This window comes from Cervus elaphus, chromosome 4, assembly GCF_910594005.1.
Source record: "Cervus elaphus chromosome 4, mCerEla1.1, whole genome shotgun sequence".
Lineage (NCBI taxonomy): Eukaryota > Metazoa > Chordata > Mammalia > Artiodactyla > Cervidae > Cervus > Cervus elaphus.
Genome location: NC_057818.1, coordinates 54186897 through 54255339, shown reverse-complemented (window position 1 = coordinate 54255339; position 68443 = coordinate 54186897). Strand labels below are relative to the sequence as shown.

The 68443-nt window shown below is 52.0% G+C and overlaps 4 protein-coding genes, 1 long non-coding RNA gene and 1 other non-coding gene across 16 annotated transcripts; 4 read left to right on the top strand and 2 right to left on the bottom strand.

Annotated features, from left to right (window-relative positions):
- The first annotated feature begins 4193 nt into the window (after nt 1-4193).
- Nucleotides 4194-14153, top strand: DACT3 (dishevelled binding antagonist of beta catenin 3). Its single transcript, XM_043899576.1, has 4 exons — nt 4194-4565; nt 10196-10292; nt 10453-10605; nt 11897-14153. The coding sequence occupies exons 1-4, from the start codon at nt 4317-4319 to the stop codon at nt 13294-13296; spliced, it is 1899 nt and encodes a 632-aa protein (XP_043755511.1). The 5' UTR covers nt 4194-4316; the 3' UTR covers nt 13297-14153.
- A 5616-nt stretch (nt 14154-19769) lies between these two features.
- GNG8 (G protein subunit gamma 8) lies at nt 19770-25084 on the top strand. 11 transcript variants are annotated; one of them, XM_043899567.1, is made up of 4 exons: nt 19770-19809; nt 20125-20220; nt 24388-24473; nt 24834-25084. In XM_043899567.1, the coding sequence occupies exons 3-4, from the start codon at nt 24390-24392 to the stop codon at nt 24960-24962; spliced, it is 213 nt and encodes a 70-aa protein (XP_043755502.1). In that variant the 5' UTR covers nt 19770-19809; nt 20125-20220; nt 24388-24389; the 3' UTR covers nt 24963-25084. The 11 variants fall into 11 exon arrangements, 10 of the variants coding, with proteins under 10 accessions (XP_043755502.1, XP_043755506.1, XP_043755509.1 ...); XM_043899571.1 differs by having other exon boundaries at nt 19790-19809; nt 20138-20220; XM_043899574.1 differs by lacking the exon at nt 19770-19809 and adding an exon at nt 20732-20845 and having other exon boundaries at nt 20135-20220.
- Nucleotides 25085-30544: 5460 nt separating this feature from the next.
- Nucleotides 30545-33166, bottom strand: LOC122692219. Its single transcript, XR_006340613.1, has 3 exons — nt 33066-33166; nt 31751-31904; nt 30545-30678 (listed from the first exon to the last, which is right to left on the bottom strand). It is a non-coding gene; the product is annotated as an uncharacterized LOC122692219 (long non-coding RNA).
- PTGIR (prostaglandin I2 receptor) lies at nt 30655-36080 on the top strand. Its single transcript, XM_043899563.1, has 3 exons — nt 30655-31275; nt 31306-32492; nt 33535-36080. Exons 2-3 carry the CDS (start codon nt 31725-31727, stop codon nt 33919-33921), a joined length of 1155 nt encoding a protein of 384 aa, XP_043755498.1. The 5' UTR covers nt 30655-31275; nt 31306-31724; the 3' UTR covers nt 33922-36080.
- Nucleotides 36081-40713: 4633 nt separating this feature from the next.
- Nucleotides 40714-50088, bottom strand: CALM3 (calmodulin 3). The gene is made up of 6 exons (XM_043899564.1): nt 49757-50088; nt 45507-45537; nt 43203-43346; nt 42941-43047; nt 42425-42560; nt 40714-42341 (listed from the first exon to the last, which is right to left on the bottom strand). The coding sequence occupies exons 1-6, from the start codon at nt 49757-49759 to the stop codon at nt 42313-42315; spliced, it is 450 nt and encodes a 149-aa protein (XP_043755499.1). The 5' UTR covers nt 49760-50088; the 3' UTR covers nt 40714-42312.
- A 14919-nt stretch (nt 50089-65007) lies between these two features.
- TRNAA-AGC lies at nt 65008-65079 on the top strand. Its single transcript has one exon. It is a non-coding gene; the product is annotated as a tRNA-Ala (tRNA).
- The last annotated feature ends 3364 nt before the right edge of the window (nt 65080-68443 follow it).

The following is a 68443-nucleotide window of genomic DNA, read 5'->3' as shown; positions in this document are numbered from 1 at the left end:
TTAATTTGGTGTTATTGCTACTGCACACCTGATCTATGGTAGAAAGTCGATACACAGTAGTTGGTATTTTCTTATAAGTTGATATAATGACTTCTCTCATTCTCTGGCTCATCCATTTGTCACACTGTGCGGGGTGATGCTGGGGACATGGTGGTGACCAAGCCAGCCCAGGTCCTGCCTTCAGGGGCTTCACCATCCAGTGGGGGAGACAGGCTTGTTCCTGGCTAGTGAGGACCCAGAGTGGGGAGGGCTGGAATGGGAGAGCCCAAGAGGGTGGGGCAGCCTAGCATGAGCCTGGGTGTCTTTGGGGGCAGTTCTTCTAAGCTGACTTCTTGTGGTTCACCTTCACCCAGAAGGTTGTATGCAGAGAGAAACTCTGTCCTTTGACCCCTGTCCTCCACTGCCCTAGCTCCCCGTTATAACCCAGACTTTTGGCCTAGAGCTGAAGGCAAGCGATCAGAGCATGCGCTTAGCCAAGTTCTCTATACACCTTGGTCACGCTCGAAGTTACACACCATAGTTAAAGATTTTCCTGAGCCCCATATAACCAGAATAGTATTCAGCAGTCAATTTAAAACTGCCTGCAATGCCAGAAATGTGGGTTTGATCCCTGGGTCGGGGAGACCCCCTGGAGGAGGAAATTGCAACCCACTCCAGTATTCTTGCCTGGAAAATCCCATGGACAGAAGATCCGGGTGGGCTACAGTCCATGGGGTCACAAAAGACATGACTTAGCAACAAAACAAATTATGCTTGTACCTAGAGCTTAGGCTTCATGTCTTCCCAGTTTATATCAATTAGCCCATCTGCTGGTCCTTTGGGGAGTTGCAGCTCTTTAATTTGAAAAGGTTGAATGAACCCTAGTCAATGAGGATCTCCAAACAAACCAGAACACCTCCGAGGCACATTTCAAGCCCACACGTATGGGGCATGTCTCTTAGACCCCATCCTGACTGTTTCTCCTAAAACTGACTGGTCTAAAATCCAGAAGGGTAGACAACAGAGGGCCAAATCCATCTGCAGTGATAGAGCAGGCTAGGAGATGGATGAAAAGACTACTCAGGCCTGATCCTTGATAATCACACTGCTTCTATCCTGGCCACGACTTTTGTCAACATCCTGAGGTCAGAAATTAGATGATAAAAAAATCATGTTAGCTTGATTACAGAACTCCAAGAGAGTCCAACATGAGGATGAAAAAAAAATTCCACACAATCCAAATTAAGGTCCTGCTACTTAAGCAACTGGAGATAAATAGGTAAAAATCCATCCTATTGGGCCATCAGAAACCGCTAAGCCTAATCTTGAGAGAGACACCTACAGGTACTATAAAGAAAAGGGACGTTGGACTTGAGCCTGTCCAGCTTTAAAATACAAAAAAGGAATTTGAAGGACTTCCCTGGTGGTCCAGTGGCTAAGACTCTGTGCTCCCAATGCAGGGGGCCTGAGTACCATCCCTGATCAGGGAACTAGATCCCATATGCTACAACTAAGACCTGATGCAGCCAAATAAATATTTAAATAAATAAATAAAAGGAATTTGAACCTGGGATTCATTCTCCCTGGTGACTCCCAGCAGACCTTCTCCTCTGTATCCATAAACACCCCTCAACTCACAGAGGCAAATGACCATCCCCATTAATGGGCATGCTACCCCCAGCTTTGGAGATACAGGGGCCACCCCACCCCTTAAGTATCTCATAGTCCATCCACCTCTCAACCGCCCTCAGGGCCCAGCAATGATTTTGATGAGATGCCACAATTAGCTACATTGTTTAATTTTTTTTGCTTTATCACGTGGCATGTGAGATCTTAGTTCTCCATGGGTGTCTGTGTGCGTGCGTGCCCAGTTGCTCAGTGGTGTCTGATTCTTTGCAACCCCAGGGACTACAGCCTACCAGGCTCCTCTGTCCGTGGGATTATCCTGGCAAGATTACTAGACTCGGTTGCCCTGCCCTCCTTCCATACTCCCTTTCAAGACCCTTCCCAGCTCAGTGCTCCATCTGCACAGGAAGCTCCCCCTACCCTATCATCTACAGATCAGGAGTCATGTGCGGTGTGTTCATTCCCAGAAACTCTGCAGACGTCATCATCACCACCATCCAAAGGCCAACAAGGAAATCCACAAAATTTCTACCACTCTTCTGACTCCACCTACTAAGGATCTCTCTTCATCTCCTACTTGGAACCCTCTCAGCTGGCTGCACTTTTGTCTCAAATCTTTGGTTTTACTCCCTAATTGGATCATGAGCAATTCTCTTTTTATTTATCTTCCTAGGAATACTTATCTTCAAATGGCTGGTGACCAGAACCCTAAGTCAGCTCCAGATCCAACATTTTACACAGAAAATGGTTCCACTGGTCTTGCACAAACAGCAGGGATGAAGACCAATCCTGACATCACCCCACACACTTACTGCCAAGAAAATCTTGTCTGAGAGCGAGCTTTCCATATCCCCTTTCATCAACCTGATCATCTCCCCACTGTTGGTAAATTAATGTAACTTAAGGAAATGGCAACCCACTCCAGCATTCTTGCCTGGGAAATTCCATGGACAGAGGAGCCTGGTGGGCTACAATCCATAGGGTTGCAAAGAGTCAAACATGACTTAGTGACTGAACAACAACAACAATAAATGACAGTCTACATCTGTCTTAAACAAGAGGAGGATTAAATGAAGTTTATCTCTACTAAAATCCAGACTCATTTTTTTCTCTGTAGGACTCACAAGATTATTTTTGACTTATTTATCAGACCCTCTGTGGCTCTTTATAATGGAAGTGTGCCAAGCACTTGACAAACATCTCCCTTAATCCTCATAACAACTCTATGAAGTAGACAGTATTACAGCCCCGATAAGACAGCTAAGGAAAGTGGGGCACAGAGAGGGCAAGCATGTTTTCCAAGGTCACACAGCTAGAAAGTGTCAGAGCTAGGGCTCACCCCAGGCAGTCTGGTTCTGGAGTCTTTACTCGCAATCTCTAACATTGTCTCTCCAGTCCAGGACCAGAAGGTAATCCGGGATCATTAAAGGGGGGAGAATCTTGCACGATCTTCTGGGTCCTGGTTTTTAGGGAGTCAAAGTCGTCTGGGAAATGGGTATAAATTTTGGAGCTAGATCTTGAAGTTAGTAGGGACGCACTCTCAGCGTAGTGACACAGGCTGGCCGCCTGAGGGGGCACCAGCCCTGTTCAAGGAGCCAGGGGAGAGAGGAGGGAACCTTGCAAACGAATGTCAGGCTCAGACTCTTATGAACTGTAGAGCGTTGAGAACAGAGCATCTTAGAAGGGGGAGAACAAAGCCTCTTAGAACGTAGTACAAAGGCCCCTGGAATCGTTGAATGGTGAGCGCAAAGCCTCACAGCATCTGGGAGATAAAAGACACTTAGATTCTGTTCGGCCCAGGGTCTTATAATTCCCGAATTTGGAACACGACCGATCTTAGACTCTTAGACGTTAAGACTGGCTACCGAATTTGAAAGGCCTAGTGCAAAATGAAAATGCAAGGCCCTTTTTCAAAAAATAAGAATTTCAAGACAGTAACAGCAGAGTATTAAACCAAACTCGGGGCCCTCCTAAGCGGGCCATATGCCCGTGAAGCTGGCCTCGCTTAGAAGCACAATTTTATAGGTGGATGTCGTCTCAGTTGGCCTGGCCCTCTCGTATTACAGCTGAATATCTGGGAAGGCTTCCTGGAAGAGGAGGCAAAATCAGCACTAGACTCTCAAATCCTTTCCTCCCCGCGCGCCGCTTCAGAAGCTGAAGGTTAGGAGAGGTGGGGAGAGAGGAGCAGCTGCCAAAATGTCACTTGGACCCATTCTCTATTTATAGATCACCCCTGCCCTTCTCGAGGGACAGTCCAATGGCAGCCAGAGCTCTCCCGCAAGGGGGCGGAACCATCTGCGGGATGGGAGAGACCAGGACCAATGACATCCGGGCAAGGGAGGACTTGTTTCATTGTGACGCGTGGGAGGCGTGGCCAGGGCCCAAAGGGCGGAGAGAAGGGGGGCGTGGCGAGGAGGGCCGTAAGCCGATCGAGTAGGCAGCTGCGAGCATGCGTCGCTTTGGAGGGTGCACGGCAGAGCTTCTTCGTAAGGAAGGGTACCAGCCAATAAGCCGGGGTTGCTCTGTCGCCGGGGGCGTGGCCATGCAGATAAGGCGCGGGTGGGCGGCCCAATGGGCGGGCGCCTATGCAGATGAGACGGTGACAGCCGGGCCAGCGGGCGGGCTGGCAGGCGGGCTGTTGGGGCGGGGAGGTGGGACCGGGAGAGGGGTGGCCGCGGGGCCCGGCCGGTCTGGGGCGGGGGGCCGCAGCCATGATCCGGGCCTTCTCGTTCCCGGTGAGCCCCGAGCGGGGTCGGCTGCGGGGCTGGCTAGAGGGCAGCCTGGCCGGGCTCTGCGAGTTACACTGGCTCCGGGAGAGGCAGGAGTACCGCGTGCAGCAGGCGCTGCGGCTGGCCCAGCCCGGAATGGGGGGCGCCGAGGCCGAGGACGAGGAGGACGCCGACGAGGACGAAGATGCGGCGGCGGCGCGCCGGGCCGCAGCGGCCCTGGAAGAGCAGCTGGTGAGGGGCCACCTGTCCTTCCGTCCCTGTGCCCTCGTCTGTGTCTGTCTGTCTGTCTCGGTTGGATGCTCAGACACCCGTCCGGGTGGGGGAGGGAGGAGGGGAAAAGAAGAGGGGGGTGGGGCTGGATAGTCTGGGCGGCGGGCGGGATCAGGCCTCCCCGCCCCCAAACTGAGAAAGGGGGCTGCATCGCCTCTGCCGGACCCTCGTGTGATGCACAGGCCCGCATTTCCTACACCCCTTCCCCAAAGAAAATCCATCTGGGCGCCAAGTACGTGTCAAGCCCGCGCTGAGTATTTGGCAGGCGTTGTCTTCTTGCAGCTTGGGGGATAAGGGGATGATAGTACCCATTTCATAGAGGAAAAAACCTGAGACTCAGAGAGGGCAAACGACTCACCCAAGGTCACACAGCCGGATCCAAACATGACCCTCTCCTGGCCTCCCTATCAGCCCCCCCCTCCCCCCGTCTCCTAAGTCCTGGTGCGCTTGGAGATCTACGGAGGGGGTGGGGAGGGGGGAGGGGATCCTCGAGTCTCCTGAAGGAGGGATTGCTGCCGAGAGGAAGTTCACAGTCCCTTAGGACCCCACGGTGATCTCGACTCTCTGGTGACACTTTCCCTCCTTTGCTACCTGGTCACAGCCTGCTTAACCCAAGTGGTGGCAAATTGAAGCAGCAATGGGAGTCTGACTTCTAGACATCCTGGGTGCTTGATGGTGGAAGATGAGGCAAGGTGTCCAGAATGACTTAGGGAGCATCACCCCTCTCTGCCTCTCTTTGTTATTCCTTAATTCTCCCGGGTTTCTTGCACTCTTTTCCCTCCTGACACATCTCTGTGACTTTCTGTTCCTGTCTCTCTGCCTTCTCAGTCCTCTGTCTCTCTGTCTCCCTTGGTCTTCCTTTCTTGCATTTCTTCCTGCCCCACATCCCTGTCTCTCTCTCCCCCTCCCCCCAGCCTGCCAGGCCCCAGACCCCAGCTCCACTTGCTGATCCCATCCCCAAGCCTGTGTGTGGTCAGAGCTTCCCGTTTGGGGAAACCTGAGCCGAGGTAGCAGGGGGAGGGGGCTCTCCCTGCTACTGACCTCGACTGCCCCCTCCTCGGATGGGGAATGGCGGGAAGGTGGGGGTAAAGTGAAGCCAGACTCTGGGGCAGGACGGCCAGCCCCTCCCCCCACCCCCATCAGGAGAGGGACCCTGCACATTCTTCTGTGGAAACAGAAACAGCTGTGGGAGGCCCCACCCCCTCCCAAAGTTAGAGCCGCGCATTGTGGGGGCCCTCACCAGCTCACCCCACCCTAAGCTGGCTGGGCTTGGGAAGGCACCTCCCATCCCTCCAAAGAGAGGCAGAAGGCATGGGGATGGGCCAGCTGTGTCCTGCCTCCCTGCCCCTCATCCTTTCCCTCTCTCTGCCTCAGTCTCCCCCTTTTCTGCCCCTCTGTCTACTCCCACCCATCAGTACTCCCCCCCACCCCCACCCCCAACAATCTCCAAGCAGAGCGCCGTCCCTGCATCAGGGAGGAGGCGGTGGCAGGCAACGGAGGGAGACAGCGCCGCTGAGGGAGGAGCAGAGAAGCGCTAAATATAAACTCCTCTGGTGTTGGGGGTTCCTGGGTCCTTCCAAAGAGGGGGTGGGGGCCTCCTCTGATCCCTGAACCTCTGTTGTGTGATGCTCACCCCTTCGACTCCTCCACCCCACCACCCAGGGATACACTCCCTTTGAAACAAGAATTGATTGAGGCCAGAATTGATTCATTTCTAGTAGGAAAGATAGGGATGCAGGGAAAGATTAGGGGGGACCTCAGAGAAAAGAGGCAAGAATCCTGAATGGGGCAGGAGTGCTGTTCTCTCCCGCCAAGGAAAATGGTCCCCTTCCAGCAAGAAGGACTCAAGTTAGACTTGCAGAAGGACTTCCTAACAGAGATCAAGGGAATTGGACACAGACCAGGGGCATGTGAGTGGGGGCAATAAAGGTCTGGGAAAGTTTGGGCAAAGGGGTCTCCAGAGGTCCAAACCACATTCATCTTAAACCTGCCTGAAGTGGGCAGCCTCAGGCCCACTTGCAAATGGGATTGCAAAAAAAAAAAAAAAAAACCCATAAGGGGCACTGTGAATAGGCAGAGAGCCAGATTCAGGCCAAGGACCTTCTGGTTTTTTAAAGATTCATCTCCTTGCAGCTGAGAGGATGAAGAAATGAGGTCAGACTTGCAAATAGGGGGGTGTTGTAGGGTCCAGGCACTGGAGAGGAAGAGGCCTCTGCTATTTATCTTCCTTACTCCTGCTCTTCCCTGCAGTGGAAGAACTGAAATTGGACCTGCAGAACTTACTGGGGGAAAAAATCTTTTTTCATTTATTTCTAATTATACCAATAAAGCATGATTTTATATTTTCCCTGTTAGAAATTCATGGCTTTCATGTAATCATAAAAGTCAGTATTTATTTAGTGCTTAAAAGGAACTGCTATTTAAATTTGTTTAATCCTTACAAAAACCCCATTGGAATCAAAAGATGCCCATGTTACAGATGAGGAAACTGAGGCCCAGAAACCAGCTCAAGGTCATACAGCTGGCAAGTGGCTGTGAGTTGAACTTGAACCCTGGCAATTCGGCTCCCAGCTGCGCCTCCATAAACACTTCATCCTACCATCCAGTCCCCTCATCCCTCCCTTGACTCCCTAAAATCCACCCTCTTGCCTTTGATCATCATTGTCACCCTGGTGTGAATTCTGCATCTATGCACAAAAACAATCTACATTCCAAAATACGCGGAGTTTGCTTTGCTTTTTTCAAATTCCAGTTTCTTGGGTGAGGTATCAGAGACTATGGCAGTGGTTCTTAAAGTGTGGCCTGATGGACTAGTAGCATCACCCAGGAACTTGTTAGAAATTCAATTTCTTAGGCTCCTGCCTGGAATCAGAAGCTATGGGGGGGTCAGACCTAGTAACTTAGCTTTTAACACAACCCCCAGGTAGTAGTTCTGACTCATCCTTATACTATACATTCTGCCTTTTTTTTTTTTTTTCCTTTGGCTGTGCTAGTTCTGCGTTATGGCACTTGGGCTGTCTGTTGCAATGCACAGGCTTCTCTAGCTGTGGAGTGTGGGCTTAGTTGTCTCAGGGCATTTGGGATCTTAGTTCCCCAACTAGGGATCAAACCCACGTCTCCTGCCTGGTGGATCTTAACCACTGGACCACCAGGGAAGTCCCTCTGCATTTTCCTTTTTTCATTCCACAGTAGGTCTTGATGATGGTTCTATTATATAGAAATTGCCTCACTCCATTTTAACAGCTGTATAGTATTCTGCTGTATTCATTCATTCCTTTTCCAAACATTTCCTGGGCACCTACTTTGAGCCAGGAACTGTCATAGGCACTGGGACTGGGTTGCGGGGCTGGTGACAGGGACGGCGCAGCAGTATACAGAACTGACCTGAATCTCTGCTCTTCTGGGGCTGGGACTGACGATCTGGTGAGAAAGACAATGAACAAATGACAGCCTGATACATCATTTTAAGTCAGGAGGTCATTGCTGCTCTGTCGGGGGAGGGAGTGGGGGGGATAAGGCAGGGCAACCCAGGTGCAGAACGACGGGGAGCTATTTTGGAAAGAGTGATCAGAGAAGGGAGCACATTAGGCATCTGAATGAAGCAAGGGAGGGAGCCAGGAGAGTGTGCTGGGGAAACACATCCTACTGAGTTAGGAGCATGCCTGGTATGTTCAGGGAACAGTCAGGAGGCCAGTGTGGCTACAGCGGAGTGAGCAAGGACGTGATTAGTGTGGGACAGGATGTGGGATTATAGCGGTGGTCCTTGATGTGTTTTAGCCATCCCTGACACTGCATCATGCATCTGCATCCCTGGGATCTGCTCAAGGATGACACCACTCTGAGCATCTCTGTCCACTGAGCTCAAAGTGAAATGATCTGTTGACTTTCCTCCCAGATACAAGCCCAGATGGGGGCTTCTTTTCTGGGGGGGGAGGGGTAAGGACGGGGCCCAGGAGAGCAGCCACAGGAATAGGAAGTTGGAGGGGGGGTTGTCTGCGGGGGAGCCGGCCAGTCTTTCTGCCCTAAATAGGCAAGCCTGGGCGGCTGCCCTCTCAGCCCCTCCTCCCCCCTTCCCTCCCTCCCGCTGCCTGCCTGCCGTCCAGACAAGCCGCTTTTGTCTGAGGGTCAACCGTCAGCCCGAAGCTGCCCCCACCTCTGGCCTCACCCAGATCCCTGCGAGACTCTTCCTGGCTCCAGTCCTGTTTTTCAAAAGGGGGTTAAGTCCTAGTGTCTTGGAGACCCCATGTGTGTTGTTTCAGCCCCTGCCCCCACCGTGTCCCAGTCACTCCCCTTAAAGGGTTTCACCTTCACTTATTCACATCTGATAGGAGGCGGTCTTTTCCTGCAGCACAAAGGATCCCGGGTAGACTCCATCAACATTTCCCATGGGGATGAGGTGCTGTGACAGACACTAGGGCCTCTAGGTGAGGATGGAGCTAGGGCAGGAGGAGGAGAGGTCCCTGCTGGAGGCAATGGAACCCCCCTGGGTTTGCTATGGTAGTTCCACTAAGGCTAGATTCACAGAACGGCTTTCCAGTAAGCATTTGTTGTTGTTGATCAGTCGCTAAATCATGTCCGACTCTTTGCGACCCCATGGACTGTAGCCCACCAGGCTCCTCTGTCCATGGGATTTCCCAGGCAGGAATACTGGAGTGGGTTGCCATGCCCTCTTTCAGGGGATCTTCCCAACCCAGGGATCGAACCTGCGTCTCCTGAATTTCCTGCATTGGCAAGGGGATTCTTTACCACTGAGTCACCAGGGAAGCCCTCCAGTAGACATGAGGGGATTCTTTCTGAGAGGTGCAAAGATTTATATGAATCGTGGTCATCCTGTTTTACCCAAATGAGGGACCGCGTCAGCCTGCAGCAAGAAAAACTTAAGGAAGACTTGCAGAAGGACTTTTCATTGGTGATAAGGGGCATTGGGGGGACTTCCCTGGCGGTCCAGTGGCTAGGACTCTGAACACTCCCCATGCGGGGGGCGGGGGGCGGGTTAGATCCCTGATCAGTGAGTTAGATCCCACATGCTGCAACTACAACCTGGAGCAGCCAAGTAAATAAATAAATAAATAAATATTAAAAAGGGGGGCCATGAGGGGAGGTGGGAGCATCTGAGAAGAGAGAGTCAAAGTCTGGGAGAAGGCAAATGAATGAATGAATGAGAGATCTGCTGGGTCCTGAACACTAACTTCTAGCAGTGACCTGCCTTTACAGCAGGAAGACCTGAAGTTATGCTCAAAGAGCATTCTAATAGGGGTTAAGGAGCCATGAGCTCCAGATGGAGGGAACAGCTGGTAGAGAAGGGACAAGAGATGGGGCCTTAGGAAGCCTTATCACTCACACTTAAGAGGGAATGAGGTGACTGCAGCATGAGGGACTGGAGTTAGATGACCAGGAGGACTTTCTAATGGGTTGAAGAGACAGAAATATTGAAAGGAATCCTGGAAGTTGGGTACTGCTTTTACCTTTTTGAAATCAAGCCTCACGTCAAAGCGAAACTCTGCCCATGAGCTGCTAGAATAGAAGACCAGTTGACAGAGGACTGGGGGGGGGGGGGTCTTCTGATCATCTTGCTCTCCCTACCTCCTTAGGAGGCCTTGCCTGGGCTCATCTGGGACCTGGGCCAGCAGCTGGGAGACCTGAGCCTGGAGTCTGGGGGCTTGGAACAGGAGAGTGGACGCAGCTCGGGTAAGCATGGGTAGAGGCAGTATGGTCTGCCTGGGCCACCCCACCCCACTGTCTCCTGTTTCTCAGGCTCCTCACTCTGCCTCTTGATCTCCTCCCCTCCACCCTGTGCCCCCCTTTCAGCCCCCCCTGATTGTTTTCTCCCCTTCTCTTTGAAATCTAGGCTTCTATGAAGACCCCAGCTCCACGGGAGGCCCGGACTCACCACCCTCGACTTTCTGTGGGGACAGTGGCTTCTCTGGGTCTGGCTCCTATGGACGCCTGGGTCCCTCTGAACCCCGGGGCATCTATGCCAGCGAGAGGCCCAAGTCCCTAGGTAAGGTGGGTGGGGTTGGGCCCCCAAGAGCCAGGCTTTTGATCACAAGCATCTGAGTCAGATCAACCTGGATTTGAAGTCTGGCTGTAACTGTCCCTTTCTGTGTGATTTTGAGCACATTCCTTCTTTCTGGGTGTTATTTCTCCATCCATTAAAATGGGATTCATAACAGCATCTACTTCACAGGGAAGTCTTGACTATTCAGTGAGCCTCTGCCCAAAGACATTGGAACATGGCACGTGGTAGCCATTTGGTAAACAGAAATCGCTGCTATTCATTTGTTCAACTACCTTTCTGAGTCCCTACTATGTGCCTTCCTGGCACATATCATAGGGGTGAGGAATAGATCAGTAAAGAAATCACTGTCTTCATGAAACTGACATTCGAGTGAAAGAAATAGATAATATAAGATAAATAAGTAAAACATCTAAGATATTAGATTTTTATTTATTTATTTAATAAGCTCCGTGGTGGCTCAGACAGTAAAGAATCCACCTGCAATGCAGGAGGCACGGGTTTGATTCCTGGGTCGGGAAGATCCCCTGGAGAAGGAAATGGCAATCCACTCCAGTATTCTTGCCAGGGAAATCCCATGGATGGAGGAGCCTGGCTGGCTCCATAGGGTCACAAAGAAGCTCACCTGACTGAATGACTTTTACTTTTTGTTTATTTAATGGTCAAGTCCCATGTTAAGATCTTAGTTCCCCGACCAGGGACTGAACCCATGCCCCCTGCATTGGAAGCACGGAGTCTTAACCCCTGGACCACCAGGGAAGTCCCTAGGATATTAGATATTGACATGTACCATGAAAATAAAATTATGGAAGGGGATGAGAGCATGTCTCTTGGAGCCGGGAAGGGAAATGCAACTGTAGAAAATATGGCCAGAGACGGCGTCACTGAGGCTGTGACGTTGGAGTGGCGCCCTAAAGCAAGAGCGGGAGTGGGTCAAGCAGACATCCTGAGGGAAGGGTAGTTTAGGTAGCAGGAGCAGCCAACACAGAGACTGGCCCCGTGCATCCAGGAGGCGGAGATCTCTAAGTGCAGAGGAGTTGGGGGTCAGACACGCAGAGGCAGGACGGACCATGCAAGGCCTTGGAGGCCGCTGTGAAGACTTCGTTATGAACCTGATGTGTGGAAAGGGGTGAGAGCAGGTGCTTCGTTGTTACTGTCGTTTCTAATGGGAGTGGGAGAGTAGAGCAGGCGGCAGGCAAACTGCTCCTCCTCGGCCTGTAGGGAAAGGGCTTTGAGAGCTTCTCCTCTCTCTTCCTTTTTTGCCTCCCTCCCCTAGGAGACGCCAGTCCCAGCGCACCCGAGGCAGTGGGCGCTAGGGCAGCCGTGCCGCGGTCCTTCTCGGCGCCCTACCCGACGGCTGCGGGGTCTGCGGGCCCGGAGGCCTGCTCCTCCGCGGAGAGACGAGCCCGCGCGGGGCCCTTCCTGACGCCCAGCCCCCTGCACGCCGTAGCGCTGCGCAGCCCACGGCCCTGCGGCCGCCCTCCCCCGGACTCGCCCGACGCCGCGGGCGCGGGGCGGCCCCTGGACGGCTACATCTCGGCGCTCTTGCGCAGGCGCCGCCGCCGGGGGGCGGGCCAGCCCAGGACCAGTCCCGGGGGCGCGGACGGGGGCCCGCGGCGCCAGAACAGCGTGCGCCAGCGGCCTCCCGACGCGTCCCCGCCCCCCGGAGGCGCGCGATCCGCGCCCGAGCCCCCGGTGGAGCGCGCGGGGGTCCGTCCCGCCAGCCCGGCCCCGTTGGGCCGCGCCTGGGCCTCGCCGTGGGAGGAGGAGGCGACCCCCGAGCCCGTGGCCCCGCCCGCTGCCCCCTCGCCCCCCGACAGCCCGGCGGAGGGCCGCCTGGTGAAGGCACAGTACATCCCGGGCGCGCAGGCCGCCACCCGCGGCCTCCCTGGCCGCGCGGCGCGCCGTAAAGCGCCCCCTCTGACACGGGGCCGCAGCGTGGAGCAGTCCCCACCCCGGGAGCGTCCCCGGGCCGCGGGCCGCCGCGGACGCATGACCGAGGCCTCGGGCCGCCGGGGCTCGCCCAGGGCTCGCAAAGCCGCGCGCTCCCAGTCCGAGACCAGCCTTTTGGGCCGCGCCGCCGCAGTTCCTACAGGTCCCCCCAAGTACCCCACAGCCGAAAGGGAAGAGCCTCGGCCGCCACGGCCTCGCCGTGGCCCAGCGCCCACTCTCGCGGCTCAGGCCGCCGGGTCCTGCCGCCGCTGGCGCTCCACGGCCGAGATCGACGCTGCCGATGGGCGCCGAGGCCGGCCCCGCGGCCCCGCCGCCCGAGGCCCGGGTCCTGGCCCATCCCCGTCAGCTCCTCAGCGCCGTCTGCTCTACGGCTGCGCGGGCAGCGACTCGGAGTGTTCGGCCGGGCGCCTGGGGCCCCTGGGGCGCCGGGGCCCGGCAAGCGGCGTTGGCGGAGGCGGCTACGGGGAGAGTGAATCGAGCGCCAGCGAGGGCGAGTCGCCTGCCTTCAGCTCTGCATCCAGCGACTCCGATGGCAGCGGTGGCCTCGTGTGGCCGCAGCAGCTGGTTGCAGCCACCGCGGCCTCCGGGCCGGGGGCTGGTGTGGGTGGAGGGGCGCCTGCGGGCCCCGCCAAAGTCTTTGTGAAGATCAAGGCTTCCCACGCGCTCAAGAAGAAGATACTGCGTTTCCGTTCGGGTTCTCTCAAGGTCATGACTACAGTGTGAGTTTAGAGGTTTGCTTGGGATCCCCCTTCATGGCCTCTGCACTACCACACCCCCCAATCACTGACCCTTCTACACCTCCTTTCCAAAGACCACCATTCTCTCTGCTTCCAAAGACCCTTCTTCACTGCCCCATTCATTGCAGTCTTGGTTGAAAAGGCTCCTCCTCCACCACAGGGAGGAATTGGGGAGGAGCCCTGTTTAACCCAGTTGAGCTGCGGACTCTGCAGCCCTTGGGCTAGAAAGTTTCCTTTCTGTGGGCCTCACTTTCTTCATCTGTACTATGGGTGTACTATGGTATACAGAGGGGTAATTCAGTTTGAATTTCCCCATTTTAGTTTAGACAGTTAGTCCGTTTTTTCCTCTTCGTTTCTTTCACTGAGCCCTCTTATTCCTAGTTTCCATGCCCAGTTATGGCCCCCGTTCACATTCACAAAGTGCCCCCCTCCACGTCCTTGAACCCTTAGAATATCCCCTTAGCACCCTGGTCAGAGACTTTGTGGCTGACCCAGAGGGTGCTTGCAGAGTGCCCTGGAAAGGGAAGGAGCACTGACTTTGGGGTTTTGAGGGTCAAGTAGGAGTTGGTGACACCAGGAAAGAAAGACTCACCTCCCTCCCTGGACAGATATGAAGGATTGGGAGGTAGAAGAGGGGAAGGAAGATGGCTTCTATCTCGTGGCACCCCCTGTGAGAGGGAGTGGGGGAAGCCCAGGATGACCCTCAGTTGTTCCAATCCAGTATTTTTTTCTTTTTTTAAATTACTGTATTTATTATGACGATGGTGACTCCCCAGTGCACAGGGGGGCCAGAATCTGTGTGTTTCTTTAACCTCTTTGTAAATAAATGCACAGTGTTACATATGTGGTGGTGGACTTTCCTTCTGTGGTTAAATGGATTTTTCCTTTGGACTACTATTTATTGAGCAACTACTGTTTGCTTTGGGTATGGTCATGTCAGAACCAGATGTTAAATCCTAGCCTAGGTCTCAAGAGCATTTTTTTTTTTACCACTGAATATTTTATATCAATAACCTTAGGCTGAGTTTTGTTTGGTCATAAATATGGTTTCATAAAATGGAAATAATAAATAAAAAACAAAATGTTTAGAAATGGAAATAGTATAGGTAGAGTGACAGCCCCAAATGCCTTCTCTCAGAAGTCATCATAATCATTTTGATGTGCATCCTTCTATGTTTTCCTTTATATGTTTGCACACATGTATGAATCCTAGTAGCTATATAAATATATGAGACTATACATATGCATGAAGTGAAGTGAAAGTCGCTCAGTCAAGTCTGACCCTTTGTGACCCCATGGACGTATAGTCCATGCAATTCTCCAGGCCAGAATACTGGAGTGGGTAGATCCCCTTCTCCAGGGGACCTTCCCAACCCAGGGGTCGAACCCACGTCTCCCTCATTGCAGGCAGCTTCTTTACCAACTGAGCCACTGGTATGTCCATATATATTAATATACATATAGTTATACTCTATCCAGCTAAAACTATTTACATAAGTTGAGCCATATGTATACATTGTTTAACAATTGTTTAATCTGTGCCTGGAGATCTCTATATGGGAAGGGTTTTAATTAGTTGAATTTCTTTGAGGGGTTAGTACTATTTATTAGCTTTTCTGTTTATTTGTTTATGCTTTTCTATTTCTTCATATGTCAGTTTTACTAAGTTGTATTCTAGGTATTTTTTCATCTCATCTAAATTTAGGTGACGTATTTTCCTATCATTGTAGTAGCTGCATATGATTCCAATGGGGTTGGGGTTACCCATGATCTAACCTTATTGTCACCTCCTGAATTCTTTCTATTTTAGACTTTAAGAGCCTTCTTAGCGCAGTAGGCAGCACGTCAGCCTCATATTTTAGACTTTAGTGCAATTGTTTCTTTGTATATGCCTCTTTGTGCATATACATATTTCTGTAGGATCCTAGAAATAGACTCACTTGGTCATTACAGTACAATCATTTGAAATTGTAATTGACATAGTCACAATTCCTTCCACTGAGACTGCCCTCAGTTGACATTTCCAACAGTAATTTCCGAGAGGCCCATTTTTTCCTCACCCCTTCACCAAACAAGAGATACTATTAATCATTTTCATTTTGCCAATCTAGGGGAAAAAATGTTTTTATTTTAATTAGCATGTCTCCCTACTTTCATACAACACATTTTGTATGCTTGTTGACCCACTTGTAATTCTCTGAATTGCCTGTTCACACCTTTTGCCCATTTTTCTTTTGGATAAGCCCAATAATTATACTAACTGCATGGATGGGTAAATAGAGACTCAGAGAGGGGCTATTACCCTGGTCACAAAGCAAGAGGGAGCCAGGACTAGGATACAATCTCCACCTGACTCCACAGTCTGAAGAATGGGTATTTGTTGCTGCTTTGACCTTTGTGACTACATGGGCTACACGGGTGCGTCCACCTCTCTGTCCCTTTGACTTCTGAGAGAGTAAGGTCTGCTGTACTCACTTGTATGTCCAGGGCCCACTAAGGCAATCTGGATATAGTAAGGAACAAAACAGAAAAAAGTCCTTGCCCGGTGGAGCTCCCCTTCTGGTAGGTGTGAGTTGTAGTGGTGGTGTGTGTATGGATTAAAAGATACTTCCTTTTACAGCAATAAAGTTTTTTTCTTTACTTTTGTTTTGCTTTTTTTGCTTTTGGCTGTGCCACGAGATTTGTAGGATCTTATTTCTCTGACCAGAGAACTGGGGCATTGCACTGAAAGCGCCATCTAAAATCACTAGACCACCAGGGAACTCACAAAGTTATTTTTTAAAGTTTCCGGGAAAAGTCATTGCTTCTCAGGCCCTTGGGAATATTTCTCCCATCTCTGTTTCATAAAAGGAGCAACTAAAGCTGAAAGGGGGAAGGGACTTGTCTAAGGATACGCAAATCACTCAGTGGTCAAGATGGTTGAAGTGCAGATGGCTGACCTTTCTTCCTTTTTAAGACTTTAGTGCTTAATCATAAAAAAATAACCAACACTCTATGAGCACTTACTATATGCCAGACTATTCTCAGTGACTCATTTAATTCTCACTTTCTCATGGAGGTGGATATGATTCTTACGCCCATTAAAAATTTTATTTATTTATTTATTTGGCTGTGCTGGGTCTTAGTTGTGACATTTGGTATCTTTAGTTGCAGCATGTGGAATTTAGTTCCCTGACCAGGGATCAAACCCAGGGCCCCCCTGCATTGGAAGCCTGGAGTCTTAGCCACTGGATCACTAGGGAAGTCCCTCTTATGTCCATTTTGATGGAGAAACCAAGGCACAGCTCTCTGGAGTCACTTACCAGAAACCAAGAAGTAGCAAAGCCAGACCTTTAAGTTCAGACTGCCTACAAGTCCATGCTGTTAGCCATTTCTGTATGGATTATCTCTAGACAGATACACCAGGGACTGCTCACAGGGATGGAGGCTGGGCGGGTGGCAGGCAGGAGGGGATGCTGATACAATAAATATATAAATTCTATAATTTTTAAAAGGTGATAAGGACTGTGAGGGGGAAACTGAGCAGAGATATGAAGGAATCGGGAGGGATGGGGAGGCAGAGGAGTTTTTAAGTAGACTGATCGGGGTGTTCTAATTGAGAGGGTGACTTTTGAACAGAGACCTGAAGGAGGTGGGGAGTTGAAGCTTGTGGATCTCTTGGGAAAGAACCTCCCAGGCAGAGGGATCAGCCAGTGCCGAAGCCCAAACAGTGCCTGGTATGTTGGCAAAATAGTTGGGAGTCCAGCATGTCTGGAGCCGTGAGTGACAGCGGGAGAACGGGGCCTGGGGAGGGTGCGGGGGAGGTGAGGGCAGAGAATGGTCTGGGACCACTGCATCACGTGGGGTCTCATGGGCCATGGTGAGGAATTTGGTTTTTATTCCTCCAGAGAGATGAGAGCCATGGGAGAATTCAGAGCAGAGAGCAACTTAGATGTTTGGGGTGTGGGAGGAGGGGGTTAACAGCTCTATTGAAACATAATTCACTACCATAAAATTCGCCCATATAAAATATAGGACTCAGTGGTTTTTGTTTAAAGTTTTTTCCCCCTTGTGATGGGAGCTTTTAAGATGGACTTTCTTAGCACCTTTCAGACATGCAATACAGGATTATTAATTATACTCACCATGTTGTACTTTATATCCCATGACTTACTTGTTTTACAACTAGAAATTTGCTTTTAACTCTCTTCACCCATTTTGCCCATCCCCCAACTCCTCAGGCAACCATCAATCTCTCTCTGTCTAGGAGCTTGTTTTTGTTTTTAGATTCCATATATAAATGAGACCCCCATGGCATTTGTCTTTTTCTGTCTGACTTATTTCATCTGTTGTCCATCCATGTTGTCACAAATGGCAAGATTTCCCTCTTTTTTATGCCTGAATAATATTCCATTATATTCACATTTTCTTTATTCATTCCCATCAGTGGACACTTAAGTTGCTTCCACAGTCTTGGCTATTGTAAGAAATGCTGCAATGAACATAGGGGTGAATGCATCCTTTTCAATTGCTGTTTTCATTTTCTTTAGATAAACACCCAGAAATGGAATTGCTGGATCATATGGTAGTTCTGTTTGTTTGAGGAAACTCCATACTGTTTGTCCATTGTGGCTGCACCCAGCTTACATTCCTAGGAATAGTGCACGAGGGTTCCTTTTTCTCGATATCCTTGAATGACACCTGTCATTGCTTGTCTTTTTGATGATGACCTTTCTGATAGATGTGAGGTGATATCTCATTGTGGCTTTGATTTGCCTTTCCTGGTGTTTAGTGATGTTGAGCGCCTTTTCATGTACCTGTTGGCCATCTGTATGTCTTATTTGGAAAAATGTATATTCAGATCCTCTGCCCATTTTTTAAAATCAGATTTTCTTTTTGCCTTTGAGTTGTATGAGTTCTTTATATATTTTGGATATTAGTTCTTTATGTATTCTGGATGTTAATCCCTTATCTTGTACATGGTTAGCAATGCACCCCATTCAGTAAGTTGCCCTTTCATTTTGTTGATGATTTCCTGTGCAGAAACTCTTAATTTGATATAGTCCCACATTTATTTTTGCTTTTAGTGTCAAATCCAAAAAATAAAATAGTATCTCCATATCTGATGTCAAGTAGCTTACTGCTTATGTTTTCTCCTAGGGCTTTTGTGGTTTCAGTTCTTAGGTTCAGGTACTTAATTCATTTGAGTTAATTTTTGCATAAGGTGTAAGATAGGGGTCCAGTTTCATTCTTCTGCATGTGGCTGTTGAGTTTTCAGGACACCATTTATTGAAGAGACTATCTTTTCTCTATTGTATATCCTTGGCTCCTTTATTATAAATTAATTGCCCATGTATGCATCAGTTTATTTCTGGGCTTCCTATTCTGGTCTGTTGATCTATGTGTCTGTTTTTGTGCCAGTACCATGCTGTTTTAATTACCATAGCATTGTAATATAGTAAGAAATTAGGGCACATGATGCCTCCAGCTTTGTATTTCTTTCTCAAAATTGTTGTGGCTATTTAGGGTCTTTTCTGATCTCACACACATTGTAGAATTGTTTGTTCTATTTCTGAGAAAAATGCCATTGGAATTTTGGTAGGGATTGCACTGAATCTGTCAATTGCTTTGGATAGTATGGATAGCTTAACAGTATTAATCCTTCCAGTCCATGAACACAGGATGTCTTTCCATTTATTTCTGTCTTCTTAAGTGTCTTTTATCAAGGTTTTATCAATGGCTTTTATTACAGTCACAGAGTTGTCCTGTGATTATATTATCACCACAGTAAATTTCAGAACATTTCCATCACTCCAGGTAGAAACTCTGCATCCCTTGTCTGTCATCCTACAGTTTCCCCAGCAGGTGGGGATCCACTTTTGTAGATCTATTTTTGTCCTTATAGAGTGGCCTGTTCTGGAAATATACCTGGAATCACACAGTATATAGTCTTTTGTAACTGTGTATTTCACTTAGCATAATGTTTCAAAGTTTATCCATGTTGTAGCACATGTCAGTACTGCATTTCTTTTTATTGCCAAATGATAGTCCATTGTTTGAATAGACCACATATAGTTTATCCATTTATCAGTTGATGAACATTTGGTCGTTTCCACTTTGGGGCTTTTGTGAATAATGCTGCTATGAACATTCAAATACAAGTGTTTGTGTTACTACATGCTTTCATTTCTCCTAGGTAGATACATAAGAGTGGAACTGATGGGTTATTTGGTAACCCTGTAATCTTTTGAGGAACTGCCAGAGTATTTTCTAAAATGGCAGCATCATTTTACATCCCCACCAGCAGTGTATGAGAGTGTCAGTTTCTCCATATTCTCACTAGCACTTGCTACAGTTATCTTGGGACTTTGTTTTAAACAGGGTCCCTCTGGCTGCTCTGTGCCTAACAGGCTGAGGGAGACAGAGGTATTAATAGAAGCTGGAGACCCAGTGAGTAGGGACTATAATTGTCCAAGTTGCAGGGCATGGTGCCTGGACCAGAGTGGGGGCAGCAGAGGAGGTGAGAAATGACTGGATTGTGGACAGACTTTGAAGATGGAGTTAATGGGATTTGTTGCTAGAGCAGTTGTGGGGTGTGAGAAAGGGAGGGGGGATCAAGATTGACCCATCAACTGAGATGAATAAGACGGTGGTAGGAAAGGGTTTGGCAGGTGGAATCAGCTCAGTTTTGGGCAACTGTGTTTGAGATACTGCAGACGTTCATATGGAATGTGCGGTAGGGCTTGGGTATTCCATGCTAGATTTATCGTTGGCAGTCACCGCATGTTTCTTTAATAATTCAAGTCAGAATTGAATCTGCAATCCAGGGTATCAGTTTCTCCCTCCAGAAAATGGGATCAGGAGTACCGCTGTCATGAGGTTGGGGAATTCCTCTGCAGCACAGGGAAGGATTGCACATCTGGAAACCAAGGTAATGGGTAGAGTGGAAAGGTCCGCAACCGGGAAGAGAAATGGAGGTTACGCTTGGTTCAGACAGCGTCCGCCTGTCCGTCTCCCCGCCCCCAGCCTCTGGCTGCCATTAGACAGGGAGGGAAGATTGGGTCGTCACCCTGTCTTTCCCCGCTCTGAGCCGTGTTTCCTCCTCCGGGGCTGCCCGGGCCAAAACTGCTGATGGAAACCAGCTGCGGGAGGCGCCGAGGTTAGGCGTAAACCCAGGCCCCTCCCCGGCGCCGGCCGACCCCGCTAAGGGAGGGGGACGGGGGCGCCCTAACTCCCCTCCGCTCTTCCGCAGCCGGGCCCGGGGCCCTGGCACGTCCGGCGCGCCTGATGCTTTCCAGATGTGAGCCTAGTTCCCCTCCCCCCAACCAGGCCCTGCTGCTCCCGCGCGATAGGGTGTTGGGGAGCCAGGGTCCGATATCCCCCTATCAAATTGGGGACCCAGGCCCGTATCCCCTGCCGGCCGGTCTCGCTTCCCTGTTCAGGCGGTAAAAACCGAATTGGGATGGAATGACTGCAGTAAAGACGCTTCTCTCCCCGACCTCCACGTCTTCCCGGGTTCGGCCTCCTCCCGTCCCGCAGCCAGCTAGGGAGGCGAGGTCGGGAGCTGGCCCCAAGACCCGCCCCTCGCGGCAAACCACACCCTGGACACGCCCCCAAATACCCGCCCCGAACACGCCCCCTCTAAGCCCCGCCCCGAACCACCACGCCCCTTCGGCGGCCCTGAGGTCTTGCCTCCGCGACGCGCCTCTGCCGTCTGGTCCCCTGCGGAGGGCGCGGTCGGTCGTGTCTGTCTCTCTAACGCGTTCTGTCTGTGTCTCGGTGTCCGTATTTCTCAGTCAGTTTCTGACTCTACTTTTCTGTCTGTGTGTCTCTCCTGTACCCTGCACGTCTCAATCTCTGCAACCCTCTGCCTGTCTCTGTCTCTCTCCTCTCCAAATTTCCGTCTCTGTGTCCCTATCTCTGCCTCTGTCTCTTCCGGCATCTCTCTCTCCCTCTCTCTGAATTTCTGTGTTCCAGTCCATCTTCAGTGAGCTTTCTCTAGCTCCCTCCACCTTCCTGTGTCTCTCCCACCTCTAATTCCCAGCCGGCCGGCGGGGGCGCTTTGCCCTCCGGGTTTCTACCTCCTACGGCTTTGGCGCCGGCGGGGTGGGCGGTTCGGCGGGCCGCGGGCGCCCCCGTGTGGCCGGCAGGGAGCTGTCAGGACACGACTGCGGGCTGAGTGTGCCGCGCCCGTAGGGGTGTGTTCAGGGCAGGGCGCTGTGGGCGTCCGTGGGTGACACTCGCTGTGTGAGTGTGTACTACTTTGAGATCGCGCGTGACGTCCAGAGGTTGTGCGTAGCTGTGTGACCTTGTGAGATTTTCTGTGACAGCCGTAAGCTGGGCGCGTGACTGTGTGAAATCGTGTTCAGTTCAGTTCAGTTCAGTCGCTCAGTCGTGTCCGACTCTTTGCGCCCCCCATGGACTGCAGCACGCCAGGCCTTCCTGTCCATCGCCAACTCCCGGAGTTTATTCAAACTCATGTCCACTGAGTCGGTGATGCCATCCAACCACCTCATCCTCTGTCGTCCCCTTCTCCTCCTGCCTTCAATCTTTCCCAGCATCAGAGTCTTCAAATGAGTCAGTTCTTCAGATCATGTTACACCGAGACATTGTGTGTGACCGTGTATGTGACATATCGGTGACTGCATGTGACATCATGAGTTTGGGTGTCCATGAGACACTATTTGGGGGACTGTGACATCGAGAGACCATGTGTGAGCAAGAGGTCATGTGTGACAGTGTGCAATATGGCAAGGATGGGAGAGTTGTGTGTGTCCACGGGGAGATGGTGTGTGAGAGAGGGCAAGAATGAATGAGAATGACCCACCAAGTAATGGTGTGAGAAGCAGTGTGAGAGACCTGTGGGGAGGGAAGCTGAGTGTGAGTGACCTTGTGAGTGTGCAACAAAGATGTGTCAGCCACAATGGTGACATGTGAGATGCCGGGTGTGACTGTAACACAGATCATGTGGGACCCTGAGAGACTGGCAGAGTGTCATGTCAGTGCATTAGAGAGTGTGCAACTGTCCAGGGTGCTCAGATGAGCGTGCAAGAGAAACCTCATGGGTGTGAGTTGTGACACTGGGAGGCTGCGGTGTGAAGGCAGCACCTGTGTGTGATACAGACTGTGTGAGGCTCAGCAAGACATCTTGAGAGGTTGTGTGTGATCCTGTGTGGAACTGTGTGTGTGTATACACTGGATGCTCAGAGGTCGTCCCTTTGACTGTGGTTGTGTAAGATGTCACTGGTGGTGATGGGCCTCTCAGATTGTGAGGGACTGTGTGACATTTCGAGAAGTCGAGTGACTGTGGCCCTGTGGAAGGTTAGGGTGGTTCAGGAGACTGTACACAACGAGGAGCTGTGCATCTCTGCGAGGGACTGTGAGTATGATTCTGTGTGCTGAGAGGGGATCATCTGGGATGGGGTGACACGGAGGTTGTGGGTGGGACAGGGTGGCAGAGCGTATGTAATGGAGTGTGAGGCTGTGTGGGACCCACAGGAGAGCTCTGGATGACTGTGGGATAAATGCGGCAGAGCGGCGGGACTCATCCTAAGAGACTCTTGACCTGTGAGAGTGTGTGTGTGTGTGTGTGTGTGTGAGTGTGTGAGTGTGACAGAGATAGAGACAGAGATTGAGAAGGGAGACAGACAGAGAGGAAGGGAGAGAGACACAGACACACAAAGACAAAGAGAGAGATGGACAGACGTAATGAGAGGACCCAGAGAGAAAAGACGCAAGGGTGATGGGGATGCTGGTGGCAGGAGGAGGCGGGTCCTCAGGGGCTGTGCCCCAGGAGAGGGGGCGGGGCAGAACTGAAGCGGGGCGGGGGGGGGGGGGAACACCCAGACGCTGTGTCTCGGCCACCCGCCTGCCTTCCCAGCCCTGAGCAGCAACAGGTAGGATGCTGTGGTCCTGAACCCCGACAGCTGGTCCCTCTGCCTGGGAATGAATGAATGCGTGAGTGAATGAATGACTTTATCCTTGCTCATCTCCATCAGCCTGTCTTCCCCTCTGTCTCTCCGTGTGTCCCCTCCTGCACCTCCACTTCCTTCTGTCTGCCCTGCCCTTTCTCGCCTCTCTCCCCTCTATCACTGTCCCTCCCCCTAGCACTCTATGTGCCCCTCTTTCTGTTCTCTCCCACCTCCGTCACTCCATCTCTCCCCAAGCCTTCCATCGCCCCTTCTCTTTCCTCCCTCTGTCCTTTCGTCCGCTCTGTGCTTCTCTCTCCCTGTATCACTCTCTTTCCTCACACCCCTGTCTCCCTCCCTCCCTCTGTCTCTTCTCTCTCCATCGCTCCATCCCTCCCGCCCGCCTCTCCACCTTTCTCTCCTTCAGTCTCTTTATTCCCCCCTCCCTCTCCCCGTCTCTGTTTGTCCCCTCTGTTTGTCCCTGTCGCCATCCTCCCTGTCCCTCTCCCAGTCCTGGCTGGGTTGCCCCCCTCTCCAGCCCTTTCTCTGGCTGCTAATGAGCAGAGGAGCCTTTGAGGTGGCCAGGGCTGGGATGGGGGGCTCCCCGAGGGGGGCGGAGGGGGCAGCTGCTGCCAAGGCCCTAATGAGGCCCCCTCTGCGCCCCTCCCGCCGTGATCTTAATTCCTTCTTCTCCCTGGAGCCAGCGCTAATTGGCCTGGGGAGGGCCCCCTTCTGGCTCATGTGCTCTCTCCAGGAGGTGAGGACACCTGGATCTCTGGATCCAACACCTGTGTTCCTGTCCTTCTGTCCCTCCCTCCACCAGCTTCTCGGCCTCCCATCTGTGCTTTCCCCGCTGCCTTCCCTCTCTTCTCTGTTCCCTCCGTCACCTGCCTCTAGGTACCCCATCTGTGCACCCCTCCAAGCCTTCTCTTGGCCCTCTTGGCCCTGTTCATTGGTCCCTCTTTCGGCCGGCTTCTTGGTCCCCCATCTACGCAGATCTCCATCTCTCCCCTTTTCTTCTGTTTTTCTGTCTCTTCCTCCACTCTGGACACCGCATCGGTGAGCCCTTCACGCACGCCCCTGTTAACTGGGTTCCACCACCACCACCAACCCTATCTGGGGACCCAGTTTTGCCCTAGCCTACTCCTTCGCCTCCACTCCCACGGGCTTTTAACCTTTTCCCGCCGCAGCCATGTCCAACAACATGGCCAAGATCGCGGAGGCCCGGAAGACCGTGGAGCAGCTGAAGCTGGAGGTGAACATCGACCGCATGAAGGTGCTGGGTCGGGGTGGGGAGGAAGGCCGCGGGCTCCGGGGCTGGAGTCTGGACTGGTCAGAGTTGAGAGTGGAGCCGGGAGTCCGGGTGGAAAGATCCCCTTAGGAACCGTACTGGACTCCAAGGAGGGGGGTTGGGAGGGTGGGGGGGAGGGGCTGGACCGAGAAGGGGCGGGGGCCAGACATGGGGCGGGGCCTAAGGTCGGGGCCTGGCCGTGGGAGGGGCCCGGGCAGGGGGCGGGGCCTGACCAGGGGCGGGCCTGACTAGAGGAGGGGTCCAGGCGGGGGCGGGGCCCAGGCAGGGGCGGGGCCCAGGCAGGGGCGGGGCGGGGCGTGTACATCTCCCCCTGGGTGCCCGCAGGTGTCGCAGGCAGCGGCCGAGCTCCTGGCCTTCTGCGAGACTCACGCGAAAGATGACCCGCTGGTGACGCCGGTACCCGCCGCAGAGAACCCCTTCCGAGACAAGCGCCTCTTCTGCGTCCTGCTCTGAGCCCTCCCGACAGTTTGACCCCCACCCCCCGTCAAAATATGAATCCAATAAACATGGTGACTGCGGGGCTGCCTGTGCTCTTGGGGAAACTGAGGCACGTGCAGAACTTGGGGCCACCATGGAGGAGCCTGTGTCCCTTCTCATTCCTTCTCCGTGTGTGTGGAGTGGGGGTGTGGGGCGAGGTTATGTGGATGCGGGGCGGGGGGATGTCAGAGGATACCCTGTGTCCTGGCTCTGGCCTCTACGGAGTGTTTCCGCAATCCTGAATTGAATTAATCGTCCCAACAGCCCCAGAAAGCAGTTGGCTACTTGTATGAGGAAACTGGGGCAAAGGAGGTCCCTTACTCAGAGTCACAAGAGAAGAGATAATGGGGTGAAGACTGGACGCTCCCGCTCTCTGAACCTCTCTGCTGGCGGCTCTTCTCGTCTCTCTCCTGGGTTGGAGGTCCTTAGAATACCCAGTACCCACCTTTCTCTTCCCCCGAATGATTCCAGCCCCTTTATTCACATGGGCCTACTCCCTACCACAGCCCCACACCCACAAGCACTGAACTTGTCTCTGTTCCTTTTTTCATTCTTCCAAACACTCTTGGTCCTGTAATGGTTGAAACAGGGGTCATGGACACGACCAAGACAGCCCTGGCCCTGGGTTCCTGGGGTTCAGAATCCAGTGGGAGTGACAGACCTGTCCTCAGATAGTGATGATTCAGAGTGGGCAGGGCTGGGATGGGGGAATTCAGAGGGAAGGCCTGACTCAGCTTGAAGGTCAGGGAGGGCTTCCTGAAGGAGGGGACATCTGAGCTGGTACATGGTGGGAATTAAACGTGGGGACCCAGAGAAGAGAGAAGCAGGACTACAGGAGACAAATCAGTATGTACATTCTTTTCTATTTCCTTTTTTGGGGGGACATGGATTATGGTGACAGCCCTGATTCCTCTTCTGTGTTTCTCACCTCATACACTGGTGATCTCCAGGACCTGTGTTTGTTGTTTAGCTGCTAAGTTGTGTCTGACTTTTGGGGACCCCATGGACTGTAGCCCACCAGGCTCCTCTGTCCATGTGATATTCCAGGCAAGACTACTGGAGTGGATAGCCATTTCCTTCTCCAGGGGATCTTCCTTACCTAGGGACTGAACCCATGTCTCCTGCATTGCAGGTAAATTCTTTACCACTGAGCCACCAGGGAAGCCCTTTAGGACCTTTATAGCCTGCAGGTGAATGAGAGTGCTTCACATAAAAGCCCATCTTGATGGCTTCTTCCATTTGGAAGGTCTGGGTGACCTCAGAACTGCATAACCTCCAGGGTGACCAGAGGCTATGAGACGGGGCCCTGGCTTTCCAGTTTGCCAAAGTCCCCACCACACCCTATTGTCTCCCAGTGAGGGACACTGGGGGTCAGATACTATTTATCACAGAGCCTGTGCCAGGAGCTTCTTACAGAGAAACAAAGAGAAAGGTAAAACGCCTTGAACCCATGATTCTGTTGAAAATAAAGAAATGTAGACTGGGTGAGCTATGGGCTTAGTTAATTATTTAACCTGGTTGGTCTGAGGTCCACTGAGTTTGCGACCCCTCCCCTCTCCACATGCCCCCTTGTCTTGAGTCTGCACCCCTGGATCTGGTCAAGATGACTCCCTGGGCCTCCCCTTCCCAGAGGGGCTGTGCCTGCGTCTGGCAAGTGCTCCATTATTCACATTGAATTAGGGTCCCCTGGGCCCCAAATCTGAGCTTCCTGTTGAATTGAGGCAAGAGACGCTGTAATTACATCTCCCTCCTGCCTCCCACCTCTCAGCCTGGCTCCGGCCCTGGTTGCATCATGTCTGTGGGAGCCCCGGGGGAGATGGGGGGACAGAGAGAGCCAAGGATGAGCTGAAGGGAGGAGGAGTGATGCTGAGGGGAAGTTGCCAGAAGGATTCTGGAATTTCACAGACTCAGCATCCTTGCATCTTAGAACCTGAAATGCAAAGGAATCTCAGAAATTCAGAGGGCTGGAATTCTGGAGTGTTTGAACCCTGTGGGGCCAGGATGGTGGGGTCCTGTCCCCTAATTGGGCTAGGAATCGGGAGCTTCACACTTCAGAAGTGTATGGACTTCTTGAGCCTGGCCTGTTAGACCCTTTGAACCCTGGGATCTTGGAGCTGGTCTCGGGGAATGGGAAGCTGGGGAGAAGCAAGTGGGGTTAGCTGACCTACTGGTGGGGCAGGGAGCTGGAGGAATGTGTGCCTGCCTGGAGGAGTAGGGCTGGGTGAGCCTGTACCCCGACTGAGGCTGGGAGAGACGAGAAGCCAGAAGGGAGCAGTCCTGGGTGACCAGCCTCCAAATCGGATAATCTCATTAGTGGGTATGATTCTGGGGCAGCACCCACTTCTGTTTCCCCTTTCCTGCCACCCCCAGCTGTGAGGTCAGCTCTGGGGTCAGGCTCAGGCCTAGTCAGAGCCAGGCCAAAAGGCAGAGGTGAATACCTGGGGAAGAGCTGGCATTCAGCAGTTCCCTCCCACTTCACCCCAAATCCCAGGGCTTCGGGCTGCCCCACCCAGCTGTCCTGCCTCCACACCTCACCCCACATGCTTGGCACTGAGGGGCCAGAGAGTAGGAGTGGAGATAGCGGAGCCAGAAGGAGCCACAATCATGGCCATCACTTATCAGGAGTCCGGTTTCACAAGCCCCATCTCACTCCATTCTAATGGCAGCTCCCACAAGGACTCTGCTTACCCCCATTTTACAGACATGGAGACCCGTACGGAGAGAGAACCTGGTCAGCTGGGGCTTGAGGTTGGAGTGGGAGGAGCCAATGGATGACCTCGGGAGGGGCTGGAGGGGTTCAGAGGGGGCCTTGAGGGACAGAAGTGAGGGGATCCCAGGGGAGGCACCCAGCCCAGACAAATGCAGGGCAGGGGCAGCAGAGTAGGGACACCAGGGGCCGGTGAAGGAAGCGGCAGCTGGTAGGTGGGCAAGGGCCCATTGTAGGGTGGAAAACAGGGTGGTGGGCAGAGAATATTGGCCTCTAGCTGTAAGGGCTGGGGCCTGCTAAGGAGGGATGGGTCAGGATGGACACACGGCAGCTCCTCACAGCAGTGAGTGGGCACAGATGACAAGCGGGCCTGGCAGGCATGAGCAGCTGGTGGCACGTGGTGGGGGGGGGCGGGTACGAGGTGGGGCCAGCTTCCTCCCAGGGCACGGCCTGGAGGACGGAAGCCCGGGAGCCGGGAGAGGGTCAGGCCCAGGGCAAGCTGGCATCTTCGGTCAACAGCGCGACCAGATGCAGGCCTGGGCGGGCAGCTGTAGGCACTGGCCGGCAGGAGTGGGAGAGCTTGTCCTGGTCCCATTTCCTGGCCTGCTTGGTGCTTGTCCCCATGAGGACACTCGCCCAGATGGAATGACTCAGCCGAGGGCCTGCCCAGGCTCCAGCTATGACCTTCCACTCCCACGCCACTTGCACGCCACTTGGGACTACGCCCACATCGGATGGTACCACCTCTGAGTCCCTCAGCCCTATACACATGCTGGTTTGTTGAGTGAATAACAACCCCACCAGTAACTGTATGAGAGCTCCCTAAAAGCAGGGAGAGTGAATTCCATCTGTAAACTAGGTCCATCTAGTCAAACCTATGATTATGCCGGTAGTTCAAAGAGTCAGACACAACTGAGCCACTGAACTGAATCTTTGTTCAGCGACTGAACAAAGTACAACATGTACTTTGTTGTACTTTGTACAACATCCCAACAAAGGCAAGGCAGCCACTTGATGAAGACCATCAAGATACATACAGACACACGTGGGCTGACACAGCCATGAAGAAACACGTGGTCATCAATGAACAGACACAACACATCAATAAACACAGATACACAAAGAGACCTCACAGGAAAGAATACCTACCCACCGCTCACACACACACCATGCTGATACAATGCTCACTTATGTGACCCAAACCCACACACGAAGTTCACAGGTCCACAGTCTCTAGCACGCTCTCTTCCGGGTACCCATTCCTCCCCTACGCGGTGCTGCATGGCCATTCCCAGTCCTCCCGGGGTTGTCCTCTCTCTTCTGCAGTGCTGCCCCAGGGTCCCTCTGGGGAGGCTTGAGTCCCTTCTCAGCAGCGCGTGGCAGGGGGAGGGTGCTGACTCACCCATCCAGAGCAGTTCCCTCCCACAGCTCTTCCCACCCCCAGAAGCCACCACCCCACCCTCCAACCCAGACCAGCTGGGGTGACCTCTCACAGCTGAGCAGGAGGCTGGGGGCTCCCCAGAAGATGAGCGTGTCTGACCCGGCATGGATCCCAGGGATTCTTCGGAAGGAGTGATAGTCATCACCTCTCCTGCCTGCTCTGGAGCACAGAATTCATATCAAGGTCGCCAGGGCTTCTGACCCTCAGCGGCAAAGGTGGGGAAACCGAGGCCAGGAGGGGGGTACCGTCTGAGACCCTGCGGGTCAGAGGAGCAGCATGGACTTCCCGAAAGCTCGACAGTGCCTGGCGGGGGTGGGGGGGGGGGGCAGGAAGCCAGTGACAGGGAGGCTCCAGGCACCAGAGCACCCCCTCCCACCCCTGCAACTCCCCTGATGCTGAGACAGGACGCTAGCCTGCCAGGCGTCATCCTGAGTTCCCTTTGGTCTGGCTGGGGATCGCGCAGAGTATGAGGGGGGAACCACGTGGCCAAGTAGGCCTGAGACAAACACCAGCGCCCTCAGAGCAGCGCTGAATGGTCACTCTCCAGAGCCCCCGGTGTGGCCGGAGCTGGGGCAGGCACCCATCCTGGCGGAAGCTGGGAGTGCCAGCTGGGCGTGGGTGATAGGGAGACGGAAGATGGGGGAGAGGGGAGGGGATCGTGGTCATGGAGCCAGGGGTGACCTGAGGACAGAGAGAGGAAGTAAGTAGCTGCCCAGGGTCCAGTCCTCGGGGTCAGGACCATTCTTCCCGGCCTTGGATGTGCTATGAGATCTACACAGGTTCTCTCCTTGTTCCACAGAGGGGTCTGGGATGGGCCACTGGCCATGATCAGCCCACCAGGCTCACGGAGTCAGTGTTGCCCCATTGTACAGACAAGGAAACTGAGGTCCCCTAGCTTCCCTTCCTGGCCTTGGGACCATCCCACAGCAAGGAGGTGGTTGAATGGGGACAGAAACTCCAGTCAAATGGCGTAGGATCTTGAATTGGTCATTTCTGCATTTAAATGGCCTTCCTGAAAAATAAGGGGCATCCGAGAAGGTCTCTGAGGTCTTATCTGACCCTTGGGTGAGGAGGCCGCATGGGAAATGGGCTCAGTGGGAAGAGGGACTAGTGACCGCTGTGCTGGCCGCGGGCACACACAGGCGGACCACACAGGCGGGAGGGTGGTGCCACTGGCAACGTGTCTGTGGAGGGCTGGGAGACGTTCTGGAAGAGCAGTGTTGGAGCCCTGGACTGGACTGCTGTCTGTGGCTAAAATATTATTCCTTGAAGTCAAGGTCACCAGCGCTTGGCCTGGGGCCCGGGAGGGCTGCTGGGGTGAGAGACAAGAGGGCGGGAGGGCGCTCCCCTTTGATACTGACCAGTGGAAATCCTGGCGGGGGGAGCTGTCCCCTACCCGTGGATGTCAGGTCCCTCCTCCCCCCACCGACGGGGCTCCAGGGACTGGCATTTCTTTCTTCTGGCAGGGCCACCTCTTCCCCCAACCTTGTGGAAGGAGTGAAGTTCGTCCAGGGAACAGAAATCTCAGTTGCGCCTGGAAAACACTACATAAGGGAAGAATTTCCTGGTCGTTTCTCAATCCTTAGGCAATGCCCTAACCCCGAGGGGCCTGAGCCTAGAATAGATGCCAGAGGCCACCCCCAGACCGCCTCACAGATTGGCTGTCTGTGCCGCTCAGGTCCTGTCCGGGTCCCCACGGGTGAGCTCCCGATTCTAGGGAGATGATGACTCGGGTGATCCCCACCCGGGGTGCTGCTGGGCAGCGCTGGGAAGGCGGAAGGGTGCAGAGTCATAAAGAGCCAGCCGGAGGAGGTGGCAGGTGGTTCAGGATGGGGTCCGTGAGAGGACGCGAGGAGGGAGAGGGAGACGCGGGAGATGGATGGGTGTCTTGGGCAGGGGGGTGGAGGGGGACGCGCCAGGGAAGGCGGGAGGGAGCCAAGGGGCCTCCTGGAGAAGGCAGGGGGAGGGAAGGCGGGGCAGAGAGAGGAAATGAAAAGCCAGGGCGAGTGATCGGGGTTAGATGAGTTAGGGAGGGAGGAGGGAGGGACGTCGGGAGAAGCTGCCACTCGGAGCCAGACCCAGAGAGCAAGACCTGGGAGAAGGAGCGCAGGGGGACAGACGGGCTGAGAGAGTCGGCAGAGGTGCGGTGAGGAGGGGCTGGGCAAGCAGAGGTGCAGAGGAGGGGATAGGTCGGGAGAGGCTGGGAGGGAGGGAGGGAGAGGTGAAGGGAGTGGACCAGGGAGGAGACTGAGCCAGAGCCGGAGCCAGAGACAGAGAAGGAGAGAACGAGGGGCTTGGCAAGGGCAGGATTAGACGGAGAGGCAAAGGTAGCGGAGGAAAGAAACGGGAGGGAGAGTCAGGGAGGGAGCCTGGGGAGACAGGGGCAGAGAGAAACAGACGCCCCAGAAGTGCGGAGGGTAGCCTGGGCCTCCCCTCCACCTCCAGCTGCACCGAGGACCGGGGGAGCAGGGAGCGAGGTGCTGGGCATCACAGGGGTGGACCCGTCTCCCCTTCCCTTGCCACCTCCCACCCCCCACCTCCCCGGGGACCCCTCCTGCCCCGCTCCCCGGGAGGCAGCCGGAGGCCGGGGATGGCGGATTCATGCCGGAACCTCACCTACGTGCGGGACTCGGTGGGCCCGGCCACCAGCACCCTGATGTTCGTGGCGGGCGTGGTGGGCAATGGCCTGGCGCTGGGCATCTTGGGGGCGCGGCGGCGGTCGCGCCCCTCGGCCTTCGCTGTGCTGGTCACCGGGCTGGCGGTCACCGACCTGCTGGGCACGTGCTTCCTGAGCCCGGCCGTGTTCGTGGCCTACGCCCGCAACAGCTCGCTGCTGGGCCTGGCCCGGGGCCGCCCGGCGCTGTGCGACGCCTTCGCCTTCGCCATGACCTTCTTCGGCCTGGCCTCCACGCTCATCCTCTTCGCCATGGCCGTGGAGCGCTGCCTGGCGCTCAGCCACCCCTACCTCTACGCCCAGCTGGACGGGCCCCGCCGCGCCCGCCTGGCGTTGCCAGCCATCTACGCCTTCTGCACGGTCTTCTGCTCGCTGCCCCTCCTGGGCCTGGGCCAACACCAGCAGTACTGCCCCGGCAGCTGGTGCTTCATCCGCATGCGCTCGGCCGAGCCGGGCGGCTGCGCCTTCTCGCTGGCCTATGCCAGCCTCGTGGCCCTGCTGGTGGCCGCCATCGTCCTCTGCAATGGCTCCGTCACCCTCAGCCTCTGCCGCATGTACCGCCAGCAGAGGCGCCACCAGGGCTCGCTGGTCCTCGGCCCCCGGGCGGGCGAGGACGAGGTTGACTACCTGATTCTGCTGGCCCTTATGACGGGCATCATGGCCGTGTGCTCCCTGCCTCTCACGGTGAGTCCCCTGGGCAGCTCCGGTGGGCGGTGGGGAGGAGAGCAGCGCCCAGTTCTAGCTGCCACTGTTTGCGCCCATTTCACGGATGGGGAAACTGAGGTTCAAAGAGGTCAGAGACTTTGTCCACAGTCAAACTCCAAACTTTACAGAGACGTTTCTCCCTGCTTGCTTCTGCTCCATTTGACTCCTCCTGACCCTTGTCTCCCCTCTTCCACATCCCTAGCCACCCCCTGCCAGTGCCATCCCCTCCACCAACCTTCCCCTACCCCTGCAAGACTAATAAGATCCATCATTCAATATTGCACTCTGTCTACCCTGTGCTCAGTGGTTTAGAAATCCCTTCTCTGATCATCTCAAGAATGATCTTATGCATCTATTCCACAAGCATTTAGCAAGAAATGTGATGAAGTTTCTGTCAGCATTTCTACAAAGGAGTGGTGATGATGTCTTTTGCCCATGAGGCAGGGCTGCACCCTGGGCTCCTCTGATGCCAGGGTCTGATCTCCTTGCCACCCCGCTCCCCATTTCTCCAGCCCCACCCATGTAGCTGCCCTTGGGCTCTCCTGGACTCACCCCTTCCCTGCAGGAACTCCTGCCGTCCCTCCCAGAGGGCAGCATGGCTGATCGTGGTCCTGGGCCCCCAGTCCTCCTGATACTGTCTGGACCTCAGCTTCTCTTTCTGCAAAATGCAAGGGCTAGGGTTAGAGTTGAGAGTCACCAAACCTTTGAGGGGGTGACGGAGGACTCAGAGATGGCATACACACACACACACACACACACACAGCCGTGGGACCCAGCCTCGCGGCCCCACCTCTCCCCCTCTAGGGCTTTGCTGACTGTCTCCTGGGGCTTTCTCTCCCTCTGCCCCTGGATGCATTTCTTTTTTAGCTCTCATCTTATTTCTTCCCCTTCAGACAGGCCGCGCCTCCCTCATTTCCGCCAGTGAGCAAGGGAGAGGAGGGGGTCCAGAGTGGGGTGTGTGTTGAGGGGTGGGGCAGAGGAGTCCTGGGGTGCTTCTTGATCGCTCTCCACTTGCCCTCAGATCCGCGGCTTCACCCAGGCCATCACCCCGGACAGCAGTGAGATGGGAGACCTCCTGGCCTTCCGTTTCAATGCCTTCAACCCCATTCTGGATCCCTGGGTCTTTATCCTCTTCCGCAAGTCCGTCTTCCGGCGGCTGAAGCTCTGGTTCTGTTGCCTGTACTCGAGGCCTGCCCAAGGCGACTCTCGGACGTCCCTCTCTCGGTCTGCCTCGGGGAGGAAGGACTCAAGCGCCCCCCCTGCTCTCAAGGGGAAAAAGGGGAACTGGGTGCCTTTGTCAGCCTGGGGCGAGGGGCAGGGGGCGCCCTTGCCAGCCGCACAGCCACCCACCAGCACCGTGGGAACACCCTCCAAACCCGGGTCCGAGGCAGCCTGCTCCCTCTGCTGACATCTGCCCGGTGATCACCCGCCCTGTCTTCCGGCCGCAGCTGCCAGATATTCAGGGACATGACCGATGGCTGCGGGCGGATCAGCCTAGAGATGGTTCCTGGAGCCCTGCCGGCCGGAACACGGACCCTCTGGATTCAGGGGATGATCAGCTGCTATTTCTCCTTCCTCCGGGTGGCCACGAGGGGCTGCAGGAGGAGGGAGATGTGGAAAGGAAGTATCCTGGAACATAAAAAGAACAGTTCTCTCAAAATATCCAGCGGCTTGGCTGGCCTGGTCTGGCCCTCACTTGCCCATCCATCTCACTGTCTAAATATTTAGAAGGCAGAAATGTTCCCAGCGGCTTCTGTGCGCTCAGGTCTGCTCTGGTTAGGGTTCTGCCTCTGATCTTCCTTCATTCAGGGTGCCCTGATGCCCACCCCAAGGCCCCAGCGGACACCCCTGAGCCTGGCTCTGCGTTGCGGGGGGGAGTTCCCCAAGAGCCACCCTCATGAAAGCCTGGGGTTCCCTGACAAGTTCCCTGTCTCCCTTTCCTTCCGATTCCCCATTGGACTTGGGAGGCCTGGTCCACCCCCCTCCCCACCAAGGCAGAAGGGGTGACTGTTGCCTTGGGAGTGACACCATTGGACAGTTGCCTGAGAAAAACTGCATGGCTTGGTGAGTTGCAAGATGTGGATGGCAGGTGGCAGGAGAAGCTGGAGAATGATGGGGTGGGAGCTACAGAACCCATCCTTGGATAAATAGCTGCCCACCCCCCCAACTGCCCCTGCAGAGCCTGACCTTATGCCCTGTGTCCTCGGAACCCTCGCAAAAATGTCATCCATCCATTCATTCATTCAACAAATAGTGAGCCCTGAATCTACCAGGTGCTGGGGACACAAACAGATCTCAGCCCCACCTGGGACTCCTCTAGGGTAATTTCCAGCCTTCAATTCCCCTTCTGATAGCCAGGGCTTTTCCAGCCATCCACCCCTCTCTCCTCACAGCCATCCTCTGCCGAACTCAAGGGTTTTCCAGGAGTGAGCATGAAAGGAAGTGGTGCTTCGGGTGGTGGGAGGAGGTGAATGGGAAAGCCCCCAGACTCTCCCTGGCCCTGATTCCACTTTCTCACTTGCTTCAGGGTTAAAGCAATCATTCCGCCTCTGGGAGGGGTGAGGGTGGGGGTGGGTGGAGGAATAGATGAGGCAAGAACTTCCTATAAAGACGGGTGGCTAAAGTGAGTCCTCCACCTCGTGAGTTGCACCCTCCTGGCTCCAGCCTACTATTATTAGAGCCACTCTACATAGGCTGGAATCAAGGTCCAGAGAGGGCAATCACCAGCCCCAGGTCACACAGCGAGGAGAAAGAGCAGCCTGCAGGTGGAGCTGTTTTTTTTTTTTTTTTCCTCTGGCTGTGTTGTGCAGCTTGTGGGATCTTAGTTCCCCATTCAAAACCAGGGCTCTTTGCAGTGCAAGAGTGGAGTCCTAACCACTGGACCGCCAGGGAATTCCCTGGTTTACCTTTTTATCTCCTTAATCCAGATTGGGTTAGTGAGATTGCCTTGGTTTCCTTTAGAATGGTGATCGTAATCTAGTACTTAATTTACAGGGCTAGCTGAGGATTAAATGATTCAATTTAATCATTAAAAAGCAATTTAGCATAAGACCTGGAGCAAAGCCCACAATATGTGTTACTGTTACTGCTGCTATTGCCTGGCTATTGGTATTTGTTGTCTTTGGCATCTGAGCACATGTGGCTTGAAAACAAAACTTTTATCCATTGTTCTGACATTGTTTCACACCCGCTCCCCAACCCCAAGTCACTTTGTTTCATTTGAAGGAGTGGCTGTGAGAGTTAAAAATAGATCAAGATGACTGCTTAATGGGTAGGGGGTTTTCTTTTGGGGGAATGAAAATATCCTGGAACTAGAGAGTGATGGTGGTTGTACAATGTCCTCAATGTACTAAATGTCACTGAATTGTACATTTTGAGATGGTTAAAATGGTACATTTTGTGTTATGGGTATTTTACCACAATTAAAAAAAAAAAAACAACACGTGTAATACTGGAAAAAATTGAGGAAGTTTTTTTTTTTTTTTTAAATTGAGGAAGTTTAGAAACTTTTATAGCAGTCTTGCCAGAGTCATATTGTATCGCTTGAATTCAATAATAAACATGTTGACTTGTACCAAAACAAACCAGAAAACAGGTCAAGCAACCTCAGACGAGGGTCTGGCCTTGGTTACCAAATCTGCCTCAACAGGAACCAACTCAAGGGACCTGGTGTGGAGGGGTTGTGTTTCAGGCAGGAGTCAAGGGTGCACCCCCCCAGCCCCACCCGCTACCTGTCCAGCAAGATTCCCTGGGAAGTGGGGGTGGTGCGCATCTCCTCTCTGGGCCGCCCCTGAAGGTGGGTCCATTCTGGCCCCTCAGAACTCGCTGAATGGCAGCACAGGGCTGGGCTTTTCAACCCCCAGCACCCCAAGGTGGGTGCCACTATCAGTCCTCTTTTTCGGGTGTTGATTAAGAGAAGGAGAGGATTCAGTGTTGAAGCTGGTTTTCTGCTGACTTTTACCCACCAGGCCTAGCATCTCAGGATTCCGTCCCCTCCTCTGCATCCCACTGTGGATGTCTAAGCTGTCCGCCAAGGGCCCCAACTCCCGCCCCATCTGCCCGGATCTGGAAGCTCCTCTCCCCGCTGGTTCCTGGGGTAGCGTCTCACTGTCGGCCACAGTCCTGTCTGGAGCTCCTGTCTGAGTGGCCCCTCCCCTGCCTGCCAAGCTCCAAGGGCTCCCACTGCCTGGAGGCCAAGGGCCAAACTCCCACGCTCTCTGCTTGGCCACAGCAGAAAATCGTGATTTCCCCAAAGAGCACAAGACCTTTCAGGCCTCCACTTCTTTACTCATTGGGCTCACCCTTCCTGTAAGATGTTTCCCTTCTCCATTCATCAAAAGCACCCTTGCCTTTCAAGGTCCCGCCGAGGCTCCTCCTCATCCTTGAAGGCGCTATCACTCCTCTCAGGTGCTCTAGGCACTTCCAGGGCTCCATGGTGGCCCTCACTGCAGCCTGTAGCACAGACAGCTGTTCATTCATTCAGCAGGCTTTGATTGAGGGCTTCCTGTATGTCAGGTTTTATCCCTGTGATGTTGGGGACACAGTGATGACAGATAGCCTTAGCTCTGCTCTCCTGGAGCTCACTCTTCAGAGTGGGCAGGGCTGGGGGATTGGGGCCAGGGAAGGTGGAGTTTAGGGAGAAGATCGGGGAGGGCTGCATGGAGGAGGAGATGGCTGAGCCAGGATGGATCTGAGGACTCTAAGAAAGTGAACCAAATAAAGAGGAGGGCTTCTGTTGTGCACAGGGTTCTGACTCTGGTTTCTAATGCCTCCTTTCTTTCATCTCTCATTCATTCATCAATTCAACATGCATTCCCTTGAGCCTGCTCTGGGCTCAAGGCAGCTCTGTGCCGTTAGGGAGATAGCAGGTGTCTGATGTTGCCTTGGGCTTACCTTGCTCACAATCCAGTGGGAGTGACAATTTCTTCCCCCCTGCAGCATGTGGGATCTTAGTTCCCTGACCAGGGATCGAACCTGTACCCTGCGCCAGTGGAAGTGCGGAGTTCTAACCACTGGACCGCCGGGGAGCTCTCAGGGGGTGACAGTTTAATAATCTCAGAAATATATATTACAATAAGCAGTAAAAACACAAACCTATAAGCTGTGAAATGTATCGAGAACAGAGTACAAGGGAGGTGCCAGCTCTGGTCTGGGGTTGGAGTCAAGAAGTGAGAGACTAGGAACAAGTATGTCTCCTTCACGGAGACTTTATGCACTTTTAACTTCATTTCTTTATTTATTTCTGATTTTGGAGCACAGATGGGACTTAAGCATGCACGCCCATATACGCCCTCGCGGGTTCTTGGGAGTTGCCGCTCTCTGGTCCCTCTGTAGTCACTGCCCCACCTGCTGGCCACAGTGGGAATGACACTGAGACGAGGTCCCACAGCCACTCCCTCCGGCAAGTGCGGGGAGCCTGGGTTTCTCTCCTGTGGGCCCCGGGTGGGCATGTGTCCCACCATGTGGCCCCCTGCCTAGTCACTTTCTCAGTGACAGGCTTTGAGCTGGCCCAGCGGATCCATGAGCCTGAGTTGGAAATGACTTCCACGGCCAGCATCAGCTGATGCGTGCTCCTCCGCGTTTCCCCTGTCCATTAGCACTGGAGAGTGCCATCTCCGTGCCTGTGGTTAATAAAGAATGGGAAGGGGAAGTCATGCCTTTTTAATAATGCAGTTTGTATGGGAGTAAAAGTCTTTCAAAAACTAGGGCCCAAGGGGGGAAATAATCGACAGGCAGTAGAGAAGTGCAGGCAACGTGCTGGGGTGGTTAAAAGTGTGGGTGTTTGGGATGTGAATAACCTGGGGTTCAAGTCCCAGTGCAGCCACTTCCAAGAAGAGTGCTGTGAGAGGCTTTACTTCCCAGGCCTCCGTTCCTTTCCTGTAAGCTCTTAAAAAAAAAAAAAAAAAAAAAAAAAAAAAATATATATATATATATATATATACGCCACGTGACATGCCAGTTTCCTGGCCCAGGATCCAACCTGTTTGCGCCCCTCCCCACCTCCCCCCCACCCCCGCAGTGGAGGCTCAGAGTCTCAACCACTGGACTGCCAGGGACATCCCTCCTGTCAGCTCTTGATAACTTATGCTCATATGCCCACTGGGGAGGATACATGTCATAAATGGGAAAAAAAAATGGGAAAAAAATTTTATTGGGACTCAACCTGGCCTGGGTGAGATATAAATGAGATGATGTCTAGAAAGTGGCACACCCCTCTGAGGTGGATGTTTTATGTTCCTCCTTTGAGAGATGATTGTTTCCCATTTTGCAGATGGGTAAACTGAGGCTCAGAGAAGTGAAGTCACTGTTCCAAGGTTATGAAGAAGGCAGTGTCAGAGCTAAGACCTGAGGCTTAGTGAGTATAGACACTGAAGTGAGTGGTCACACTGTGTTGGAGCCCAATTCTGTGAGTCACCAAGACCTGTCTTCTTCTGAACTGTAAGACCAGAGTTTTCCACAGGTATTCTGGCTGCTAAGAAGGCAGCTCTCATCCCAGATTCCACTGTTTTGACCCCAGCCTCAGCCTAGCCTTCCCCTTATCTCTGGCCTGTCAGTCACTCAGTCGTGTCTGACTCTTTGCCACCCCATGGCCTGTAGCCCACCCAACTCCTCTGTCCATGGAATTCTCCAGGCAAGAATACTGGAGTGGGTTGCCATTTCCTTCTCCAGGGGATCTTCCTGACCCAGGGATCGAACCTGAGTCTCCTGCATTGAAAACAGAGTCTTTACCATTTGAGCCACCAGGGGAAGCCCTCTGGCCTACCTGAAGTCAGTTTTTAAGAGATTTAGTATGTTTGGCTGTGCTGGGTCTTTGTTGCCACGTGTGGGCTTCCTCTCACTGCTGAGATTGGAGGCTACTTTCTGGGTGCGGTGCTTGGGGTTCTCAATGCAGTGGCTTTTTTTTGTGGAGCACAGGCTCTAGAGTGTCAATAGTTGTGGTGCATGAGCTTAGTGACCCTGGGTGCATGTGGGATCTTCCCTGATCAGGATCCAACATTGGCAGACAAACTCTTAACCACTGGACTACCAGGGAAGCCACCACCACCGCCCCCCACCCTTTTTTTTTTTTAAATGACCATTTACTCTGAAGCCACAGGAAAGCCCCTGAGTTTGGGCCTCATGAGGCTTCGCCATCCTCCCAAGGCCAGGTGAAGGTGAATAGGTGGCTTTTTACTCCACTGAGCTGTTTCTGCTCACCTCCTGCCTGCTCCCGGTGGTCAAAGAGACAGCTGCTCAGATGTTAGACTGTTGTCTATTGACCGTTCACTCCCACCCCTGAGAGGGAATCGGATGGGTTTTGTACCTGGGGACTGGGCCTCCCCACTTAATTTTTTTTGATATGGATGATTTTAAAAGTCTTTGACTTTGTTACAATATTACTTTTTATTTATCGAAGGATAATTGCTTTACAGAATTTTGTTTTCTCAGACCTCAACATGAGCTTGTTTTTGTTGTTTTGGTTTTTTGGCACTATGTGGGATCTTCGCTCTCCTTAATTGGAAGGCAAGGTTTAACCACTGGACTGCCAGGAAGTCCCATGCTTTCTTTTCCATAGCTGCGCTTACCTTGGGGAAGTTGAGGGGCTTTCTAGGGTTTACAGTAGTTGTTCTGAGCTTTAGTCCTTTGTCTTTCGGGACTGACTGAAGCTGTGAGCTCAGGAACACCTCTTTTCTCCCCACTGTGTTCAGTTCAGTTCAAACTCAGCACTTAGCCTGCCAATGGGGACTGGTCGCCTCTTGGCCAGAGGGCCCTGTCAAGAATCCCCCACCTGGCCTGGGCCCCCCAGTCGGACCTAGCCTTCCTCTCTCCTTGGATGATGCCCTTCCTCCTCCTGGACAGCAGGTGACCCATCCATCCACCTTTCAGCTTGTCACTGGTTTGCCCCCAAACCGGGCCATTGCTGTGACGCGATGGACCCGCCTCCGGCCTTCTCGGGCCTCACCGTGTGGTCCTGTGTGTGGCTGACAGGTGGCCCTACTAAGGCGGGGTTGGTCCTACACACACGTGCAGGCGCCGAGCACTCAAAGCTGACAGGCTGGGACCCCCCTTGTGGCTAAGCCTCCACACTCCCAGTGTGAGGGGCCCAGGTTTGGTCCTTGGCCAGGGAACCAGATCCCACAGCAGACAGACTCTTTTGGGGCAGGGTTTCAGGCCTGTGCAGGGAGCAGGCCCAGAAACCAAGACAAGAAGGGAGGAGCAGTCAGGTAGTCACTGTATTTTATTGGAAAACATTGATATATATTTTTCTTCACAGCTTGAACACAAATATTGCCCGGTTTGAAAAAAAAAAAAAGAAAAACCAAAACACTCTGAAAACGTCCACAGCTTCACGCCTACCTGCCCTTACCCTCAGCTCTTGGCTGGGTCTCCCGCTATGCCCCCCCCCCCTTCCCTGGAGGCTGGGTGCCACAGGGTGGACGAGAAGATTCTCAAAGCTGGGCAGGTCCCAGGAAAAGCCACTTGATCGACCTGAGGGGTGGGGTGGGATGGGGGTGGGGGCAGATGAAATGAACGGAAAAAGGAAAAAAAGAAAAAAAAAAAAATCCAGACGACCGAACTGCCCATGTTGACTTACTTGTCCCAGAGGCTAAAGTCAGAAGCCAGGTTGCGGATCATGCTCTCCGCTGGGGAGTGTGGGGGCAGGCAGGTGGGCGCACAGACAGCACAGATGGGGCTGGGGAGCCGGCCGAGCCACCACAGGGAAGCGGGAGGGGCCGGCGGGCCAACAGGACTGTTTTATTGCAGGTATGTTCTCTTGAGCGCGTGGTGGGGCACATCCTCCCAATCCCCGCCCCTCAGCTAGCCCGGCATGGTTTCAGACAAAATTAAGAGTTTTTCAGACAAAATTAAGAGTTTTAAGGGGTATAAAGAAAAAACGGAAGGATGAGTCGCATGTGACAAAGCGGCCAACCCCACGTGCGTTCCCACGAGGGGACCGGGATGCGGGAGGGCGGGGGCGTCACAAGGGAGCGGCGTGGGATGTTAGCACCAGGACAGCTTGAGATCGCTTCGGGAACACGGGATGGGGGGCAATGTGCAGGGGCACCAGGGGAGCGGTCCCCACCCACCCCACCTCAGGGAGCCAGTCGAATGGCTTCAGAAGAGCAGCCAATGGGATCTGAGCGCTGCCCAGCCTGGCCAGCCTCCTCACGTGCTAAGAGCATGCCAGCTGCCAAGCCTCCCTCGCCCCCTGGCCGCCTCCTGGGCCACATCCAGGCAACACCGCAGCTCCGGGCCCTCCCTACCACCCTCAGTCCTTCTGGAACGCCCCGCTGGGCACTCCTGCCCCGACAGGCTCTGGGATGGGCACAGGGTATCACAGGCTGGTCGCATGCAACAGCAAAAGGTGTGCCTCTCACGCCCGGCCCTCCTGAGGGCCTCGGCCCCTCCCCAAGCAGGTCCCGGGACAGTGCCGGCGGCCACCCTGGCACCCCAAAATAAGATGACGAATGAACAGAAACAAACCAAAATGGATGCGAGCCACCCGGGCTGGAGGAGGAGGGCAGAGGCCCCCTGAAGGGGACTGGGGGCTCATCTTATGAATGCATCAGGCCTTGGAAGATGTGAATGGAAGGCGGGAGGGCTGAAGGAAGAGATGGCGGGGGCCTGGAAGGAGACTCGGGAGGAAGAGAAAGAGCAATCATGCAGCTTGGGACAAATCTTTTGTTGCTTTATCAGATTCTCAGTCCATCAACTGGTGTTTGCTAAAACCGGGATAGGCAGGGAGTGTTGAAGAGAGTGCGCGCGCGGGGAGAGAGAGAGATCGAGAGAACGGGCATCACCAGCTGCCCGGGGGCCTTCACTTTGCAGTCATCATCTGTACAAACTCTGTGGAAGGAAAGACAGGGGGGTCAGCAGAGAGTGGGGTTCCCCTAGCTCCCGCGGGCATGGAGACGGGGCTGGCGGCTCACCTTCATAATTGACCTGGCCGTCCCCGTCGATGTCGGCCTCCCTGATCATCTCGTCCACCTCCTCGTCGGTCAGCTTCTCACCCAGGTTCGTCATGACGTGGCGCAGCTCTGCAGCGCTGATATACCCATTGCCGTCCTGCATGTTGGGGGACAGACAAAGGCGCTGAGCGTGAGGCATTCGTCTGCCCGGCGTTTTCTTGGGGGGCAGTGGGAGAAACCCCAGCACATGCCGTCCTGGGTGTCAGGGGACAGACAAAGGCTCCAAGCTCGAGGCGTCCGTTCACCCGGCTCTCTCCTGGGGGGCAGCGGGAGAAAGACCCCAGCGCAGGGCCTGTCAGTCACCTCCCTTGGCATAGGCAGGGGCTTCCTGTGGTGGCAGAGCAAGCTGGCAGTGGGGCTGGCACTGGAACCCTGGCCTCTGGAAGTGGTGACTCCGGTTAGGCTGGGTGTCCCGCAACCCCACCTGTCCTACTCTCTGCCGGAATGCCAGCGCCCCTCAGGGAAAGGCCTGCTCACCTTGTCAAACACACGGAAGGCCTCTCGGATCTCCTCCTCGCTGTCCGTGTCCTTCATCTTTCTGGCCATCATGGTCAGGAACTCGGGGAAGTCAATGGTCCCATTCCCTGCGAGGTGGGGGAGGGAGGGAGATGCTCTGGGCCTGAGCCCGGGGAGATGTCCCCAGAGCCCTGGCGGAGGAGACGCTGGTCGTCCACCCCGGAGGGCGGCTCCCCGGGGGCACTGGGAGAGGGCTGCCCTCCTGCCCTGGGTGCGGGCTCACCATCTGCATCCACCTCGTTGATCATGTCCTGCAGCTCGGCCTCAGTGGGGTTCTGCCCCAGGGACCTCATCACCGTCCCCAGCTCCTTGGTGGTGATGGTGCCGTCCCCGTCCTTGTCGAAGAGGGAGAAGGCCTCCTTGAACTCTGCAGCGAGGAGCACAACAAACCAGAGGTGAGGGCACGGCAAGGCCTGAGAGTCAGGCCCGCCTCAAGAAACCAGAAGGGGATCCGATGCCAGCCCAAGCCTCTCGCCTCTGTACTGGGCACAGGCCGCTTCCTTCTTCCCTTCACCCCTCACGGAGAGCCTGCTCGGTGACGGGGAAAGTTGCCCGCTCCGCCCGGCTGAGAACACTGGGGAAAACGGGCTGACGGTGGCCTTAGATCCTCTACATTTCTTTTTGGTCCCTGGCTTCAGTCTCTCCCTCGAGTGATGAAACGGACCAGTGTCCCGGAAGGGAGGAGAGCCAAGGAAGTCTCCGTCTGAAGTGTGCCAGGCAAGGTCAGCAGGCCAGGAGAGGAAGGGCAGGAGGGACTGCAGGACAGCGCCGGGCGCCACAGCATCCCGTCCGACGGGGACTACCAGCCCGGCTCTCAGTTTCCAGACCCAGCGTGTGGGTCGGAGTGTGGGGGCGGCCGGCAGCAGGGCGCGGCTGATGGACTGTGTGGGGTAGGCGGGGTGGCGGGTGTGGAAGGAGAGGGGACGGCTGCCAAGCCAGGAGGCCGAGGAGCTGGGGGTGCTGAGTGGGAAGGCCACAGCTGGGGCCGCATCAGGAGCGGGAGGAGAAGCACGTGGCTCCTGCCCTCCCACTGGGCCCATTTTGGCACCTGGTGCTCCCTGCCCCCAAACCCTAGGGGAACAGATGCCTGGCAGCCTATTCCCAGAGGGTGTGGGCTGGGGTGAGGCGGCGGACAGTTTGCTAATGGGGACGAGGGGAGGGTGGAGGCGATGTGGAGTGTGTGTTGGTGTCAAGCGAGGGCAGAGCTGGGGCTGTGGGTGGCCGGTACGGGAGCCACACGTACAGCCGAGAGGCTCTGCCCCGGCCTGAGCCTCTGGGCCCTGGAGACTCCGAGACTCCGAGTCTCCTGGGGGATGCTGGCGCCTCCCTGTGCCGAGGCCTTGTTGTTCTCAGGGGTCACGCGGGCACCCTGCGCTCAGGATCACTGCACAACAAGGCAGCTCTCTGCTTTTCCTTGGTGGGTCTCCAAAGTTCAGAAGCTGAAGATGTGGGGGAAGGAGGAGGAAAGGGGAGTAAAGAAGAGAAGGCAAGCCCACGCCCACCTCCCCCACTTCGGAAGCTGGGCTCTCTGTGCGTGTCACATGCAGCCTGTGGACCCTGACAGCAAAGCCGGGCTCCAGGGGCTACTTCGTGCTGGCCCATGGCTGTGGGACGTAACTGGGAGCTGGTCTCTGTCCTTTAGTAGTAGCTCACAGTCTGGGGGGCAGGGGTGGGGGGACAGGACACAGAAACCTTCTCAGCACACAGTACTTCCTGTAGCTGTGGCCACAGGGCTTTAGGGGAGCCTACAAAAATGAATTACATAGGACTCAAGGACTTCTTTAAGCTTACTGGAAGATATGTGATCGTTCCCTTGTTCATTTAGTTATTTAGCTAACAAAAATCTACGCAGCAACCATTATGTTGCAGGCACCAAAGGTACAGCAGGGACCAACACACAAAAAAGCCCCCAGTGAGGATCTCATCTAGTGACAGGGAGATGCAGTCGGCAGACATCAGAGATTAATTTCAGATGGTGAGAAAGGCTAGTAAGGAAACAGAGTGATGGAAGGCTGTTTATTTGAGATGGGGTCAGGGAAGGCCTTTCCAAGATGACATTTGAATCAAGACCCAAAAGAGGAGAAGGAGCTGTCTGATGCAAAGAGCTGGGGGAAGACACTTCCGGCCCAGGAAGAAGTGAGTGCAAGCATGAGCGAAGGGGAGTGCAGAGGTGGGAGTGACAAGCCCTCCCCTGGGTGGCTCCTGAAGTGGGCCAGGAGCCCTGCAGGGAGTTCACCTTCTGAGCCTAACTGGCAGGAGCCAGGACAGACGGCTGGGCTCACCCTGCAGCCACCGATTAAAAGGCCCGGTGACCCCTGGCCAGGAGAGGAACACGGCCCTGCCGCCTGAGGAGGGCCTGGCTCAGGACTGTGGGGTCTGGTGTCACTGTGCGCGCTCATACACATGAGTTTCTGTCAGATGCTCCTCCTGGCTGGCCTAAGACTTGGCTGGGGATGCAGAGGCGTTCATGCGGCAGGGTGAGGGGAGAAAAGGGGGATGGGGGAGGGAAGGAGGGAAGCAAGCTCACCTGCGATCTGCTCCTCGGTCAGCTGGTCAGCCTGGAAAAGCAGGAAGGAGAAAGTTAGTCACGGGCTGGCACATCTTTCCTTGCTCAGCCCGGCCCCCGCTGGTGCGGCCAGCTCCACATGGCAGTCCATGTACCTGGGCAAGGGCGGTCATGCCAGAGCCAGTACTGGATCAAGCCTGGTGATTCGTGAGGCTGGAGACCCAGGCCAGCCTGACCCAGGGCCCTGGAGCCAGCCCCAGCCCAGCTGCACCTGCGCCGGTTCACGTCTCAGCGCCGTCACAGCCGCTGGGAGCCCCAGAGGCTGAGTGAAGGGAGCAGTTGCCCTGGAAGCCTAATCAAGCAGCTCTTCTAGAAGGCTCCAAACTGAAGCAGGCCAGGCCCAGGGTAGGCAGCCGGCTCTTTCCTAGTTTCTATGTCACCAATTTGGAAGCACCAGGTCCAAGCACTGCAGACCCAACTGGCAACAATTCTGCCAACTAGTGTCTGTGGCGTGCCTGAAAGAACCCTGGGCAGGCAGGGGGGCAGCCCCCAGTCTCTTCGGCACGGGGCACCATTCACTCCACTGCTCCTTTGGGGCAAGAAGGGTGAGTGTCGGGGAGGGGACTGCAGCAGGCATGGCGCTGGTGGCAGAGGCTGGAGGACTCAAGTCACCTCCCCCTGCTGCGCTGCAGTTTTTAACCCTTGCGGGCCCTGGCCACTCTGGGGAATGGCCAGTCGGGGTCGGGCAGCCCCTGCTGCCCGCCTGCCGGGCTTGGGGGCGGGGCAGAGGAGAAGCAGAGGCCAGCCTGTCCTGAACCAGCCCAGCAGAGGGATCCCCTGGGGGAGGAGCCACGCGGGAATGGGGGAGCTGAATCCCAACGTTTAGCTTTAGGCAGTAAAACAGGAATTTTCCTTGGGGTCCCTGAGTGCTGCCAGAAGGCACGGCTCGCCCTTGGACCACTGCCCCCTTCCTCATTTCCTCTTACAACTAGGGGAAGGGGCTCCACATCTCCAGCAGGCTTCCAGCTCTGAGTCTGACAGCCCCTCAAACTAAGGCGTGCCACTGTGTGTACTAGTGTTATTCTACACAGAGATTCCAGAACTTCCTTGGGAATCTAGCAAGAGCCCCACCCCCACCCTTCTGCCCCATCCCAAATGTGAAGACCAATCACATTAGAACAAGTCTGACGTGTCCTTTTTCTTTCTCTTAAATATAAAGGAAGAAGGACTCGAGGCTAAGCCCCAAACAGATAGAACAGGAGGGGAAATCAGGGTGATGATTACAGAAGGGAAATGGCTAAGGGCGGGGGAAGCAGGAATGTAGAGAAGGAAACACAGCACACATGCACATTCTGGAAAAGTCCAAAGTCTAAAGGGAAGGTTAGGAGGCCAAAAGGAGATACTTCTGCCTCGATTTCAAAAGAGGCCCAGGGCTGCCAGGCTCCTGCATGCCAGCCTGGCAGCCCCAGGCCCACGAGCCCTTTGCTCCTCTGCTTCCCTTGGCTTCTATGGGCAAAGAAGCTGAGCCGATCGCCTAGGTCCTGACACCCGAGGAAGCTGCTGGGGGAAAGTGAGAAGACAGGATGGGCTTCTGTTACCAAGGCCAGGCAGCGCCAGGGTTGGGGAGGAGGGCCGAGGGGGAGGGCTGCCCTCCCCCAGCTCTCATCCATTCCCCTGGCCTACGTGGTAAGGGCTGGGCCAACCAGGGCCCTTCGAACCCCTGCCACACGATCTTGGGCAGCACCCGCAGGGGCTGGGGGCAAGGAGGCTGGGGCAGGTTGCGGAACGCCCGAGTGGTGCTGAAGGCTGGTTGTCCACCGCTCCCTGCCGCCAAGCTGCAACGCGCAGAGGAGGCACTGCCACCGTTCCAGGCTTGCTGCAAATAGGCGTGGCTCTGCCTGTAGGGCCGTCACACTCCCCTCCTCCCTCTTAGGAAGACCCTCTCCCCTGCGCGGGGAAGGAAAAGGGCCCAGCTCCCAGCTATAGATCTCAAAGCAAGGCTGCTGCCCAAAAAACTGATCACTGCTGGGGATCCCTTCCTTCTCAGGGCTTTTTCCCTTTCCAGATCTGCAGATTTTTAGCTTTCACCAAAAACTATCTGCAAAATAACCCAGCTGGTCCCCTGCTTCCCCATCCCTTTAGGCTCCAGCAAGAGGCTGGACAAGGAAAAAAAAAATCCTGGGATGGGGGAGGGAAGAGGGTATAATTTCTCTTCCTTGCCCCAGCCCTCAGCCAGTGCCAGAGAGCAGTGTTAGATGAGATCAGAAACCAAGGCCAGGGCCCCTCACCCGGGCCAAGGAGGAGCCACAGGGCTCAGGCCAAAGTCCAAAGCCAGTTAACAGTGACTTGTTCCACCCATACCTTGCTGATTACAAAGGGAAAGAGAAACTAGTGGGGCCAAAGCTCAGGTCTTATTTGGCAGGTGGGGGCCTCCTGGCGCCTGTCAGTGATTCGGCGCCCGTTTAGCAAGGCTCTGCTGGGGGAAAATGGGGTAGCGGCGAGAGGAGCCATCAGGCCTGTGTCAGCAAGTATGAGATCTGATACACAAGCGGCGGCTGCCTGTTTTCCCCAGCCTTGCCAGGGAGGGTGGCTGCACACGGCTCCGAGGCTGAGCCTGGGGGGGCTGGGGGCTGTGGGTGGTGGGGACCGGGAAAGAACTAGTCTGCTGGTTTTCTCTCAAAGCCCGAGCTTTGGGAATTAACAGAAGCACTCAGGGAGGGCCCCGAACGGAACAAGTGGCCCTGGGGCTGATGAAGGGGTCCCTCTGGAGGTCCTCTCTGCAGCCCCCACCCCCGAGGCCATAGGAACAGGCATGTGATTGTCACCGACGCCACACTGTACTGCACTGTCATTTGGCACAAGTGAGGAGATGCAGAGCGGTGCGTGGAGCTGGAGACCAAGTAAAACCAGCATTCCTGTTTGGAAAAAAACAGCTCTCTGGGTCTGAAAGGGGCAGCAAGCAGGTGAGGTTCAAAGCTTTAAAAGCTGGCTCATTTGATGCATCCTAAACTTTGCTCCTCCCCACCCCCATTTCATGCGGCTTCAGTGCGCAATAGAGGCCCCAACAACTCCGCCCACCTGCTCCCACCGCCTGGTGCCTCCTGCCCAGCCCCATTCTTCCTGGGAAAGGGACCCTTGAGCCACTCCCTCTGGCCTCTGCAGCCCACTCCCCATCCAGACTGAACAGTCTTTGTCCCAGCTTTGCCCTGGAAACTTCCAGGGAGCTACCCACCACATCCACCTCCAACCCTAGGCCCACCTCGGCTGCCATTCATTTTCTTTAACATGTCCCCGGATCGCCTTCCATCTCACCTCCTACCACAGAAGCCGAAGTTTTCTCCCACCCTTCACTTTGGAAACCCACCTCTTCATGAACCCAAACACAACGCCCCCCTTCCCCCCACCAAAACCCCCAATTTCCCTTCCTAGTTCAATAGTCTTAACCCAATAGGAACCTCAGAACCTTCTCTGGCTGCCCCTCACATTAACCACGAGGCGCCCTGTCCCCCCACCACTGACAAGCTCACCATCCCTTTTTGACCCCTTCCCCGACCCCATCCTTTTCAGTCCCTGTAGGGTTTCCAGGGCATCTTCTAACCTTGGCTGCCACCCACCCCAGGCTCTTCCTTCCAGAGCATGCACCTCACCCTCCTCCTCCTTCCTCTGCAATGTCGGTCCTTGGAGAACCCCCTTTTCTTCCCTCAAGGGTCTGATCTGCAGAAGCGACCCTCCTCCCTGCCTCCCGGGAGGGCTCCCCCTCCACCCAGGCCCAGCTATCCACCACCCCCTCTCAGGGAGTTTCCCAGCAGCCCGGCGTCCCTCCGATCCCCCTTCCCTGCTACCTATTAGGACCCAAAAGCCTTTATCAGGGCACAAGTCACCTCCTTCCCTAGCCAATGACTCTTACCTCGCTCCCCCGGAATCGAAACACCCCACCTTAGCGACCAGAAGCCCCATCCTGGGTCCAAGAGTCCAGATGCTCCATCCTCGACTCAAATGCCCCCTTGGAGGGCTCAAGTGCCCTTTCCGGGGTCTAGACACCCCATCTGGTGCTAACTGTCGCTTCTGGAAGCCCCCAACTCCCTTTGGGGAACCAAACGCCCTACTGTGGGTTCAAATGCCCCCGATCGAGAGGCAGAGAAGGGTCCAGAGGCGCTCTCCGGGGCCCAAACGCTCCTCCCCCTCCATTCTGAGTCCACTCGTGCTCTCGGGGGTCCTCTGCCGTGGCCGTCTCAGTGCCCCCAACCTCGGCGGCTCTCAGTCTCACTCACCATGGCGAGGGCCGGGTGTCCGGAGCGCGGGTTTCGAGGGTCCTCCGGCGGCGGCAGCAGCTGCAGCAGCTCGAGCTCCGCCGCGCGTCTGCGCCTCCACACTCACTGCCTGCAGCGCGCGCCGCCGCCGCCGCCGCCACCCGCCCCAACGGTCCCTCAACGGCCGCCGCGCGCGCCCCGCCTCGCCCGGCCCCGCCCCGCCCGGTCCGCGCGCCGCCGCACTGCGGCTCCCACGGATCCCTCCGCGCCTCTCTCAGGACTGTCGGGCCCGCGGCCTCTCACTCCTCACAGGGTTGGGTTTATGGCCGGCCGCGCGCGCGCGCGCGCACCCGCCGCGGGACTACTTTCCGTAGCCATGCGCCCCGCCCCCTGTGCCCACTCTACTTTCCTCCTCGGCGGAGGGGCACCGCTCGGCTGGCGCGTGACGCGTCCCTGTGTGAGGCGCGCCGCTATTGGGTCCGGGCCACGGCGGAAATAAGAACGCGGTGCCGATTGGTCCGGCCTTCCCTGCAATGCGTCAAACTGGGGCGAGCCACTGCGTGGTGGTGGTGGGCAGCCTGAAGTGTGTGACTGTGTGGAGCCATGAGGCGTAGTGAGGCGAAGGGGGAAATTGTATGACTGCTAGAGAAGCAAATACATCGTCTTCGTGGTCAGGGAATGGTAAAAAGGGTGGCAGAAGGTGCAGAAGTACTTTCTTGGTTCTCCCCTCTGACAGATGGAAGATGGTGCAATCCAAAATGCTGGTCGGAAGCCCCGCCCCCAGGGCCCTCGGGGTGGCGGGGTCTTCAAGGTTCAGCTTTTAGCCTGAAAGTTCCACTCAACGCCCGTAGGGGCAGGTGTCTGCACCGTGAGACACACTCCACAGGTGTGCGAAGCCCCTCTCCTCGCTTCACTTCACTTTTAATCGGCTCAGGGTCTGTGAAACAGGCTGTTCCAGGACAGCCCTGGGAACGAGGTATTCAGTCATTCATTCAGTAAGCCTCAGTGGGGTGCCTGCTGTAATTCAGGGATCTGTGCTTGGCTGGGCGGGGGAGACCAAACTTCCCAGCCATTGTCCTGCTGTCTTGTAGACCACCTGAGTCTTGCACTCCTTGTTCCAAGTTTCCAACCACAGAAGGAAGAAGAGTGGGAAAGTTAGCTGAGACTATTTACGGGCGCTCAGAAACGGCACCCCTCCCCCGCCCCCCAATTTCTCTTGTTTTGAATTAGGGCTATATTTGCGTCTGTGCTCTACCCCCTCTCGGTGATTGGCTGACGAGTGGCAAGTGAGTCAAGCTGGACCAGTCTTTATGTTACACCTGGAACAGCATGTAGGCTGAGCCAATGAGAGGCCTTCCCTGGGTTTTTGGATCTAGACTTTTGGGGGCAGGAAGTCTTTTCCTTTTGTGTGGTGAGGCTGTGAAGAAATAGGTCTGGACCTATGACATTTTTCACACCCAGAGGAGAAAATAAAACTGATTCCAGGGAGAAGCAATGAAGAGGAAGAGTCCTGTTGCCATTCCCTTCACTGATTCCAGCTTGAGGCCAGCTGCCTCATGCCAGGATTTTGATATGAACTATTAAAATGTCCCATTTATCCCAAGCTGGTTTGAGTTGAGTTTCTGTCACTTAAAACTAAAGAATTTCTGATGGATGTGACCCAGGCTAAACTTTGTCTTGGTCATCAGCATTGGCCCTGAAACAGAGAGGGCCAAGGACCCAGTCATCATTTGCTGAACAAATAAGCAAAGGAAGTCACACTCATGCTCTCTCTCCCTGTTTCTCCTCTCCCTGTCTCTGAGTCTCAGTTTCTACCAGGAAGACCTTACCTTCTGAATTACTTAGGTGGGCTTCCCTGGTGGCTCAGAGGTTAAAGTGTCTGCCTGGAATGCGGGAGACCCCGGTTCGATCCCTGAGTTGGGAAGATCCCCTGGAGAAGGAAATGGCAACCCACTCCAAGTACTCTTGCTTGGAGAATCCCATGGAGGGAGGAGCCTGGTAGGCTACAGTCCATGGGGTTGCAAAGAGTCAGACACGACTGAGCGACTTCACTTTCTTTCTTTCTTTCACTATGAAATGATAGATATACTACCAGCAGCACGTTTGAACACATACTGTGTTCCAGGCACCATTTCACCTGCTGTTAGTTCATTTAATTCTTACAACCTCCCTATGAATTTGTTACTTTCGCTTTCCACCGTTTGAAACTTTTATTGCCACTGGAATTAGATGAGATCTGAGAGGTATAAAGCCTTGACCAGGAGCAGAGAAGGGAAGTAGCTTGCCTCTGGTCACACAGTAGGAGGCAGAGTCAGGATTTTAACCCCAGCAGTTTGACTGAAAACCTCACACTCTTAACCACATTATACGACCAGTGAGAGAGACCTTACTTGTTTTCCATTATCCATTTCCCCTGTTTCCCAGCCTAATAGAATTTTAGCTGGGCACATTGCCATCCTAAGTAAAAACGACATTTCCTAACCTTCCTTGCAGTTATGAGTCCTCATCGGACAGAATTCTGGCCCAAAAGGAAGTGAGCAGAAGAGATACCCTGAAAGGGAGAGGACATACCTTCCCTTTTCTCCTTGCCTGCTGGTAGGGCGGCCATGAGACCAACGGTGACCATACTCACCTGGGACTTTGATGATTTTCCTGAGGAGAGCCCACCTTTCCTTCCCCAGGGCCAAACTTCTATTTGAGAGGGAAATAAACTTCTATATCACTTAAGCCACCGGTATTTTGGATCACTTGTTTATAACATATACATGTCCTCTCTTTGGTTACTGCCCTTGTTTTGGTGGAAGCCGACTCTTGTGCCTAATTTAGTGAGAGGTCATGTGGTTCAGGTGTTAACCACTCAGCATGTCCTACTTCCATACCTCTGACTGCATCAGAGCCAATTGTATGACTTTTTCTCTCTTTTTTGTATTTTTTGCATGTGTGACATAATTTACACTCAATAAAATGCCACAGATCTTAACTGTTCAGTTGAATTGTGTACACCCATGTAACCACCACCCAAGACAAGTTATAGAACACTTCCCTCACCCCATAAGTTAGATCCCTGTGGCTCTTTCCAGTCGATTCCTGTTCCCCTCAAGCAACTGTTATTCTGGCTTCTGTCACTGGAGATTAGTTCTGCCTGTTCTAGAATTTTGTAGAAATGGAATCCATATAGCATGCATTTTTCTGGTCTTGGCTTACTTCACTCAATGTAATATTTTTAAGCAAAAGTTGCATGGAACATACTTACACTAAAATATATTTTTTGTTGATCTGGAACTCAAATTCAACTGGAGTCCTGAATTTCTAATTGCTAAATCTGATGATCCTAATCTCAAAGCGCTTTCTTTCCAGGATTGGGAAATGATTTTAAGTGACTGTACAGGGGACCACCTGGATTTCCAGGCTTTGGGGTGTCTTATGCTATAGCCCGGCAAGAATCTTGACGGCAGCTTCAAGTGTTCTGAACTTTAGGAAGGATCAATCAACTAAAGCTCAATCCCACTATTGTCAGGGAAATTCAAATTAAAATCACAATAACACACCAGTTCACATCGACTGGACAACCACCGAGCCCAATAATGCTATCTGTTGCTGGGTCATACCAGCATCTGGTGACCCTGTTATTTCTCTGACCTCATCTCCCTACACTCTCACCTTCATGCTCTCTCTTTCAGCCATATTTTTCAGCCTCTTTCCTTGAACACATATGGCTGATCCCTGTGTATGACCCTCTGTATTATTTCCTCTCCTTCAAATGCTCTCCCCACAACAGTCATGTGGTTTGTCTCCTCCTTAGCTTTGTTCAAGTGACACGTCCTCAGTGATGGCCTCCCTTGATCATCCCATTTAAAATTGTAACCCAACACTCCAAATTCCCTTTCCTTTGCCTTATTTTTTCACAGGCGTGACAACCTTCTCAAATAAGATATACTTTTCTTATTTATTCTATTTACAGTTTGATTCTCCCACTGGAATACAAGCTCCATGAGGTCTGGTCTTCTTTTTTTGTTTGTTTGTTTATTTATTTATTTACTGTTGCCTGTGCTGGGTCTTCCTTGCTGCACAGGCTTTTGTCTAATTGCAGAGAGTGGAGGGCTACTGTCTGGTTGTGGTGCATGGGTTTCTCAATGCGGTGGTTCCTCTTGTTGTGAAGTACGGGCTCCAGAGTGCTGCGGGCTTCAGTAGTTGTCATGCCTGGTTTCATTAGTTGCAGCTCTCAGACTCTAGATCACAGAATCAGTAGTTGTGGTGCACAGGCTAAGTTACTCTGCAGCATGTGGGGTCCTCCTGGTTAAGGGATCAAACCCGTGTCTCCTGCATCGACAGGCAGATTCTTTACCACCGAACCACCAGGGAAGCTTGGGTCTGGTCTTTCTATTTTGTTTACTGTTGTATCTTCAGTACCAAAAGCAGAGCCAGAAGTATAACAAGTGCTCAGTAAATATTGTTTAAAATAACTAGATAAAAATGGGGAGGTGGAAATTCTCCTGCAGTGCTGCTGGGAGGATGTATTGATACAGAGACTCTAGTGAGTGTCCGGTGGAGAACAGGCTAGGTTATAGCACAGTAACAACTGCAAAAACCTCAATTAACACAGTAAGTTTCTTTCTCACTCACATAAAATCCACCTAGGGTCTTAGTCTCTCCATGGGACAGCTGTCCTCCATGTGGTCACTCAGTGTCCCAGTCTCTTTTCTGTCTCCTGAAGTCCTCTTTGTTGCCACAGCAGGGAAAAGAAGACTGGAGAATGTCCCAGGGAGTTTTCATTGTCTTAGTTGAAGTGACATCTGTCACTTCAGCTCACATTTCATTGTCCAGAACCGGCCACATGGTCCCATGTAACCACTGAGGGATAGAGAAGTGCATTTTCTTGTGTGCCTCCGAAGAAGAAATAGGAAACAGAACATGGTGACCATATCATGGTCTTGGTCATGGAGCACTAATTGACCACCTCTATAGACAACCTGGACATGTACATTTGCTAAAAATCTAGCAATTCTGCTCTTAAATGTATCCTTGATCATTTCAAATTTTTTGTTTGTTTGTTTTTGGTTTTTCTTTGGCCATGCTCCATGTCTTGTGTAATCTTAGTTCCCTGATCAGGGATCGAACCTGTGCCCCCTGCAGTGGAAGCATGGAACCCCAATCACTGGACCACCAGGCAAGTCCCTCCAATTGTTTTGGATGAGCTTCACAATAAGAACCACATTTTACATCATAACACAGCCATATTTCATATACATATATATATTTTCAGAAACTATATATTTAGCCTGAAACAAAAATTTCAGAAACAGAACTTAGTCTCATTATGGGCAAGGCACTCTTGATGTTTTTGAAACTATTCCATTTCATGTTTCAGAAGTTATGCTCATTGTGACCTACTGATTCTACCAGCCTCATCATGTGTGTGTAGGTGTGTGTGTGTGTGTGTGTGTGTTAGCACTTCCTTACTTTCTTGCCTTATATACTGTTCCAGACTCAAATTGTATAGTTCCTGCTTCAGTCCTAGAATCAATCATTTCTCTAAGGAACCTTGGCCCCTTTTGTTGGAGAATGATGTTAGAAATGAAGATCTGGGCTCTGAGTGTCCTTGTTGCTATTGATGATTGCTTTTTTGAACTCTACCTCTTTGCATTGTTATAGTTATTGCTCCAAGTATCCTTAAATTGATCACCTATCTGTAATTACTACTACATTAACTTTTCTTTAAAAATCTTAATGGTTATCTCACGTGGTCTGGAGGCAGGTGAGACAAGGATTGGTTCAGTGGCTCGACGATGTAACAAAGAACCCAGACTTTTTTCTCCTTCTGCTCTGGTATCTTCAATATTTTCTGTCTTCAAGCTCATTGCTTTATGGTGGCAAGATGGCTGCCACAGCTTCAGACCTTACTTCCCAAGGCAGTAACTGAATTCAGGATGGAATGGAATAAGATTCTGTTATTTCCCTTTATCAGAGAGAATAAATCTTTTCTCAAAACCCCTTCAAGTTTAATTGGCACATAAAGGATCACATGATCACACCTAAGTCAATCACTAGCGAACAGGAACAAGGTTTAGACCAATCAGGGTTCACCTTTTGGGACAAGACTGGCTTTCCTTGAGCACATCGTTACCTGACACCTGGTCAATGCTGGGGCTGGGTTAGTAAGAGAGAGGGATGTGTGGTGGGAAAAAGGTCCACCCCATGGAAATGTTTTGGATTTTTCTTGGGAAATTCCTGGGGAAAAAAAAAAGGAGGAGAGTTAAGTTGTCTATGATATGGGGAGACATTCTTAATCCCCTTCTGTGTGTGTGTGTGTGTGTGTGTGTGTTAGTCTGTCATGTTAGCTCAGTCGTGTCTGAATCTCTGTGATCCTAAGGACTATAGCCCGTCAGGCTCCTCTGTCCATGGGATTCTCCAGGCAAGACTGCTGGAGTGGGTTGCCATTCCCTTTTCCAGGGGAATCTTCCCAACCCAAGGATCAAACCCACATCTCCTGTGTTGTAGGGAGATTCTTTACCATCTGAGACACCAGGGAAGCCCAAACCCCTTGCTTTTCTTGTTTCTATTTTGTCTCCAAACTTTTTCTCCCAAAGCAGTTTCCTCAAATTCACCTTCTTCCTTCTGAAGCTGATTCATCTCAGCATTACTGTGTGAGGGCATCCAGGGCTGGAGGGTTGGCCCTACTGTCTCCTATGTGTGGCTTCCACGTCTGCACCCAAGCAGCTGTTACAGTTGCTAAGTAGGCTAAGTCACTTCAGTCATGTCTGACTCTTTGCAATCCCATGGACTGCAGCCCTCCAGGCTCCTCTGTCTATGAGGAGGTATTCTCCAGGTAAGAATACTGGAGTGGATTGCCATGCCCTCCTCTGAGGATCTTCCCGACCCTGGGATCAAAACTGCGTCTCTTGTTTCCTGCATTGGCAGGCGGGTTCTTTACCACTAACGCTACCTGGAAAGCCCCAATTAGCAGGAAGGCAAAAAACAGTCCAAGAAGGGCATTTAGGGACTTCCCTGGTGGGCCAGTGGCTAAGACTCCATGCTCCCCAATGCACAGGGCCCAAGTTTGATCCCTGGTCAGGGAACTAGATCCCACATGTTGCAACTAAGAATTCAGATGCCACAACTAAAGATCCCACATACTGCAGTGGAGATCGAAGATCCCCCCTGTTGCAAAAAAGACCTAGTGCAGCCAAATAAATAAATATATATATATATATATATATATATATATTTTTAAAAGAAGAGCATTTAGGGTTGTCACTGAGAAGATTCAGTAGTTAGGGTAAGTAATTTGAGATGCTGTAACAAATAAACTCCTAAGTCTCAGTGTCTTAACACAAAACTATATATCTCACTTACCCGATGTCTAACATAGCAGTTCCTTTTAGGCAGATGGTCTACAGGGCCCCAGTTCCTTTTCTTTTATGGTCCTGCTCTCCCCAGCGGGTTTCCCAGCTGGCGCTAGCAGTAAAGAACCTGCCTGCCCATGCAAGAGATGTAAGAGTCGCAGGTTAGATCCCTGGGTCAGGAAGATCCCCCAGAGGAGGGCATGGCAACCCACTCCAGTATTCTTGCCTAGAGAATCTCCATGGACAGAGGAGCCTGGTGGGCTACAGTCCACAGGGTCGTAGAGTTGGACATGACTGAGCAACTTAGCATGCACGCATGCATCCCCTGCACACTCAGACTTCTCTTCTGGATCCTCTATCCAGCCAGAATTTGGGAAAAGAGAGGGCATAGAGCATCATGTGGTTACTTGTCCTGGAAGTAGCGCATGTATTTTGACCGCGTTTCATTGGCTAGAACCCAGACCCATGGCCAGCTGTAACTGCAAAAGAGACTGGGAAACCTATCTGGCCGTTTGCCCAAGAAGGGGAAACAAGATTCGATGGACAGTGGACATTTATTGCCACAGGAGATGACCCAGACATTGCAAATGTCACTTCTGCTTGCATCCTGTTGGTCTAAAATTGTTCATGGCCACTTCTAGCCATAAGAGAGGCTGATTTTGTAAAACTGATACTTTATGGATCTTTAAAACTATGATTGTTTTAACTTTAAGAATTAACTTTGGGGAAGAATTGGCATGTCTTCTTTTGAAATTTCCTCATTTGATGCCTGCTAATGTGGGATAGTCTAGTCAAGGCTATGGTTTTTCCAGTGATCATGTATGGACGTGAAAGTTGGACTGTGAAGAAAGCTGAGCACCAAAAAATTGATGCTTTTGAACTATGGTGTTGGAGAAGACTTTTGAGAGTCCCTTGGACTGCAAGGAGATTCAAACAGTCCATCCTAAAGGAGATCAATCCTGGGTGTTCATTGGAAGGACTGATGCTGAAACTGAAACTCAATACTTTGGCCACCTCATGTGAAGAGTTGACTCATTGGAAAAGACCCTGATGCTGGGAGGGATTGGGGGCAGGAGGAGCAGGGGACAACAGAGGATGAGATGGCTGGATGGCATCATCGACTCAATGGACATGAGTTTGAGTAAACTCCGGGAGTTGGTGATGGACAGGGAGGCCTGGTGTGCTGCGATTCATGGGGTCGCAGAGAGTCGGATACAACTGAGTGACTGAACTGAATTGAATGTGGGATAGGATTATTTCTAGGTATTTTAAAGTATTTTTGCTGACAATGTGAAAGGAGCCCAATTTCCCACAACATTCTCTAGTAGCCCAGGGTCTATTGACATGGTGATTTTTTATAAGTGATCTTGAATCCAGCCTCCTATTGAAAGCGTTACTTGCTCGGTCATATCTGACTCTTTGCCATCTCATAGACTGTAGCCTGCCAGGCTCCTCTGTCCATGGAATTCTTCAGGCAAGAATACTGCAGTGGATTGCCATTCCCTTCTCCAGAGGATCTTCCCGACCCAGGGATCGAACCCGGGTCTCTCACACTGAAGGTAGATTTTTTGCTGTCTGAGCCCCCAGGGGAGCCTGCTATTGAGGTCGATTCTAATACTATATCAGTTTGCTCTCTGGATTATTTCTAGTTTACTGCAGATTCACATCTTTGCTCAGGGTCATTGCTGCTCAAGATATTGTTCTTTCTTTCTTTCCTTTTGCTTTTTGGCCCCACTGTGCAGCATGTGGGATCTTAGTTCCCTGACCAGGGATGGAAGCTGCGCCATCTGCATTGCAAGCTCAGAGTCTTGAATGCTGGACCACCAAGAAAGTCCCAAGACATCATTGTCTGTGCCATCATGATGCAACCTTTCTTAAAGCATGCTCTGTTTTTGTCTCCAGGATGTTCTTCCAAGTCACTGTCACCCATGCCCAAGGTTAGATATATGCAGAGAGCCAATGACATCTGCAGGTTGACTGCTGCCTGACTGACATTTGTTGAAGAGGAGGTTTCCATTCAGACAGGTTATAATGAGCAACTGAGAATCAGTATTATTCACAGATACATTTATGTACATATTTTCTGGATCATTTGATAATAAGCTGCAGACCTCATGTCAGATTACCTCTAGATGCTTAAATGTGAATTTCCTAAGAACAAAGACATTTGCTTATGCAATCATAGTTTGTATGTGTTAGTTGCTTAGTCGTGTCCGACTTTACAACCCCATAGACTGCAGCCCACCAGGCCCCTCCGTCCATGGGATTCTCCAGGCAAGAACACTGGAGTGGTTTGCCATTTCCTTCTCCAAAAGGAACTATAGAAAGAAAGAAAGTGAAGTTGCTCAGTTGTGTCCAACGCTTTGCGACCCCATGGACTGCAGCCTACCAGGCTCCTCCATCCATGGGATTTTCCAGGCAAGAGTACTGGAGTGGGTTGCCATTTCCTTCTCCACCAGGGATACATAGATAGTGGCAAAGCTTGGGTTTGGACATGGCCTGCCTGGCCCCAAAGGCTGGGATCTTGTTGTTGTTCAGCCACTAAGTCATGTCCGACTCTTTGAGACCCCATGGGCTGCAGCACACCAGGCTTCCCTGTCCCTCACCATCTCCCTGAGTTTGCTCAAACTCAGGTCCATTGAGTCAGTGATGCCATCCAACCATCTCATCCTCTGTTGCCCCTTTCTCCTCTTGCCCTCAATCTTTCCCAGCATCAGGGTCTTTTCCAGGATCTTGACCTTGGTGCTATTCTGCCTCTGGAATTATCCATGGAGTTATCTGGAGGTCTTTGATAAACTATTGAATAAAAGGCAGATCCAGCCCATGAATCCTTAAATATTCTCCCAAAGAGATACCCTCTCCCCAAATGACACCTTTTGTCCTCAAAACAATTTTTAAGTTATTGGATTCTTAGGGTTTCAAGACCAAGGCTAGGCAGAATCTTCAGCCTCCCATCTTCCCCCCAGTAAAATGTCCCCTCCTCCTAGAGAGGGAGCAAGGAGAGATGCAGGGGGAGATTTCACTCTGCCCTAGGCTGCCTTCAAGAGTATGGCAGATCTTCTTTTCTGGAAATGGCTGCAAAAACCATCTATGGCTGCAACAAGGCTTCTAGAACCTTGTTACTCCTGCATCAAGAGTGGAGTCTGTGTCTGCTTCCTCGGGAACTGAGAGAGCCTTGGTGACTGCCTTGACTAATAAAGTGGAAGTGATGTTATGTAATTCCAAAGCTAGCTCACTTCCGAGTTGTTCTCTTGGGACACTTGCTCTTGGACTCCAACTGCCATACTGTAAGGAAGCTCAAGTAGCCAGAGGAAGAGGAGCAAATGAAGCCTCAAGCCCTCAGTTCCAGCTGAACTTCTCACATGAGTGTGAGGACACACTCATGTGAGTGTGCCATTTTTTTTTTTTAATTTTGGCCATGCTACACAGCATGTGGGATCTTAGTTCCCCAACCAGGGATCTAACCTGTATCCCCTACATTGCAAGTGCAATCTTAACCGCTGGATGGCCAGGGAAGTCCCCCAAAGTGTGCCATCCTGAAAGCAGGTGATGCCGTGTGGAGCAGAGTACTGTCATTACCTTCCCTGAATTGCAGTTTTGTGAGCAAAATGAATAGCTATTGTTTTAAGCCAGCAGGTATTGGGGGTGATTTGTTATGCAGCAATAGATAACTGTGACACACACACAAAACCAAGTAGCTACCAGTTGTCTCTCCGTCTCCACAAGGGATTGGTTCCAGGATCTTGCCCCCGACTCTCCCATTAGATGCCAAAATCCTGAGATGCTCAAGTCCCTTACATAACATGGAATAGTATGTGTGTATAGGCCATGGATGTTCTCACATTGACTTTAAATCATCTCTAGATTACTTATAATGCCTAATACAGTGTATTTGCTATGTACATAGTTGTTGGAGCAACTATTCACAAACTCAAGCTTTGCCTTTTGGAGCATTCTGGAATTCTTTCAAATATTTTTGATCTGAGGTTGGTTGAAGCCATGGGTAGGGAACCCATGGATACAGAGGGGCTGTAATCAGAAAATGGCATAGCTGTCGCCTAGGTCCAGAAAACACTTTTTGCATCAAGTCAGGGCCACGCTCTCATCCAAATCCTTCAGAAGAGCAGAACCCTTGGAGTCGGGCAGACACGAGTTATCAATCAGGAGAATTTAGTAAGATTATGTATCTCAAGTGCTTAGCCAAGAATATAGCATGTAACAGGTGCTCAATAACTGTTAGTCACAATTTACTAGGACTGTTCTATGGATGGATGTTGAAAGTCTCTTGCTGGATATTCTCTCTCAAAGGTAAACTGGGAGGCTTCTGAATCCCACCACACTTCCTTTGGGCTGAATTTCTCTGCCTAGAGTCAGAGAGCTTGCATGCTCACTCAGTCATGGCCGACTCTGTGAAACCATGGACTGCACCCCGCGGACTGTAATGGAATTTTCCAGGCAAGAATAGTGGAGTGGGTTTCCATTTGCTACTCCAGGGGATCTTCTAGACCCGGGAATCGAACCTGCGCCTTGTGTGCCTCCTGCATTGGTAGGCGGAGTGTTTGCCACTGAGCCACCTGGGAAGCCCAGAGTCAGAGAGATCTGGGTTTAACTAACTTGTGGCTCCTCCAGTTTCTGGCTGTGTGACTTTGTGCAAGAGACTTAACCTCTCTGTTTTTGAAGTCCACATCTGCAGAAAGTCAAGAGGTCATATTCCCTCCTTAAGGGGTTGCAATGAGATTGGCTAGTGTGGAAGGCTTAACACAATGCCTGGCATACAGTAGGTGTCCATACTGTGTGCTGAGAGACGAGGGGGTATTCCCTCCACCCTCTGCAGACTCTCCAGGGATCTCCGTCCTCGCTCAGTCCTCCACCGCGAGTCTGACCAGGTAGGTGGTGGTGGTGAGAGGTCCAGAAAGGAAAGGAGGGGAGGGGTTCTTCTAGCCGGGTCAGCCCTGTTGTTCTCTCATTTCCCACCAGCAGGCGCTCTGATGAAGCTAGGATTACAGCTCATCGCCATTGCGGTGACCATAGCTAGACCCGTCTGTGCAGATCTGACTGCACGCGGTTGAGTGCATTGGCTGTCTTAAATGAGACACGATTCTCAATGTCTTTCTTAAAATTAAGAAATCTGGCAGAGTCACGGGCTTTTATATTCACTATATTTGTGGAAGAAAAATGCCAACCATCCTCTTCTGATGGAGAGAGAAAACCGACATGTATTTATTCCTTTTAATAATAGAGATGATGTTATCACCATGGCAACAAATGATCAAGGAAGACAACCAATCAGAACTGCAGGTTTCTCCCGGAGGTTATTTTTCTCAAGACATGGCAACAATTTTTAGGAGACTCTCAACGACTCTTTTGTTCAACTTATCCTTCAAGGATAGTCTTAAATGAACAGACCAGGTTGGTGACCTCCAGGTTGCACAGAAAAACCAGATGGGTGTTCTCAGTTTGCTTCCTTATGCGATGGATTCTTTAGATGTTTTATTATGCAAAACAGCATCTCTGTATGTAGCTAGCTGCAGGGAGAAAGAACATCTTTACCTCTTTTTTACGTTTTAAACATTATTTTTATTAAAAATTCCAAATCACTTTTTCACACTCCCTTGGTTAATAGCTGGGGACTTGCATGTTAAAGAGCTGGTTCTGAATCTCTTGGGTTGACATCACAGAAAAAAGCAGCGCCTTATCTTGGACTTCTCAGCCTCCAGAAGTGTGAGAAAATATACGTCCGTTGTTAAAGCCACCCAGCTGGGGTCTTTTGTTATGGAAGCCTAAGCAGACGAAAACATTGAGTTCCCTTCTTCTGCCATGGTCTCAGTGGCCCACAGACTAACACACACCTCTCTTTCCCCTCTGTCCCCTAAGCACTCCTGAACAAGGGGTTTTGTCCCAGATGAGCCTGAGTGGGTAGAGGTTGAGAAAAAGTTCTGTTTTCCTAGAGTTCTTCTCTGGTTGAGGCATTGTCATAACAACCACTCTTCATCTTCCTCCCTTTCCAGCTATGTTGTGTGCACAATAAAAATACAGAAATTGAGCTCTGCAGAGCTGCAGCTTCTCAACAGAAGCTACTCTAAGTATTTTGAGCAGAGAAAATTTAATGCAAGAGATTTACTAGAAAGGTGTCCATAGGATCAGAAAAGCGAGAGCCAGAAAGGATGGTGGGGGCAAAAAGAAGTAGCATGTATCAGTCCTTCGTTCCTTTTTATGGCTGAATAATAGTCCCTTGTAGGGCTTTCCTGGTGGCTCAGTGGTAAAGAATCTGCCTGCAATGCAGGATACAGTCTTGGTGTCGTGAAGAGTCAGACACGACTTAGCGACTAAATAACAGCATTCCATTCTATGGATATGCTGTACTTTGGATTTTTTAAAAAATATTTATTTATTTGTGGAGAAGGAAATGGCAACCCACTCCAGAACTCTTGCCTGGAAAATTCCATGGACTGAGGAGCCTTGTAGGCTACAGTCCATGGGGTCACAAAGAATCGGATACAACTGAGCGACTTCACTTCACTCACATGCTGTGTGCTGTTTTGGATCTGTCAGGAATCTTCTGGTCCTTATTAATTCCTGAATGTTCAGGAATTAAGAAGAGAGGCACGCCTTTCCCTGGGCATTTCCTTCGTTAGTTTTTCAATATGGTGATAAGTACCCTCTTCCTTCTTATGAACCATATGGTAAAAAGTGATTGTTCACAACTCTCTCTTTAATAGGGATCACCTTATGTTTTGTGAGTCTGGAATTTTAATCTTTATCTTTGCTGAGAATAACTACCTTGTAAGACAGTATATATGCCCACACCATGTTGATTAAAACACCTTTGCTCCATCAAAAAAAAAAAATTATTTATTTGGCTGCACCTGGCCTTAGTTGTGGCATATAGGATCTTTTAGCATGTGGGATCTAGTTCCCACATGGATGGAACCATGGGAACCACCAGGGATGGAACCCAGGTCCCCTGCTTTGGGAGCCCAGAGTCTTAGCCACTGGACCACCAGGGAAGTCTCCTGCCATACTTTATTTATTTCATCTGTTGATGGCCATTTGGGCTGTTACTACCTTTTGGCTGTCATGAATAAGGCTATAATGAACATAGATATACACGTTTTTGTTTGAATACTTCAACATTTCTGTTCTCGGGTGATGAAAAATGCTCTAAAATTGATGGTGTTGACGGTTGTGCAGCTCAGGGGATAAACCCCAAGCCACTGACTAGTACACTTTAAAAGGGTGAGTTTTATGGTATGTGAATTATATACCAATTAAGCTCTTACAAAAACCCTGAAAACGCTCAAACTTAATTTGACAATTACCCACATAAATTTATGATGGGAGGCAAAGCACACAAATTCTTCCTTCACAGGTCTGGACCTTTCATCCTCCAGGGCTTTGTCCCAGCAGGATGCCCTGTGTGAGTTCGGTCGTGTCTGACCCTCTGTGACCCCGCGGGCCGTAGCCGGCCAGGCTCCTCTGTCCCTGGGATTTCCTAGGCAAGAACACTCGAGAGGGTTGCCATTTTCTTCTCCAGGACGTCTTCCCCACCCAGATTCCCCACCCAGGCTGCATCCTGCATTGCAGGCAGATTCTTGACCACTAGCGCCACCTGGAAAGTTCTTATGGTAGTTGCTTTTCTTACATGGCGGCTCAAGTCTCCAAGAGATCAAGATGGAACTGCTTGTCCTCTGAAAATCTCGGTCCTGGACTGGCATAATGCCACTTCTGTCATATTCTGTTGGTCAAAGCAGCCAGGTATTCTGGCCCAATCAGTCTAAGATTACCAGGAAAGAGTCTGTTGTATTATTCGTTAGGACTACCACAACAGTGTCTACAGCAACTTAAGTAAATTCAATCCTGCTGTTCTCTCACTGACCACCAGATAGCGCACTGGATTTAATATTAATACTTGCCACTAGGGAAATAGGCGGGGGTATAGCTCAGTGGTAGAGCGCATGCTTAGCATGCATGAGGCCCTGGGTTCAATCCCCAGTACCTCCATCTTCATGTTTTGGGCTTCCCTAGTGGTTCAGACGGTAAAGAATCTGCCTGCAATGCGGGAGACCCAGATTTCATTAGATCCCTGGGTTGGGAAGATCCCCTGGAGAAGGGAATGGCTACACACTCCAGTATTCTTGCCTGGAAAATTCCAGGACAGGGAAGCCTGGCGGGTTACAGTCCACTGGGTCGCAGAGTCGGACACGACTGAGCGATTAACACAGCAGGTAGAAGAGCAGACACTGCTAAATGCTTTTGTTAATTTAGTTGAGATGAGACTTCTGATTTCTTTCTTTTAAAAAATTTATTTATTTTTAATATATTTATTTAAATATATTTTTATTTTTAATAAATAATTTAATAAAATAATTTATTAAATTTAAAAATATGTTTATGTCTTTGTATAATTATTACTTAATATATTTAATAATATAATTTATTTATTTAATATAAATTTATTAAATAAATAAATAAATGTATTTATTTTTGGCTGCACTGGGTCTTCATTGCTGTGCTCGGGCTTTCTCTAATTGTGGCGAGACGGCTCTAGAGTGTAAGCTCTGTAGTTGTGGTATGTAGGATCCTTCCAGATCAGGGATGGAACCCATTTCCCCTGCATTGGCCGACTGATTTTTTTTTTTTTTCAGTGGGTTTTGTCATACATTGACATGAATCAGCAATAGATTTACACGTATTCCCCATCCCAATCCCCCCTCCCACCTCCCTCTCCACCCGATTCCTCTGGGTCCTCCCAGTGCACCAGGCCCGAGCACTTGTCTCATGCATCCCACCTGGGCTGGTGACCTGTTTCACCATAGATAATATACATGCTGTTCTTTCGCAACATCCCACCCTCACCTTCTCCCACAGAGTTCAAAAGTCTGTTCTGTACTTCTGTGTCTCTTTTTCTGTTTTGCATATAGGGTTATCGTTACCACCTTTCTAAATTCCATATATATGTGTTAGTATGCTGTAATGTTCTTTATCTTTCTGGCTTACTTCACTCTGTATAATAGGCTCCAGTTTCATCCATCTCATTAGAACTGGTTCAAATGAATTCTTTTTAATGGCTGAGTAATATTCCATGGTGTATATGTACCACAGCTTCCTTATCCATTCATCTGCTGATGGGCATCTAGGTTGCTTCCATGTCCTGGCTATTATAAACAGTGCTGCGATGAACATTGGGGTGCACGTGTCTCTTTCAGATCTGGTTTCCTCAGTGTGTATGCCCAGAAGTGGGATTGCTGGGTCATATGGCAGTTCTATTTCCAGTTTTTTAAGAAATCTCCACACTGTTCTCCATAGTGGCTGTACTAGTTTGCATTCCCACCAACAGTGTAAGAGGGTTCCCTTTTCTCCACACCCTCTCCAGCATTTATTTCTTGTAGACTTTTGGATAGCAGCCATCCTGACTGGCGTGTAATGGTACCTCATTGTGGTTTTGATTTGCATTTCTCTGATAATGAGTGATGTTGAGCATCTTTTCATGTGTTTGTTAGCCATCTGTATGTCTTCTTTGGAGAAATGTCTGTTTAGTTCTTTGGCCCATTTTTTGATTGGGTCATTTATTTTTCTGGAATTGAGCTTCAAGAGTTGCTTGTATATTTTTGAGATTAATCCTTTGTCTGTTTCTTCATTTGCTATTATTTTCTCCCAATCTGAGGGCTGGCCAACTGATTCTTAACCACTGGACCACCAGGGAAGTCTGAGTCTTTCCATTTCTTTATCTAAAAGCAAGTCTATAAAAGACTTGGGCCTTTATTTTGTAATGTTTGTGTAAAGATAGAAATAATCTTTTCCTGATTTGATAGAGAAGACCTACAATTATTTATTCTTTAAAAAAAATACACAAAGGCTATTTAGTCTTGCTATCACCATGGCAACAAATAATCAAGGAAGACAGCCAGTCAGAAACCTAGGCTTCTTTGAGAGGTTATTTTTCTTTGGAAATTGCAACAATTTCTAAGAGAATCTCCCAGACTCCTGTTCAAAATCTCTTTCCCAGGACAGGCTTCAGTGAACAGAGAACAGAAGAGGTTGGCAACAGAAAAATTCACTCAAGCCTTCTGGTTGTAAAGGAAAATAAGATGGATGTTTTGGGATTATTCTCAGTCTGTCGATTTATCAAAGCTGATTTGATTTATTGATTGATTGATTGTCTTTTGGCTGCTCCAGGTGGCTTGTGGGGATATTGGTTCCATGACCAGTGTCCTTGACAGTGAAAGCACAGAATCCTAACCACTGGACTGCCAGGAGTTCCCTTGTCTGAAGTTGATTCTTTAGAAGGATTTATGATGAAAAATAGAATCCCTCTCATTGAAAGTGCAGGAGAGAAGGGACATCTTTATCCATCTCTCTTTCTTTTACTGTTTAGAAATTATTTTGGCACTGTGCATGAATTCACCTCAGTCATTAATAATGTTGATTGGATAATCTGACAATCACTTCCAACCTCTTCCCATGTATTGTTATGATACTATAATAGGTGATGGACAAGGAGGCCTGGTGTGCTGCAGTCCATGGGGTCGCAGAGTCAGACACAACTGAGCAGCTGAACTGAACTGATAATAGCTAAAAAGGTCAGCTCCACTGTTTTCCAGACCTACTTGCAGCTACCGGTATGTGGTAACCTAGTTCTGGGCAATGAGTGTGCTGGAAGCTTTGGGGAATTATTTTTGCTGCTGGATAAAAGAGGAGAGGCATGAGAGGAAAAGATGCTGTCATCACACCTACCTCCCTGCTTTTTTGCTTGTTGTATGAGAAGGTGATGTCTGGAGCTTGGCAGCCATTTTGTAACCATAAGGCAACAAGGTGGAAGGCAAAAGCCAACAAGCAGAGGAATAGATTCTTGGTTCTCAGTAACATGCTTGATTAATTAAATCCAAAATCCTCTTTCCTCCAAAATTTTAATTAAAAAGCTGAGAAACGTCCTTATTGTTTATGTCTGCTGTCAGTTTGGTTATCTGTAACTTGTAGCCAAGACACACCAGGCTGATCCATGTTCCTTCCCAGATTATGCTAGAGCAGGGCTCCCAAGCTCAAATATCCACAGAGACCAGGTAGCTGATGTGAAAATGAAGCTGTTATAACCTTATTTTCCTTTTATTTGCATAAACTTATAAAAGGAGAAAAAAAGCACACATCCATTTCTTAATGCCAGGAGACTCCCCACTTTCTGGACAAAGTGAGTTAATTATAACAGGATCAGTGATGTTTTCTACAGGGAGTTAAATATTTGCAGCTAGAGCAATGAGCTTTACTTCCTATTTTAAAAACATGCAATGGATAAATAAAATTTCCCACCCCCAACATTTAGAACATACTTTGTAGGAATTATGACTACAGGGTGAAGAGTTACATTCCA

Coding starts and splice junctions, on each gene's coding strand:
- DACT3 (XM_043899576.1), top strand. CDS start 4,317: ATGATCCGGGCCTTCTCGTTCCCGGTGAGCCCCGAGCGGGGTCGGCTG. Junction 4,566..10,195: donor CGGCCCTGGAAGAGCAGCTG/GTGAGGGGCCAC, acceptor CTACCTCCTTAG/GAGGCCTTGCCTGGGCTCAT. Junction 10,293..10,452: donor GGAGAGTGGACGCAGCTCGG/GTAAGCATGGGT, acceptor TTTGAAATCTAG/GCTTCTATGAAGACCCCAGC.
- PTGIR (XM_043899563.1), top strand. CDS start 31,725: ATGGCGGATTCATGCCGGAACCTCACCTACGTGCGGGACTCGGTGGGC. Junction 32,493..33,534: donor TGTGCTCCCTGCCTCTCACG/GTGAGTCCCCTG, acceptor ACTTGCCCTCAG/ATCCGCGGCTTCACCCAGGC.
- CALM3 (XM_043899564.1), bottom strand. Junction 43,347..45,506: donor GACCGAGGAGCAGATCGCAG/GTGAGCTTGCTT, acceptor TCCTCGCTGCAG/AGTTCAAGGAGGCCTTCTCC. Junction 42,342..42,424: donor CGGCCAGGTCAATTATGAAG/GTGAGCCGCCAG, acceptor TTCCTTCCACAG/AGTTTGTACAGATGATGACT.
- GNG8 (XM_043899565.1), top strand. CDS start 20,421: ATGGAAACCAGCTGCGGGAGGCGCCGAG. Junction 20,449..24,387: donor CAGCTGCGGGAGGCGCCGAG/GTTAGGCGTAAA, acceptor TTCCCGCCGCAG/CCATGTCCAACAACATGGCC. Junction 24,474..24,833: donor TGAACATCGACCGCATGAAG/GTGCTGGGTCGG, acceptor GGGTGCCCGCAG/GTGTCGCAGGCAGCGGCCGA.